Raw genomic sequence first — 62562 nt, 5'->3', positions numbered from 1 at the left:
TACAATTTCTATAACATAAAATTGGCCATTTTAAGTGTACAATTCAGTGGCATTAGTAATTACATTCACCATGTTGTGCAACCATCACCACTGTTTCCAAAACTTCGTCAGCACAAAGAGAAACTCTGTATCCCACTCGTGGGTATTGGACATGATCAAAGCTGAGCTCAGCTCTGCGTTCAGGAACCAGAAGCTGGTCCCACTGTGCCAAAGGCGACTGTGACCGGGGTGGATGCTGGATGCTGAGTACTGGGATCAGGGGCCAGGGTCTGAGAGGCAGCGTGGGCTGAGGCCATCCCCCTCGTGGGCTCTGTCCATACAGCAGCTGTTGGGGTGAGGGGGCAGTCTGGGCCCTGGGACAAACTGTCCTCTGTAAATAAAGCTCCCAGGGACCCTCAGAGCACAAACATCCAGCTCTGCTCCCAGGATCACTGTCTCTATTGCAGCAGGACCGGAAGAAAGCTTTCAACCAGCTTCCCAGCCCTGGACCCAGCTCCAGATCCCGGGGGAATAGACCACAACCCCTTTGAAAATTTAAATAATTTTAGTTTCAGAATTTAAAAAACCATAATTAAACACCAGCCACAATGATGGCCATCTTTATTGAGGGACTGCTGTGTGTCAGGTCCCTTACACACATTATCCAACTGAATCTTAACTACAACCCTGATGTAGTGACTATTTTTATGCCCATTTTACAGATGAGGCAACTGAGGGCCTGCGAGAGAATTTTAGTAAACATGTCCAAGGTTACCTAACTGAGATGATGCATAGTAAATGAGACACACATTTGATTCGAATCCAAGTTTGCCTTGGGCTTTTTCATTAAGATATTAGTTTGACCCATATAATATTGACTTACGAAAATAGTAACATCATGCAGTTCAATCTAATGTTATGCTCTTACTAGTCCCATCATCAATCTTCATGAACATTTTCATGAATTTCCTCCTGGTCTTTTATACATCTTTTTATATGATTGGGACCATTTTTTTTCATATAATTTTGTATCTTTTTTTACTTTCTTTACATAATGTCTCATTATTATAGAGGCTTCATTTTAATGGCCATGTAATATTGCATGGGATATGTATATTTCCTTGTTGTTGGACATATAGCTTGTGACAGATTTTTTGCTGTTATACATATTGCTGTAGTGAGTATCTTCGTGCCCAAAGCAAACCTCTTTAACACTGTATTTTCAAGCATCGTGTACTCTGCTGGGATTGCTCACTGGCTTGCTGGTCTCCCCTACTCATCTAAGCTGCATGAGGACAGGGGCAGGTCAGTTGTGTCCTCCTTTGTATCCCCTGCCTGCCTTAGCAGGGATCTGAAAATATTTGCTAAATGAAGAAATGAGTATGGGTAAAAAAAATAAAAATAACCAATAAAGTGAGAAGACTTGGGATCACAAAGTGTTTTCCTTTTTCAAGGCAGGCATGTGAAACGGCGGAAAATCAAACAGTCATGCGGAAGAATCTGATCCACTTTACCTACTTGTTTGAATATCCAATATTTGTCTTTAACAGGAACCAGCTCAGAACCCAGAGGGACTTCCCGCTGCAGGACTGCCAAAGTGTCTTCTCACTTACTCATTAAGTACTTATAAGGCACATACGATGTGCCAGGCACTGTTATGGGTACTCGGGATATAGCTATAAACAAAGCAAACAGTTCTGCCTTTGTGCAGCGTACCTACAAATGGAGGAGACAGAAAATGAACAGAGAAACAAATATATTTATATACGATATGAGACCAGAGTGATAAATGCTATAAAGGAAAACAGAACACAGGGATAGAGAGGGATGGAAGGTGCTATTTTCATAGGGAGATCAAGGAAGCCCTCTCCCAGGAGGTGACATTTGAAGGGGGGATGGAGTTTGCTACCCCCAACATAGGCTTCTTTGGGGTATCGATTATTTTAAGATGGTTATTTTTATTTATTTTTTTTTTGGGGGGAATATTGGGGAACAGTGTGTTTTTCCAGGACCCATCAGCTCCATGTCAAGTCATTGTTTTCAATCTAGCTGTGGAGGGCGCAGCTCACTGGCCCATGTGGGAATCAAACCGGCGACCTTGGTGTTATGAGCACTGAGCTCTAACCAATTGAGCCAGCCGGCCGCCCTGGTTATTTTTAAGAAACGAAAGACTGAGGAAGAATGTTTGAATTTCCCCCTAACTACCTGAAAGAATTGAGGTAGAGGGCCTGTTCCAGGCAGAGGTATCACCATAGATAACTATAGTTTAATCTGAACTCAGTGTGACAGAGAGGAAGCTAGCAAGGCCCATTGATCAAAGTCCTCTCTGTGTCCCATTGTTAGAGAGGCCAGTAAGCATTTGCTTTTCTATCTCCATGTGAATTGCCTCCCTCCCTTTTGAAGTCTCAAACCACAAACCCCCTTTCTCCAACTCAAGATGGCACATAGCTTTAACTGCCCAATTTGTCCTTGGGCCCCATATTCTTATGGAACCCCTGCACATACGTATGTTATCACATTTGGTTATTTTCTCCTATTAATTTGTCTTATGTCATTTTAATTATTTGACCAGCCAGAAGAACTAAGAGGGAAAGGGGAAGTTTCCCCTTCCCCCACAAATTGAAGCAAAGATGTGAAGGAAGAGTTCCAGCCAACCAGGCACCTATCTGAAAGAAAAGTGTCCCAGTTAAAGGGAAGAGCAAGTGCAAAGGCCCTGGGGTGGTAATATGCTTGGGGTGTGCTTTGTCCACCTCCTTTGAGCAGAGAGCTGTCCATCTCCATGGCCTTGTGCTGTGATCATGTTGCTCCCTTTCCTACTCCAGCTCCCTCGCCTCTACATCACCCTCTTGCTCAGCTCCCATTGGTCTAGCAAACTCCTGCCTCCACGCCCAGATTCAAATCCCACTTCTTTCAGCTTGCCCTATTGCCCTCATCTATGCTCTCATTTCTATTACAATAATCATCACATCGTGCTATGATTGTTCTTCATCTGTTTTGTTCCAGTTGGCAGTGATCTCGTTAAGAGCAGACTGTCATTCATCTTTGTACCCTTGGTGCCTAGCAAGTGCTGGGCCTGAAAACTGTTGGTTGATCCATTTATGTGACATATCCAGGATGGGAGCATCCATAGAGACAGGAAACAGATTAGTGATTGCCAGGGGCAGGGGGGAGGGAGGGTACGAAATGCCACTGAATTGGACACTTTAAAATGGCTAAAATGGTGAATTTTACGTTATGTGAATTTTGCCACAATAAAAAAAATTGTTGGTTGAATTGAGTGGAGTTGAGAGCCTCTTAATACAGGCAATCTGGCTTACGGGAGTTAGTATTCTGAATAAAATACAACAACCCAATAGAGAGCTAGGTAATTGAAAAGTCTAGTTGTAATATCTGGAGAACCATAAAAATAAGTCCTGAATAAACACAAGAAAACTGAGTGTTTACATTTTCTATCATTATCTAGAGCACTGAGTGAGAAGTTAGTCCTAGAGGTTTAGTCACGACTACAACTGAAAGGATTAAAGTGACATCTGTTGGAAATTTGATTTTGAACACTGGGTGCTACCCTACTGAACTAGAGTTTCAAAATTGGGTTCAAAAATCTAGAACTTCTGGGCCAGCCGGGTAGCTCAGGCAGTTGGAACTTCATGTTCCTAACTCCGAAGGCTGCTGGTTCGATTCCCACATGGGCCAGTGGGCTCTCAACCACAAGGTTGCCAGTTCAACTCCTCAACTCTGGCAAGGGATGGTGGGCTCTGCTCCCTGCAACTAACAATGGCGACTGAACCTGGAGCTGAGCTGCGCCCTCCACAACTAAGACTGAAAGGACACCAACTTGAAGCTGAACGGCACCCTCCCCAACTAAGATTGAAAGAACAACAACTTGACTTGGAAACAAGTTCTGGAAGTACACACTGTTCCCCAATAAAGACCTGTTCCCCTTTCCCAATAAAATCTTAAAAAAAAAAAAATCTAGAACTTCTATTTCCTTTACATATACCTAAATCACATAAAGGATTATTTTTAAGCATCCAGGTATTTTCCTCTTGAAGTTGTTTCTTAGATAATCACACCTCATCTCAATCTACATAATCAATTGTCCAATTAATCTCTCATTGTGTAACATTTTTTATTCTACCTATGATTTATATAATTTCATTTTCACAAAGAGTGATACTTTGAGCTTTATTTTGCAAAAGAGAAGATTATTCTTAGAGAAATAAGCTGTGATACACATATATGATATGTAGTCGTGTTGGAGCATGAGCCCAAGTATTCTGATTCTGGGTCTCAAATTGTGAACGGTGTTTTTAATTTTGATCATATGACTAATAATTTTAATTGTGTGCAATACTGAAAAAAAATAGTAAAATGTAACATAAAAGCAGGGGAAAAAATTCTCAACTTCTCCCAGACTAAGATTAATAGGACCAATTATCTTTCCTGCACAAAATACCCTGATCATGGGGAGGAATCAAAGAATTATGTGCTCCCTGCCCGGAGTGCTCCAGCCAAGAATTGGCAGCTCTTTCATGGGAGTCTTGGCTACTTTTGAGGAGAATGACTTTGAGGACTAAATAAAGTAGATTACATCGCTAAAAAAACATTCAAACCTTATATGATATATATGTAATTAGAGTGACTTGGAGAATTAAACTTTTAAGCAAACTTTTATGGAAGTATGACAAACATACAGAAAAGTACACAAATAATAAGTGCACAGTTTGATGAATTTTTATAAAATTGCACACACATGTTCAACAAGTATTTCGAGCAACAAGAGCATAAACCATCATGCCAAAGATACCCATTTGCCCTTCAATCACTTGTCCCCAAAGGTAACCTGATTTCTAGCACCATAACTTATTTTGTCTGTTTTTGTACTTTATATAAGTGTCTGGCTTCTTTCACTCAACATTATGTGTGTGAGGCTCACCCAGGTTGCTGGGTGTAGCTGAAATTTATTCAATATATTGCATAATCTTTTGACATTTGAGATAGTCCAGATTTGGGCTAATACAAATAGTGATGCTATGAACATTCTAGTGTCAGGTTTAACTATGTGAAATCGCAATTTTTGTAAATCAGAAACTGTCAAATATTGGCAATTTAATACATACAGTTCAAGCCATTACATGTATTAGTTCCATTCTTTGACCATTCTTTGACCATTCTTTGAACATTCTTATATGTTCCATTCTTTGAACATATACCCAGGGGTGGGATTTCGGGTTCTCAGCTATACATATGTTCAGCTACACATATGTTCACCTTCAGTAGATACTTCCAAAGTGATTCTACCAATCCACACTTCCATCAGCATGTGTGCGAGTTCCACAACCTTGGCAACCCTAGATCTATTGGTCTATCAGTATAATATTTTTCACTTTAGCTATTCTCATGGGTGTGTAGTGGTGTCACAGAATGGGTTTTGATTTACATTTCCCTGATGATTAATACATGGGAACACTTTTTCATCTGCAAATCCTCTTTAGGTGCAGTACCTGTTCAAGTCTTCTGCCCATTTTTTTTCAGTTGGCTTGTCTGCCCTTTTCTTATTAATTTGTAGGAATTTTTTATATATTCTGGATACAAGTTCTTTGTTCGTTATGTGTTGCAAATATCTTCTTTCATTCTGGAGCCTGCCTTTTCATTGGTGTCTTTTAATTGTTAACCTAAAAACAAAAGGCCAAAATGAGGGGCAACAAGCATTTCTTTGAGATCCAAAAAGAACAGCTACTCAGGAAGCACTGATTCAGGCAGAAACCCAAACTGTGTTCTGATGAGAAGAAAAACCAAAGGGTATTTAGGAGAAAGGGAAGGGGAAAATTACACCAATAGAAGGAAGGCATTTCTGTAGGTGAAGATAAGCTAAAATAGTGATGCTAATTCTAAACGTTTCTAATTTTCAGTCCAGTAGTTGTCAGTCTGGTTGTCATGTCTGTTTTCTCGTTATCTTTGCAAACAGTTCTTTGGGGCACTGTTGCTTGAAGCCGAGTCCAAAGGTTATTTTGCCTTGTCTTAATATTCCAAAGGTTTGAGGAGCAAGACATACAAGGCAGTTCCTCCGGGATGGCAGCTCCAGCTCCATTTTAAGGTGGCTCCATTTACATTATTATTTTACATAATGAACAGATGTTCTTAACGTTAATGAGGTCCAGTTTATCTATTATTTTCCTTTATAATTAATGCTCTTTATGTCATGTTTTAGAAATGATTGCCTATGTCAAGGTCATGAAGTTATGGGACACTGATTTTTAATGTTTTTCCCAAACAAAACTAACCTTTTGGATGTTACATATGTGACCATTAATTTACTTTTTTCAACAAACACTTAATGAATGTCCATATGTGCCAGGCAATGTGTTGGGTGTTACAGAGGATATAATTATGGCCTGTATCCCTCATGCGCTTATGCATTCTACAGGGATCTGGAGAGGCTCAGAGAGCTGACATCACTTGCCCCAGTTCACACTGTTAGTCTGCTGAGATTGGAACACAGGGTTAAAACACAGATTTGATTGATTCCAGAGTTTGAGTACAATCACTGAACTCCTCTGTCTCCAGGAGGGATGTTGAGACACCAGGAATGGATTTTTGGTACATTCTACTTGGTAGCTTCCAGATCACCTTGGGAAAATGTAGAGAGTCGAATAAGGGGACAAAAACATGTAGTCAAAAGCAAAACAAAAAAAAAACTCTATACTTCAAGACAGTAGGTAGTATGAGAAGGGAGAGGATGCTTCTGGCTCTGGAGACCAGCAGGCCTCTCAGGGCAAGGGGTACCTTTGTTGGCCCTTAAAAAGTGAGAAGAATTCAGACCACATTGGGGAGAGAGCATCCAAGGGAAAGGGACTAGCAGGAGCAAAGCTGTAGAGATGACAGTGGGGAATCGAATCCTCTACTCACCCCCAATATTGCTGCTCCCAGAATTCTCTCCTTCACTCACTGTGCTTTTCTCACACTACCCCTCTCCCTGGCTCGTCCCAAACATTGTCACAGGATAACATGCTGTCTCTATATGCTGATAGCTTCCAAATTTATACCCCAGCACAATCTTTTCCCTTAGCTTCCGACTTACATCTCTATCTACTAGACATTTCCACCTGATGTCTTGGTTTAAAAACGGATCCGTGTTTTTAAAAAATAAAATAGAAAATATCAAGGTGCATAAGAGGTAAAAACAATTTTTTTGTTGTCGTTTGTTTTTTTTCAAAGAGGGTGCAGCTCACACTGGCCCATGTGGGTGATTAGATCCACGCTCTAACCAACTGAACTAACCGGCCACCCCCAAAACAAGTATTTTTTAACGAAGCATTTGTTTCCCACATACATCTATGTGTCCTGGGTCATGGTCAATAAAGTTTTAAAAACAGAAACTGGATAACATGCTAGACATAATGATGGAAGGAGTGGGAGGAGCCTGGGACATCTGCATCTGAGTAACAAAAAACAGGAAGTGAGGAGCTGGTTTCTGGGGAAGATGACAACTTTCATTTTGAATGCACTGACCTGGTTTACTGTAAATCATCTTCTTTCCCTACCACATCCAGCCTCCGTCAAAGTAATTCTGAATGAATGGTCTAAGGAATGAGGGAGTTTCCCCTCAAGCTCATTAATAATTAACTCCAAAGAAGAGGTAATGCTTTAATGGGGAACTAACATTGATTGAACTCTTATTCTGTCAGTTCTCTGCATCGTTTCCAACAAGAAATCCTCTTAGCAGACTGTGAGGCAGGTACCATTATCTCCATTTCACAAACGAGGAATCTGAAGCTCAGAGAGGATGAAAAACTGTCTACAGTTGTGCATGTGGCAAGTGATTTGTTGCATCTTGCCCGTGAATTATACCATCTCTGAAAGCATCCAACAGCAGGGCTCCTAATAGCTTCATGTATTTGTTTTCTAGGGCTGCTATAACGATTTACCACAAACGGGGTAGCTTAAAACAACAGAAGTGTATTCTCTCATAGTTCTGGAGCCTGGAAGCCTGAAATCAAGCTGTTGGCAGGGTTGGTTCCTTCTGACAGTGAGTCTGTTCCATGCCTCTCTCCTAGCTTGTGATGACCCGCTGGCCACTCTTTGGCTTGTGGGTGCATCACTTCAAGCTCCGGCTCCATCTTCACATGGCATTCGTATGGTCATCTTCTTGTAAGGACATCAGTCGTTTTAGATTAGCCATCTCCACACACACACACACTCCAGTGTGACGTCATTTTTAATTTTAACTAATTATGTCTGCAATGATCCTATTTCCAAATAAGGGCACATTCTGAGGTACTGAGGGCTAGGACTTCATCATATCTTTCTTGAGGGGTACAATTCAACCCAGTAAGTAGAATAAGCCCTGGAGTTAAGAGGAAATTATTTCCTATAGACTTGGAGGATTTTGCACAAAAAGTTGATTTTATTTTTTGTGAGATTCCTAAGTTCCCCAGAAATTGGCTGGATTTCTGGGATTCCCATGAGTAATCCCATGAATACTTACAATTCCCCACATCTCAACTGCCTCCTGGGCAGTATGTACACAGACATTGCTGCCTCATAAAAACACAAACCCACCACCTTCTCCAAAAGCTACCTTCCTCCTGACTCCCGTTTTTCACAAAACTAGTCAAAGTCTCCCCATCTTCCAGAAAGAATCCTTTCTTTCCACTCTCCTTACACCTCCCAAGTTCACTTCTTTATGGTTAGTTGCCTGTCACTTGGAAATATACACCAGCTTCCTAACTCGTCTCTTTGCTCCCAGACTCTTCACCTCCAATCCAGCCTCACACATCTATATTACGTATGGCCAATTTTCTAGAAACACACCTCCAATCTGACTCCACAAAAGCCTCAATGTGGAGGCTACCTTCCGGCTACCAGGTGGTGCTCCATCCTGCATTCAAGGCCCAAACAAATTTGGCGCCAGCCTCACTTCCCTTCCAAATGGAATACTGCTCTGTCAAGGCTCAGTGCCAAAGCCACCTCCTCCTACTTCCCCCTTCCCTGACCTCCGGCCTGCATACCAGTTTCTCTGCTGACTTCGCATCTCTCCCAGTTATTTAATTTTACGTGGTATTAGAGTTACTTGTGCAAATATCTAAGCTCCCCCACCAAATTCCATTCTTTGCGACCCAGGCAAGGCCCCAATAAGAGCTCATCAATCTACAGAGGGTCAAAAAAAAATGTAAACACATTTTAAGGAAGAAAACTGTATTAAAATTGCAATACAATGAATGACGCGAGCATTCATTTGATTAACGCCATCTTTTGAGCGAAGGTCATACTACACATTGCTACCGTAATTCAATTGGAAAAGTAACACATAGATAACGTCTCTTAAAATGTGTACATTTTATTGGCACCCTCGGTATGCATCTAGAATAAATCTGAAGGAGGTGATGTAGGTGATGTTGGATCTGCCGGCAGTTTCTGAGTGTGGGCTGGGATCGTGTCTTGTGAAGCCGAAGAATGGAAATACGGACCAGGGAGAGGCAAAAAGTTTTTAAAAAAGGACAGTTTATTAGAGGCAGGAGAAGAGTTTGCAGCTCCTGAGCGGGAGGGGGTCCCGAATGGGGGGTGCCCCATGACTGAGGCATAAAGCTCTTACTTTTATACCTTCCCTTGCCTGCTTGGGGAAGGGATGCTGTTTGAAGAAGGGAACTTGTTTGAAGAAGGGAACTGGCTCCTTCTAATGAAATTCATCTGCCAGGTTTGTTCTGCTTGCCCATCCTAAAGGAATTAGCAGAGTAACCCACTCTTCATCTATCAGATTTGCTCCATTTGTCTGGCCAAAATGAATTTTATGATTAACTTCAAGGCCTTGTGTGGGAACAGAGCCCCAGAAAGCAGTTTCCAGGCTCTCGGCCTCACATAGAAAGGTGCTGGCTCAGGTCATCAGCTGTGACTAGTTGGCCATAGGCTGTTACCGGTTAGCCATTAGTCACTGACACAACTGCCATAGCTAAGCTAGCAAGGTGTGGTGTGTACTGGTGCAGTGGCTCGGCGTGGTGGAGTGTGGCTTAGGGATTGCAGAGAGGCGGATTGCAGCTGGCAAGGGAGGTTGGTTGGCAGAGCCAAGTGGACAGTGGGTTGCGGATCTGTGGCTCCTGGTTCCTGTGTCTCCAACCCAGCCGCCAGCGAGACTACAGTGGTATGACTCCCCTACCTATGGCTCCGTGGGGGTTCCTTTTTGGCCTCACCATGTCCTGCGTTCTTAAGTGGGGAGCGGGACCAGAGACCCCGTATGCCACCCCGCGTGACACCTTGTTACATTACGTCCTGGGGCGAAGGAGTGATTTCAAAACCTTTAGTTTTAGGACCTGACTGTGTTTATTCCACCAGGGACCTCCCTGTCTACCTAGGGACATGCTAACTCTCCTGTATCAGAGGGACCTTGCCAACTACAAGCTAAAACTGGTCTAGCTGTTTTCTTCCCAGAGATTCGGCTCAGCTGCTGTCCGGGGCCGATGGGGGAGAGAACGTTTCCCGGACGCAGTGGAATGAGCCTGCAGACCCTCCACCCCTCACCCCGGCCTCCCAGGGACTCAGGATCCCAGCACCGAGCCTCTGTTGGCGCCTCCCGGAGGCACTCACCCCAGCCGCGCAGGGCCCACTGCTTAGGGGTACGCACTTCAGACGGGGCTCCGGAACGCTGCTTCAGCGGGAATGTTTCCTCCAAAAGGCAGGGCACTTTTGGGCGAAGCACGCAGGAACCGGAAGTCAGTGGAGGAAGCGTGGACTGTGGGAACGTACTAATTTGACATGGAAGATGAACGCCCTCAGTGTCCTCTTGGCGAGAGGTAGGGTGCTTGAAATGCTGGGGTAATTTCCCGTCTGCCCCTAGTCTCTGGTACTGGAGCATTTTCTCCCCCAGGTCCCACGTCCAAGCCTCCCTTTTGGAGTCCCAGTTGAATTAACGGGGCGGTTCCGTTCCCCCAACGTCGTGCGATTGGGGGAAAAATCCCTGCGCTAGGGTTACTGAGCGGCTCTTTGGATTGTGAGGATGGTCCAGGGTTCTGATTCTATCGGCCACTTACTTACCTGGCTGCAATGTCAATCACTTTCCATTCGTTTTACATTTGGTGTTTGCAAAAACAGTCATGGTAGAAATCTTGAAGTGTGCAGAATAAAAGCCATTCTCAAACCTACCACTCAGCTAAACCATTTATTGTAAACGTATAAAACTTAATTTTATTTGGTTCCACCGGATGAGAAACTAGTGAAAATAAATTTTCTTAATAAGAGATATGTTATTTACAAAGAGATCTCTCTAAAGTTAAAAATGTCAAAACCGTTAAGCAGTTGAAATCGTTTTAAATCCATGCTTCTTGATACGCATAAAATAAGATTAGGGAGTAAAACTTAGAATTTATCTACAAAAATCAGAAGACATCTCTTGTGAGTAAAAACAACAAAAGCCCTATTATTTGTTTATACATACATATGGTTTTAAAACTAAACTTATTTTAATGATGATTCTCCAGAACTTAATATGGTCCACCAGTTCTTAAATTATGGGAAAGTCTATGTTACTTTGCAAAGGTTCTAGTCAAGCACCAACTAACTCTAAGGAAGTAGGACATCCCAACTGACATTTTGCTAATTTTTTCTTTTAGGGAGGTGGAAATGGTTTCCAGTTCCACTAGGGTCATCCTTGTTCCAGGCCCTACATAATTCCTGCTGTCGGAAAAAATCCACTACACCTAAGAAAACTCTTCCCAATGTTGCTTTTTGTGATGAAAGTACAAAGGAGTCTGGAAATGCAGTTGACAAGCTCTTCTCTTCAGAACAGCAGGCTTCTATCTTGCATGTGTTGAATACAGCATCTAATAAAGAACTTGAAGCTTTCAAATTGCTTCGTGGACGAAAGTCCATCAACATTGTAGAGCACAGAGAGAAGTTTGGGCCATTTCAGAATTTGGAGAGCTTAATGAACGTTCCCTTGTTCCAATATAAAACTACCATTCAAGTTTGTAACTCCATTCTTTGTCCAGAGACTGCAGGGAAAAAAAGAAAGTCACAGGAAAACCGGCTCTTGAAGAAGCTCATCAAACCAGAAGTAAGAAGAGAGAGACTGAAGGTATATATACCCCTTTTCTTAATGTCTGTTATCCTGCCTAAATATTTGAGAACTTACTATGCAAAGCACTATTCTGGGCACCAAGACAGGGTTCTTAAAGCAGCTTATAGTTTGGTTGGTGGGTCCAGACATACATCTATTAATAGATAACCTATTATACAAAGTAGTATGTGATGAGTACCAAAGAATGACATGATACAGATACGTTGGCAGTTTAGAGGAGAGAGAACTGGGCTGATTATGGGGGAAGTTTACTGAAAGAACTCAACCTTGGAGATCTTGGATCTTGGAGAGAATTAGGCTAGCTGAAAGAGGAGAGCATTCTTGAAAGAAAGAACAGTGATACAGAGAAGTAGGCCTGCAAGGTTTAAGAAGAATGTTGAAATACCTGGCTGTATCTGCCGGTTATGTTGGGAGTAATGAGAAATTAAGATGCAAAGATGGGTTACGGCCAAGGAGTGACTTTAGACCATGATACTTGTTTTTCCATCAGGATTTAAAGTTACTTTCTGCCCCTCCTTTCCCCTTTTAAAAAACATTTGAAAAGCAGTTTTTTCAGTGTTGTCTTAAAAAGCAAATATTAGAATTACTTGTCACATTAAACCTTTGAGAAGCTTAGGTCCTGTGTTGCATTACTTGATAAAATAGTTTGTTATCCCATAGCAATAAGCATAATTTTTTAGACATTTTTTCATGGAGTTCTTAGTTTTGGGGGGACTACGGATACTTTTTGGAAAGTATCTGATGAAAGCTATGGACCCTTTTTTCAGGGGGAAAAAAAAGATAGGCAGACACATACACAGAATAATGCAGAAACTTTCAGAGGACTTGGAGATTTCATTAAGTCCACCCATGGACTCCTGCTAGAACTCCTGTTGCAGTTGATCTAGAACATATTTGAACCAAATTTTTCAGAGTTTGGATTTTCATTCAAATTTATGGCTAAAATTACTATTTATGAGTATACTCAGATTATAGTAGAGTTGTATCTTATTTAGAGGGCTAGGTTCTAAAATCAGTTTGTATGGAGAAAATCATGCAATCAAGTCCTTGAAAAAAATCTTTTGCCTGCGAAGTACTATGGGCAGCCTGGTTCAATAATTCTTACATACACTAAAGCTTGAGAATCATTGAGCTAAAGAAAAAAATCAAAAGAAGGCCTGTATTTTGTAGATGTCTGGGCATCCAGACTATTCTGCCTTTAATGGGTTAGTTATCCATTCCTTAGTAGTGAAAGGGATATGGAGCATATTATTTGTCCATATGACTAAATGAGCCATGTGGGAGTGATACCATTGTGTTAGATATATCTCCAGCCCATTTTGGCACAGAGAAAAATCCATATATCCAGTTATCTATTATGCATCTCCCCTTAGAAGGCTACCTGAACTCAATACATTAAAAAACAACTTGTCTCCCCCAACCTTCCCCAGTTGATCTGCCCATCATCATCTTGATTAATGATGCCAGTTACTGAAATAAAACCGGAGTTATCCTAGGCTCCCCCGTCGTTCCACATGTCAATTCTGCTCCCATTATCTCTGATCTGTTTCTTGTCCTTCTCACTGTCACTGTCTTTGATTCTTTATACTTTCCCATATGACAGGTACCTCCCCCTAGTCTAGCCTCCTCTGGTCTGTCTTCTACACAGCTGTCCATGCTCTTCCTGAAATGTAAATCTCAATGTGACACCTTAATGTTTATATGCTTTGGTGACCCTCTGTAGCTCTCAGGATAACGCAAGTTACTTTTTGCAGAAATCTGTCTACCTCTCTGGCCTTTTCCCACTTATACTCTTTATTCCACTGTCTGAATGCAAGGTGTCAGACAGCCTATCAGTGCAGACATCTGGGTAAAAGAACTTCCTGTTTCCCATTTTACAACTCATTCTCCTCCTCCTCCTCCAGTAAGTCTTTGCTGACCATTTCTCCTTTCTCCAGTGTAACTGTTGTGTAGTGGCATTTCTTATAATGTATGGCTATGTTCCTGGTTTCCTAGTATCTAGCAGCCCCCAGCAACATTTGAATATTTGAATGCCTACTTGGAGCTAGGTGCTGAGAACCGTTATAGGTTTTGTCTATAAACTGACTGCTCCTAGTTACCTTTTGATAATCACTTCTGTATTTCTTTAGCAATGCTCAGTTCATAAACTGTAAGTATATTCCTATTACATAAATTAATTTGGCTTTCTGAGTTTGTAGCTTCAATTTTGTATCTGTAAAAATGTTTACACTTGTAATTAAACCAGCTTTTTTGTTTTAGGCAGTCAACAGTATCCTATCCATTGTTTTCGGTACTCGAAGGATTGCCTGGGCGCACCTTGATCGTAACTTGGCAGTGCTGGACTGGCAGCAGAATGAATGTTGCCAGTTGATGAAAGGAACGTACCTCTCATCTGTCTATTTGGAAGAGGTAAGGCACTTAAACCTCCACATTCCAACCTGCGCGAGATCCTCGTATAGTTAAGTCTTCTAGTCCTAAAAGAAATGCAATAAAATAGTCAAGGATGGATTTTCTTGTGGTACTTACTACTCTCCCATTCCAATTATGTTTTCCATCACCAGTGATTTTGTAAAAACTGAATCTTTCTTCATTTATTTCAAGAAATGCCTATGTATCAAAGGCAGATACTGAAAAAAAAGGTATATTATTCTAAATATTACAGAACTTCATCACTATATTCACAAAGCTTGTTTTTAAAAAAATGCTATCACTTATTGTCTCATTTGAGTCTTTGAGAGCTTTTGAGATGGGCAGTAATTATTATCCTGAATATACCTGTGAAAACTGGTTCAATCATCTGATGTGATCAGTCAGTTACAGAGGTGATTGATTTTAATCCTTTTTCAATTACTTCAACATTGTCAATAGCAATATAAGTTATATGATCATATTTTTAAAATAGAAGTGGGACAGAGCGGGGACCCAAACAATAAAACTTAATTAATAAAACTTCTGCTCACTTATTTTGTCTTTTTTTTTTTTAAAGATTTCTTCAGTCATTTCAAAGATGCCTAAAGCCGACTTCTACATTCTGGAAAAAACAGGACTTTCAATTCAGAACTCATCTCTGTTTCCTATCCTGTTACATCTGCATATCATGGAAGCCATGCTGTATGCTTTGTTAAATAAAACTTTTGCCCAGGATGGCCAGCATCAGGTGCTGAGCATGAACCGAAATGCCGTGGGCAAGCACTTCGAATTGATGGTTGGGGACAGCCGGACTAGTGGGAAAGAACTAGTGAAGCAGTTCCTGTCCGAGTCTGTGCTGAAGGAAGCGCCTCGGGTATTCTTCCCATCAGATAAGATAGTCCACTACAGACAGATATTTGCATCTACTGAAAAACACAGAATAGAAGAGTTATATGATTCTCTATTACAAGCTATTGCTTTCTATGAATTAGCAGTGTTTGACACTGAACCTTAAAATTCTGATAATATGTAATCTGCTGTTATATTAAATTATTTTTATTAGCTTTAAAGTTGTAAAAACCAACTGTTTTGAACATCCATGTTAATGGAGAAGAAAACATATTTGAGCATATTTACCGTGTTTCCCCGAAAATAAGACCTAGCCGGACCATCAGCTCTTCATGCGTCGTTTGGCGCAAAAATTAATATAAGACCCGGTCTTATGTAAGGCTAACACGGTAGATGTTTAAAGTCAGATTTTTGGCTGTTGAATGGTTTATACAATAATAAGCCAAAGCCAAATCAATAAATATGAGATTCTTACCTTTTAGGTTTAAGTGTTAAACAGTTTAAGATACCCCCTAAACAGCCAAAATGAGAAACAAAGTTATCTTCCCTTAAAAGCAAATACCATTTATAGTAAAGAATTTACTGAAATAGGGAATAAATAATGAGTTTTTCTGGATGGTGCTCATCATGGGAATAAAATTAAATATAACTGGTAATACAACTTGTGGAACCCTCTTCTTATTCTGTGACTAGAATGTGGTTTGATGCACTGCCTCCAAAAGGTGATTTTCATCAGGTCAATCTATCAAGTCCAGAACAAATAAGCTTTGTCTAATAGGCTCATTATATTACTTTGAAATCTTTTACTTGACAAACCATCTTTTGATAAAAGTAGCACTTAAATTTGTTTCTACATCTCTCCATTTTCCATTATATCTGCTTTAGTTCAGGCCCTCATTATATAGGTCACCTATACTGAGCCCAAGTCTCTTTGATTTCAAAGCATTAGGTCTTTTCTTTAAAAGTGAAATATACTTGTTGGGAAAAAATTCAAATAATCAGAAATATATAAAATAAGTGGAAGTCCTCCCTTCCAGCACCTTGTAACTCCCTAGGGAGTCTGTTGCCATATACATGTAAACCTCTACAGATACATGTATGAACATAAACATCCCCACTTTGGAAATGTAGATAAACTACACATGTCTGAAATCATTCTCTTTCCTCCAAACCCTCCTTTGCCACTGTTTTATACTTTGGTAAACAGTCTCATCAACCATCCAATTGTCCATGCCATTCACGTGGTATTTTACTTTCCACATATATCTGGAAATAGTTATTAAGTGAAAATGTCTCTGTTTTAGACATTTATCGGATAGGATGCTATTGAAAACATCAAAATTTGCTTGCTTTTATCATAAAAGTGAATCTAAATCTTACAGGAATTTATCACCTTTAGGATTTGAGAAAAAAAAATTCCCCAAATTTTGCTAAATGTTAAAAAAAAAAGGATAGTAAATGTATCCCTATTAGGAAGGAAAATATCCCTATTTCTTGATTTTTCATCATTTACATAATTCTATGGAGTTATTTTACTTTGGTTCCTCAATTATTGAGAAGTACCAGAATTTTCTAATAAAAGACCAAATTAACAGATAAGTGCTCTACAGGTAGTGAACTCTTGTATTCTAGAAAAAAATCCATACACTTAAAAAAAATGCTTCAGATCTTATCCTCTCTTTTGTACAGGACAAAACCTGTAAGATATGCAAACCTACACAATATCCATATTTACCTAGATGTGAAAATGGCTAGTATATACAAATCCTTCAGTTGAATCCTTTGTTACAGTTTTAATGAATAGGATGGTCCAAAATAGATATATTAACATCATTAATATCGTTACGAAATAAAACATCAATGATAGAAAAATACAAGAAAAATGTACAAGGCAAATGATTTGAGTTGGCAAAATATACAAGATATCACATATGGCTGGTAAAAAACATTTATGAAAACTATAATTCATACTCTTGATTTCACTTTGTCAACATTTAATGATTCGATGGTAAAATATGCTGGAGGAGTGTACTAAAAATCTATCAGGAAAATCTAATTTTTTGGAAAATGAAACAATTTTCTCAGGAGTTTTCTTACGCATTATATATGTAATTTTGTATTCTGGATTGTAAAAACATTAAAAAGATTATCATGTAGGAGATTCATATTTACAACTTTTGACAGTACTGACACTTGGTTGGAGAGAGGTGGATTAAAAGTACCAGAAAAGGGAAACGATATGGATTAGTTTAGCATTGAAACATCTTTAGAGATATCTTAGTGAATTCTACCTCCTAGAATTCACATACAAAGCTCACTAACATACAAAAATACTCTAACAAAGCTAAATCAGTTCATATAAAAAATTCAGAAAAAACAAATACCACATCATAAATACAACTTGTAACTCAAATTTTTTTCATTTTAAATATTTGCACACTGATAAAAAATATACAAATAGTCTATCTTAAATGTACATTAAGAGAAATAAACTCTTCCATGAAAATCAATATAAAAATGTATCTTCAGGATCACACAATAATCTGTACAAGGCATTGCGAATGTGGAATATTAAGGGAAGCCAGCTGCCAAAGTGTTCACAGTCTCTTTTGAAATGTTAAGGTGAATTCCTTCAAGATAGTGCAGGAACCTGTCAAAATGACAAGGAAAAATACAATTTACTATTTATATTTCCACCAGATGAGAATATTAATCTTGAAATAGCTATCTAAAATGTTATTTGTATAGAGCTTTTACCTTCTTTTACTTTTTCCTTGTTCTTTTAGCTTCTCAATCCTACAAATGTTTCGAAGAGTTGGTAAGTATTCAATAATACTAGCTTGTCTATTACCCAGATTCAGAAGAGATCGGCTAGAAAATACACTTTCAATGACTGCTATCTTCTTCCAAGAACAGCTGTAAATTAAAAGTAATGCATTACTTTTTAATGCCCAATAAAAATGCAACAATCCCAAACATAACCAGCTTTTCTAGTCTCTGCTTCTCCCTGCTGCTTGTCTAGATTGGATAAATTGGATTCCAGATTAATTTCCTGTATCATGTTCAACCCATCAAGCACTCCCACACTGAGCGATCTCTAATGGCTACCTGTTATCTACCATGGCAAATCCAAACCCCCTTTCCTGTCATTCAAGAGTCTCCCAATTCTAGCCCACCCTAATCCCTCCTTTTTCTTCCCAGTGTTCAGGCTGGTCTCCTTAACTGTCTCATTAGAAACTACATTATCAAGGGCTTACAATGATCAGTAAAGCCCAACACTTCAAAATTAATAACGACCCAACCATTTCCCCATTACCATTTATTATTGAAAAATAAAAAGTGAAAGGAAAACTTACTCTAAATTAGCCACTGACTGACTAAAGTACACATTTTTGCGCTTTTGTGAAACATAAAATGTAAGGTCTTTTGTTGGATCTCGGCCTAATTTCTTGCAAGAATTCAAGGTTCCCAATGCTTTTGAAATAGAAGAAGAACACTTAGTAAAGCTGAGAGCTTCTACAGCTGCCTTCAATTCTCCAGAGCTTTGAGAAGTCCATCCATCACGGCTCTCAAGACTAAACTCATCACAAAGTCCACTTTTAACCTTTCCATTTGTCCAACTAAAGTCATTTTTACCAAGTTCCTTTTGTTCCCTTACATCAGTTAAAAGGGCATCTAAGAAGGACATGTTATCCATAAACTCAGTGAGAGAATTTAAACAGTGAGAAACAAGGGTAGAACATTTTTTTTCTGCTGGTGTTTTAGGAGGACAAGGAATATGTTCAATATTAGTTTCTTTGTTTAGTTTCTTTGTCTCTGGATTGCTTTCTTTGGCTTTGCTTTCTTCAGAATTTGAGGAAGAAGATGCAGGGTATAGGCAAAGAAATTCATTGGTAAAATCCAATCCAGTGTCAAATAAGTCACTGTCATCTAGAATTACCATCTTTTTCTTATGTTTCTTTTTTTGTGACTTTTTCAATGGCTTCTCTCTTTCAGAATGTTTCCTAGGAAGACATTTCATATTTTTTGTTGCTGCACCGGTGTCCACACTTACTGATGAACCACAAAGGTTTTCTGTTTCTGGAATGATATCAACAGGTAATGGTAGAATGAACTCAAGATTACTGTATAAGAAATCTACATTTCGCATTTGGAATTCTGTAAGAAGCTGGATGAGCTTATGCCATTCTTCCTTTGTTCTGATTTTGTGCTGAAAAAAATCGAGTAAAGAAATGTTATAACAAAAGGAAATGTTATAACAATACATAGTTTAAACATGAATATAGTGTCATCTGTATTCTTTCTTCAGTCACTACCCCTCATAATTTTACTAACCTATAGTTCCTTAATACATCAAAATAGTATTATTAATCTAAAAAATAAATGTAGGCTGTTAATTTGAAGAATTAAATTATCTAATATTCAGTAAATACCCCAATTCAATAATCAGAAGCTCATTTGTCTAAGAAATACTTTTCTGAAATTGTCTTTTTTTTTTTTTAATTTATTGGGGTGACAATGAAATTGTCTTTTTTATTTGAAATATTTCTAAGTTTTATTCCACATACTGTAATATGCATTTAAAGCAATGCCTATGCACCATTTATCAAAGAGGTACAATGTGTTACCATCAGGTATCTGAAGTCGATAAAAATTATAAATAAATTTAAGTCAACCTTAAGATTCAAAAGATAGAAGTGATGAGAAGATGAAAAGGAACACAAATTTAACATTCTAAACTAGACATTGAAAATACCTTTAAAAATGAAAATAAGTCTTCTGATGGGGAAAGAATGTTCTTAATACCAAACAAGGTCTCAGCACAGCCAGTGTCACACTTGGGAAGGTGTGCAGGATTCCTTTTAGTATTTTTAGGGTTGTTTTTGGAATCAGAGCCATCTTCAGACCAAACAAGTTGTACATTTCTGCCATTTCCTCCTTCAAAATTAATCAAAAAACATCTTAGCTATCCATATTTTTAACAAATTGTAGCAAACAATTATTTAAAATCTAAGCTCTTTCGGCATATTTTGATCCTATACCTTCCTTTTGTTCTTCTCCACATATGTATTTAATTAATAAATAGTACAATACAAACTTTTCTAGCAAACGTAAGCTACATGAGGTGGTGGTGATGGGCTTACAAAACAATCCAACAGAAAAAAGTGCAAGGATTATAAAAAGACAAGTCACAGAAGAAATATAAGTATCTAATAAACTCATAAAAAATGTGCAATTTCACTAGTGATCATGGAAATGCAAAGTAAGATACTGCTTGTTTTTCACCTTTTAAATTGGCAAATTAAAATAACTATAACCTAGTTTTGTCAAAGGTACACATAAAAAAGCCATTATATATTCTTGGTGGGAATATATACTCATACAATTATCTTTGGAAGGCAACCTAGCGATACCTATCAAAATGTAGAATGTGTATACAAAGGATGCCAAAAAAATGTATACATATTTTAAGAAAGGAAAAAACTGTATTAAAATTACACTAATGGTAACCACTTTGAGCACCTTTTGTAATTGCAGAAGTCAAACGTGACCTGTATTCATCTTTTGTTATCAGTATATTGAGTATTACAATTTTAATACAGTTTTTTCCTTTCTTAAAATATGTATACATTTTTTTGGCACCTTCTCTATCTGTATAGCCTTTGGCCCAGCAACCACACTTGTAGAATTCTCTCCAACAGAAGAACTCATAGATATGCTCAAGGATGTATGTATAAAGATATTCATTGCATACTTTTAATGGCAAACTGAAGATAACTTAAATGTCCCCAAATAGGTAATGGTTAATTAGATTATGTTATGTCTACTTTATATTATGGAATAGCATGCAGCTGTGAAAATAGAGGGGAGTAGAACTATAAGTACTGACAATAAATTGTTGAGTGAAAAAAGCAAACTGTTTAACAATATATACAGTATTGGTTAATTTTGCTAAATAAGTAGGTAGCAATATTTGTATATGCATAGAAAAAGGTCTAACAGTGGCTACATTTAAGAAGTGAGGAAGATCTTTTATTTTTTACTTTACATAATTCTGCACATTTTAATTTCCAATGAGTTATCTGTGTTGTTTTTTTTAAGACAGGAATGAAATGCACATAAGATCTTTAAGAAAAGAAACAATGATATATTTAGTTTTTGTCTTTGTGATAGTTATTAACTAATTTGTTTTTTATAACAGGTTACTTTCCATGTCTTTTTTATTATATTTACTTCTAAGAAATAGTAAAAATTACCAGCTTCTGTTGAATTAAATATATGTTTGTCTACTTTGAAAAAGATTAAAATTTTGAACTAATCAAAATAAAAAACGGATAGGGTATTAATATTACAGAACTTCACCTTGATTTTATTTAAATACTTGTGTATTTCTCAGAGCCAGATCTGTAACTACAGAACTGTGACTATGGAGCATGGAAACCACAAACTATGAACTTCTTCAGGGAAGGAACCATGTCTTATTCACAGGGCCTGGCATGGAAGTACTCAGTAAATGTCTGTGACTTGAAATAGGTAATGAATGAAGATCGATAATAAAATAAAGCATTTCTGAAAAGATGAAGTTCTTAGGAAAAATAGAATTATATATTATTGAAGAAGCTAAAAAGGAATTTACAACACAGTCATACAAAAATAATTTTTATATATGGAAGAATCACCAATATTTTTAGTAAGTGATAAAAGGAATTGGCTAAATAATAGGATTCTATTTGTTTATAAGAAACTATATGTTTATAAATGTATCAGTAACAATTTGTTCTAGATTCAGTTTAATTCTATCTACCCACATTTAATGTTTACAAAACTTTGCATCAACACAGTTGACATATGTATGTTTATTTCTAAGATGAAAGTGATACCTGGATGCTCAAAATTTTTATAATCTTTCAAATATTTTGGTGTAGGATATATTTTAACATAGGGTCCCATTATGGAAATTTCTTTTATAAGAGATCAACTTACGAAAAAAGGATAATGGCTTTTCTTCTAAAAATCCACCTCCACTTCTAATCCAGAATTGTAAGTAAAGGATACTTTTCCTGATATCACAAGTATTTGCCGTTAACAATGTTACAAAGTCTTTTACATCAGTTCTAAAATTCTCAGTTAAGCAGATCGTCTGTAGGTAGCTGGCAACATTTAGCTGAGAGAGGGTGGGGAAGGGGGAGGGGGAATGGGAGGGGGAGGGAGAGGGAGAGGGAGAGATGGAGAGGGAGAGATGGAGAGAGAAATGAAACATGGTCAATTGCAGAGTTAACCAATAATACATGTCTAAAAGTAGACAAATTTTGCTAAAATTTACAGTACTTTAAGCACCTATTGAGAATAAAACTGATCTGGAAAAATATAAAGGAATATACTACCAAATTAAAAACATTTACATATACTTTCATTAATTGTATTTCTCTAAGAAGCAAGGAAACTGTTATAGAGACTCCAACCTGAACCCTGAAGACAATTTTATTAAACCTTGAGAAAATAAATCTCTTAGGATTAAATAATGGCACAATTTAATGGAATATTTTATAGCCATTAGATTATAAATACTATAATAATACTGAAAAACATAATTTTTAAAAATCAGAGTCAGAGAATTATATCAATGCACGCATAAAAGCATAAATGTATGTAAACACAAAATAGAAAAAAAATTTAAAACCGTGATTTGTTGGGGGTAAATGGACCAAGTAAATTTTTTTTATTTTAGGGTTCCATTAATATTGCTATAATATTTTTTTGTAAAACAACAAAACATGAAAAATTCGTTTCCTATTGTTTATGCAAAGCTTTTTACCTAAAAACAAATAAAACTGTATTTACATTTCATAGATTTTACAAGACTACTACTAGCATTTTTACTTTATAGTAATAAATAAGACGATTTAAAAAATGTCCCCTATGAAAACTTTGGTATACACACACACACACACACACACACACACACACACACACTACTCCTACACACTCTGGGACTTCAGCTTCCCACAAACTTCGAATTCTGCTTTCAATATCAAAGGAATACCTATTATCAGACAAACCCTGCCATCGATAATAACTATAAACTACGTAATCAATTTAAAAAAACCAACTACCTGAAGGCAAGAGAGCAACCAAAGGGAAATCAACACTAGGATCCTCAATCCCTCGTACCCCTTTTAAAATTGATTTTTGACTAAGGGCACACAGCAGCAGTGTGACTAAACCTCAGAGAGAAACTCAGTGTTGCTGGCTTAAACCAGAGGACAGAGTTTTGGATGATCACAGAAGAAGGAAAGTGAGAGGGGAGGTCCATGAGAGTAGAGAAATTGAAATTCTAGAGGAGAATACAAATCACTGGCTGATGTTTGAACATCACGTGTGTGGGCCTGTCTCAAAACACAGAAATTTTAGCTGCTACATACTACAAAAGAATACTTGTTCAGAGGAACATAACAGAAACCAGAGTATCTACAATGTGTCACAAAATGCAGGATAAAAAAATCTAAAATGACTGGCATATAAAGAAACAGGAAAAGTAACCAATACCGCAGAGACAAGACAGTCAGTGGAGAGTGATCACAAGATGACGAAGATGTTAGAATTAGCAAGTTTTAAAACAGCTAGTAAAACGATGCTTAAGGAAAGCATGTTTATAATAAAAAAAAAAAAGGAAATCTCAGGAGAAAAACAGGAACTATAAAAAAGAAGCAAAAAGAAATTATAAAACCAAAAACCATAATATTAGAATAAAAGTTTCCCTGAATGGGACTCATGGAATAATGGAGTTGTCAGGAAAATCAGGATCAATAAACTTGAAGATAAATCAATGTAAATGATCAAATCAAGTACAAATAGAAAAAAATGGGGAGGGAGAACAGCATGCCTCAATGACAGATGGGACAATGTAAAATGTCTAACATACCTGTAATTAAATTCCCAGGAGGGAAAAGAGATGAAATGGGCATAAAATAAATTTGAAAAAATAAGTTTAAAAATTTCCCTAGTTGGAAGAATGACATATATTTAAGGATTATAGATGCCCAAGAACCACAAGCAGGAAAATATGAAGAACAATAACACATAAGCACATCACAGGCAAATTGCTGAAAACTAAAGTTAAACAGAATCTTACAGGCATTAAAAAAGAATGACATGTTACATGAGGCCAAAAAAAAGAAAAGATTGCTGACTTATAGTAAGAAGACAATAGAATGATATCTTTAAAGTACTGATGGAAAAACAGAAACCAGATTTCTACACCTATGGAAAATATCCTTTGAGAATGAGTTAATAAAGACTTTTTCAGGTAAATAAAACCTAATATAATCCATTACCAGCAGACCCACTCTATAAGAATTGCTAATGAAGTGCTTCAGGATGCAAAGAAAGAAAACCAAAGAAAAACTTGGATCAAAACATCAAAAATCATAAGTATACGGGTAAACATAAAAGTCAACTTTTTATCCTCATAATTTCTTTAAAACATATATGACTGGCTAAAGCAAAAAAGAAAAGAGAGCACTGTATTGGGGGAATTTATAATATATGTATGTAAGTGTAAAACATTTGAAAATTAAAGCACAAAAAAATACAGGGATGGTAAGTGGACTCATACTTTTGCAAGGTTCTTATATTCTCTGTGAAAAGATAAAAATGCATATTTAAGAAATACATATAGAAACTACTAAAAAATATGTCCTAAGCCATTTCATGTGGCTTGGAAACTACACACCAATGTTCTTCATGAATGTAGAAACAAAAAGCCTTAACAAAATATGACCAAATCAAATCCAGAAATAGATAAAGGACATTACATATTATGACCATATTATCCTAGGAATACAAGACTGTTCTGACATTCAAAAATCAGTCAACATCATTCACCATATTAACAAAATTAAAAAATAAACTGTACGATTGTCTCAAAAGAGAGAAAAAGTATTTGATAAAATTCAGACCCACTCATGATAAAAACTCTCAACTAACTGATAAAGGACGCCTATACAGCCAATATCATACATCATGGTAAAAGAATGAATGCTTTTCCCCAACATCAGGAACAAGGCAGAGATGTCTACTCTAACTTCTATTCAACAGTGCACTGAAGGTACATTAGCACTAACCACAGCAATACGGCAAAAAGGAATTAAGAGACAGATTGGAAAGGAAGAAATAAAAGTGATTTTAACTGACATGACCATCAATATTGAAAGTTCTACGGAATCTACTACTACAACTAATAAATGAGTTTATAGCAAGGTCATAGAATACAAAAATCGATTGTATTACTATATACCAGCAATAAACAATTGGGAATTGAAATCTTAAAATACCATTTACAAGAACAACATAAAACATGAAATACTTAGGACTAAATTTAACAAAATATGTGCAAGGTTTGTACAATGAAAACTGCAAAACATTGCTGAAAGAAAGTAAACCTCTCTTCTAAAAAATAAACTATTCATGAATCACTTTTAAAATGTCAGTTCTCCTGAAATTGAGCTATAGATTCAATGCAATTTCCATCAAAACACCAAAATAAACTGTAAAAATTGGCACGCTGTTTCTAATTAATAGAGAAATAAATGACATATGATAGCCGAAACAATTTTGCAAAAGAACAAAGTTAGAAGACTTACACTCCTTAGTTTCAGGACTTACTAAAGAGCTATAGCAATCAAGACAATGTCATATTTTCACATGGATAAAGAGAATAGTTAGACTCATACATGGTCTATTGATTTATGACAAAACTGGAAAGTAATTTATTAAAAAACAAATTGTTTTCAACAGTGCTGGGACAATTGGATACCTATTGAGAAAACAAATCTCATGTCTTACCTCATATTGCATACAAAACTTTAAATAAATCAAAGTCCTATATGACAAAACTACAAAACTTCTAAGACAAAATCTTTGTGGGGGCCAGCCTGATGGCTCAGACGGTTGGAGCTCCGTGCTCCTAACTCCGAAGGCTGCCGGTTCGAATCCCACTTGGGCCAGTGGGCTCTCAACCACAAGGTTGCCAGTTTGATTCCTTGACTCCTGCAAGGGATGGTGGGCTGCGCCCCTTGCAACTAGCAACAGCAACTGGACCTGGAGCTGAGCTGTGCCCTCCACAACTAAGACTGAAAGGACAACTTGACTTAGAAAAAAGTCCTGGAAGTACACACCTGTTCCCCAACAAAAAAATCTTTAAAGAAAAAAAAAAATCTTTGTAAGCTTGGGTTTGGTAAAAATTTCTTAAATAGGATACAAAAACCACGAACCATAAAAGAAAAATTTGGTAAACTGAAACTTCTTTAAAATTAAAACCTTTTACTCTTTACAATTAAAAAAAATGAAAAGATAAGCCACAAATTGGAAGAAAATATTTACAAAGCACATATCCAATACAAACTTGTATGCAGAATATATAAAGAACTGTTAAAACTCTGTAAGACACACTGATTTAAAAAATGGGCAAAGATTTGAACGGATATTTCACCAAAGAAGAAATATGAATGGCAAATGGACACATGAAAAGATGCTGAACATCATATCATTAAGGAAATGCAAATTAAAACCATGATATACCAATATATAATTATTAATATGGATAAAATCAAATAAATGGACAATTCCAATTCCTGGTAAGTATGTGAAAAGCAACTGGACCCTCACACATTGCTGGTAGGAATGCAAATCATTGGAAAACTTCAGAAAACAGTTGGTCAAGTTCTTTAAAAAAAAAAATAGAACTATATGTCCAAAAATGTTAATGTGAATATTCATAGCAGTTTCATTTGTAATAGTTTACCTGTAAACAATCCAAATGTCTATCAACAGGTGAATATGACAACGTATTTATATATGTGAAATATTAATATCTCCATACAATGGAATACTGCTCATTAATAAGAAGGAAAAAAACAATGCCAGAGGTAATATAAATAAATCAGAAAAAGCATTATGTTATGTAAAAGAAACTGAAAAAAACAACCACATATAAGATTCCATTTACATGAAACTCTATAAAAGGCAAAATTACAGCGATAGAAAAACACAGTGGGGCATAAGGGAACTTACTGAGATAATGAAAATGTTCTATTATTGATGGACATGTTCTATAACTACATTTGTCAAAATTCATTGAGCCATATACTTTAAGTGGGTAAATTTTACTGTATATAAATTATACTTCAAAAAAGCTCATTAAGGGGCAGCCCGGTGGCTTAGGCAGATGGAGCTCCATACTCCTAACTCCGAAGGCTGCCGGTTCGATTCCCACATGGGCCAGTGAGCTCTCAACCACAAAGTTGCCAGTTCAATTCCTCGAGTCCCGCAAGGGATGGTGGGCAGTGCCCCCTGCAACTAAAGACTGAACATGGCACCTTGAACTGAGCTGCCACTGAGCTCCCGAATGGCTCAGTTGGTTGGAGCACGTCCTTTCAACCACAAGGTTGCCGGTTCGACGCCTGCAAGAGATGGTGGGCTGCGCCCTCCACAACTAAGACTGAAAGGACAACAACTTGACTTGGAAAAAAGTCCTGGAATTACACACTATTCCCCAATAAAATCTAAAAAATAAAAAAATAAAAAGCTAATTAAGAAAAGCAAACACCTGAACCTAACATAATATTGTATGTCAACTGTAACTGAAAAATAAAAAATTATTAAAAACAAAAGCAATACACACACACACACACCACTACCATGGCTCAAGTTAAAAAGAGTGACAACAGCTGACAGAATTCTCATGCACTGAAGACCTATTTGGCAGATTCTTTAAAAGTTAAGCAACTAACATAACGCAGATGACTAGTGGAACAGCATGGATAAATATAAATAACATAATGTTAACTGTTAGAAACCAGATACAGTAGGACACATAATGTTTCCTATTATGTAAAATTTCAGAATCAACAAAACTAATAGTAAGGTTAATATACATTAGAATAGTGGTTACTTCTGGTGGGGAGGGGAGTGCTGACTAAAAAGGGCTCATGGAAAGTTTTAGATATGGAAATGTTCTATATTTTGATCTGGATGATGGTTACATGAAGTTTTACATATGATAATATTCATCAGATTGTATACTTAAGGGCATTTTAACTAGATGTAAATTTCACATAAATAAAGCACCGTTACTATGAAAAAAACCTAATAGATATTGGAGCTAATAAAAATTTGAATTTTGAAAAATAAATTTTAATTAAAAAAATAAATATAATAACCAGAAGTTTCCTAAAACTCAAAAATTTTAACATATTCCTTAGTAACCACATTTTAAAATGAAAACTATCACAATAAACCACCTTTCACACAAATGTGACATATAATTTATGACCACCAAAATTCAAAACTTACCAGTGAAGGAGTATTGAAATTAATTTCTTCAAAGCAGCCATCAAACATTAAACTAAATGTTGGATCTGTAGGAAAAAAAATTTTTTTTAAACACGAAGACCAATAAATTACTTTTTCTAGTTATACTTTTTCTATGGAAATATTCTGTTATTTTATCAGTAATAAAAATGATTAATATAACTATAAAATGATAGAAATTGAATTTCTATTTTGACCTAAAGTAGCTATGATCTTTTAATTAAACTACCATCTAATGTGATTACTATAATTTTTCAAGTACAAAAACTGTCAAATGGGCCTTTAATTTGTAAGTGGAGTCTAACATAAACACATTTTCCTATAGAAATCCACAGCAGAGGTAGTATACTGAATATTTGCAATGAAAAATGTTAGAAAAAAATATTATAATGCACTATTTATAATGAAATAAAGAAATTATATGAGTTTTAAAATTAAACACTGCATGCTAATTATTAGGAAGGTGGACCGATTCTGTTAGGCTGATGATGATTTACTTTAGCTATAATAGGTAATAATCCATATGAAAAGTGGTATGAGGGATTAAGGAATGGCTAAGTTCAATATTAAGGAACTGCAGAAAGGTTGGGTTCCATAAAAAATTGTGACCAATAAATGAGGTTTGGTGATCTAATTGTAGGTATGAGGAAGAGGCAAAGAGAAGGATATGTTATTTCCTCTACCAAAGCCCCTTCACTGGCTAGTCCACAATTCTCTCTATCTGTATTCTAGGCTGCTGTTGGTTTCCTAAATACCTAACACCCAACATCGTGATTCAAAGTAGTACTCATTTTTAAAGTCACTGCCATTTGCAAGGTACTATATTAATTTTATAATTACTCAAGGCTGTCAATCAATGGCAAATTTTTAATAATTCTTAGTTTAAAAAGTGATCTAGCAGTCTCATTTTAGAAAAAAGGGCTTTAAATTCTAGCAGACCTTTAAAGAAACATTTCAACCTAAAATTAGAAGCTTTTCCAAAATATTTTCACCAAAAGTGATTAATTGTAAAATCATTGTTACTTACCACTTGTAGTAAGGATTACAGGTCTTTTAGTTGTTGCCATGAATGTTTTGATTGCGTTCAAAAACCCAGCATCTTCTTCAAAAATGACATCAACCTAAGAATCATTTATTAGAATATTAATGTATTAAGTAACAATACACATACTGGATATCAGTTATGTATATAGTAGATACACTATATGTCTGTTAGAGTCAAAATTAATGAATTTATGAACAGTGTGAATTCAGCCTATGCTAAAATCTTGCAATTCCTTACAATATAAGCAAAATAAAAAAAAAAGATCAAACATTAAACCAAAGAAAGGCAGTCACCTGTAACAGGTAATTGTGAGTCAGAATCACTTCTAAAATCATTGAACAATAATTAATAACCCAGGATTGCATTAATCATCTTCCAGAAAAATTCTTCTATGGTTTACAATTTTCTTTGCTTTCATTTTAAGTAGATACAAGTATTCCTGACTTTCTTGGCTATTTTATAATACTTTACAGCAAGACATACAATCATCTTTGGAATTAAAATTTTTATCACGAGATAGCATAAATGTATACCTCTGTAACCCTACCTCCTCAAAAAGAATGAGAGAAGTTGCATTTTTCTTGTTGGGTTCCTCAGCTCCAAATTCTTTGACATTTGAATTAGTTGTGTTTGTAGATTTAGTCTGAATAATTTGTTTCTGTTCAAAAAACGTTTTGATTCCTGTGTAAATAAAATATTAATATTTTATGTAAAATCCACTTGTAATAGGACAGTGGATATTTCCACAGATAAGCTCAAACTGAAATCCTCTATCAAAACTGAACCAAAGTGAGTGGCCAGATGGCTCAGTTGGTTAGAGCAGGAGCTCTCAACAACAAGGTTGCTGGTTCTATTCCCCCATGGGATGGTAGGCTGCGCCCCCTGCAACTAAAGACTGAAAATGGTAACTGGACTTGGAGCTGAGCTGTGCCCTCCACAACTAGATTGAAGGACAATGACTTGGAGCTGGTGGGCCCTGGAGAAACACACTGTTCGCCAATATTCCCCAATAAAATTTATAAAAACAAAACAAAACAAGAAACTGAAACAAAATACCAAACTCCTGTATGGAGGACCTTCAGCATCACTAGGTTTAATAGGAACTCATGAATGTATCAGGGTCATTAGTATTAAAAATGTCAAATTTATTTTCTCAATTTAATGTCTTACCTTTATTATTTTCCAGAAGTTCTCCTATTTCTTCCTTATTTTTTGGCTTGGAAGACACTTTAAAATAATTTACCAAAGTTTTAGGTGGAAGTGCTCGCTTTGGTCCACTACTTTGTGGTGATGGTGGAGTAAGTTTCCTTGGTGACGTAACAACTTTCTTAGGAGAACTTAATTTTTCTGCCAAAAACAAATTGCACGTAAAGATAAATATTTTAAAAATTAAACAAATAGCAAAACTGAGTTATCCAGAGTCTGTATTTCTACTCTCATCAGTTAAAAATCAAAGATACAGAAATTTTCTCATTCTTACATTCAAATACTCTGTACACTCAAATATTACTGTATTGTTAGTTATTCTATCAGTAGAGAAAGTAAAACCAAACATACATTCTTGAAGCAAATAATAATAATCCCTCCACTGATTTCTCTACACCTATATGATGTCAGAAAAAGCTAGAGGGAAAGTGATAACGGTACATACTGAGCACATTACAGAACTTTGTTGTCCAACTTCAGCTTAGCCTTACAGTAAATTGATACTGCAAGTAAACAACATATTTTCCTAAAGATGCTGTGGAGGATGGATACAAAGTTAAAAAATAAGTGGCTGATCTCTCCCAACCCAGAAGCGGATGGCGCCCAGCATTTATTCCAGAGCATGTCCTTTTCTCCCCTCTAAGTACCCTGATTCAGTCCTTACATGTCCTAATTATTATCATACGACTGTGGAGCAGAATCGTCTACACATACCATCTTATGAGCACAATTCCATGGCTGTGTCCTATTCTTTTTTTTTTTTTTTTGCATACCCTATCTACACAGATCTTATTATATACCTTGCATCTTATAGGTGTTTGAAATACTTATTGAAAATTTTGAGTTTGAAAAAATTATCATAGACATCATAAAAACAGTGCATTTTAACACAAGGTAAGAGATGGATAATCTTCAAATAAAAAATATTTCTTTATATCGAAAAGATTTCAATTTGTTAAAAAACTCACAAGTCTGTCCTTATTTTTCTACTTTTATCATGAACCAAGGATTGCTTGATCATGGACTGCCATCAGTCCAAAGATTGGTTTTAGAAAACACACACCAATTTTCACTTTAAGATATTCATAAGAGGGGCAGCCGGTTAGCTCAGTTGGTTAGAGTGCGATGCTCATAACAACAAGATTGCTGGTTCGATTCCCACATGGGCCACAGTGAGCTGCGCCCTCCACAACTAGATTGAAACAACTACTTGATTTGGAGCTGATGAGTCCTGGAAAAACACACTTAAAAAATAAATTTAAAAGAAAAGAAAAAAGAAGAAACGAAACTTCATCTTCATCTTCTGAATTACTATAAAACTTTTTTAAAAAAGATATTCATAAGTACTTGGCTAAATTTTATCAATATATTCTTTCAAAAACATCTTCCACCAAAAGGTCAGTTCCTTGGAGAAATAGCTAATTCTAGGTTGGGGGCATCTTTTTTTTTTTTAATTTTATGGGGAATATTGGGGAACAGTGTGTTTCTCCAGGGCCCATCAACTCCAAGCCATTGTTCTTCAATCTAGTTGTGGAGGGTGCAACTCAGCCCCAAGTCCAGTTACTGTTTTCAATCTTAGTTGCAGGGGGTGCAGCCCACCATCCCATGGAGGGAATTGAACCGGCAACCTTGTTGTTGAGAGCTCAAGCTCTAACCAACTGAGCCATCAGGTGCCCCTCCGGAAGCTCAGTGGCAGCCCACTGCCTTCAATGTAGTTGTGGAGGGCACAGCTCACTGGCCCACGTGGAAATTGAACTGGCAACCTTGTTGTTGAGAGCTCGTGCTCTAACCAACCGAGCCATCCGGCTGCCCCCTAGGTCTGGGACATCTTAACAAGCCAGAAAGCAAGGAAAATATCTAACCTTACTGGGGCTATGCCAAAAGGACACAAGCCAATGAAAAATGTTTCCTGCTAGCAGTAGATGAGATAACATGAGCAAAAAAAAAGAAAAAACAGACAGGTTTCTGCTCCTGGCCAAGATACAGATTGGATTTACCCACCCATCTGAAATAACAAGACACTGAAAATAATATGTGAAACAATGCTTTTCAAGACGTTGCATACCATGCAACAAAGGACAGTGATGTCTGAGGGATAAGAAGCAAATAAGGTGAACGCTAGAGATTGCCTAGCTTACTGCCTTGAGAGAATTTCCAGGCCACAGTGAGGAGGCGGAACTCAGTGCAGAGGTTTCCCTGAGTTGTGGAGACTGAACTTGGGAGTCCTAGGAGGGCAAGGGAGATAAGACTTCATGTGGCAGAATACCAAAGAGAAGAGAGCGACACAGAGAGCTCCGGAAATCCGCAGAAGTTCCCATTCAAGTCTTCAGTTGAGTAATGATCAGTGCAAGTTTGGAGGAAATAACCTGTAAGGCTCACAGAGAGTTGGGAACAGTTACTCTTCCCACTAGACAGAATGGCAAACTTCGTAATTAATGGGGCATTGAACAGAGTACTCAGAAGGACTTTGCCTAAGTAATGGGGTCAAATTAGCTCCAGACTGAATGCTGCTATGTTCTCACTTAATACAGCATAAAAGACCTGAAAAGATCAAACTTTCTATGTGGCTTAATTGCATCACAGAATAAAATTCAAGAATAATTACAGGAATGCAGAAATATCCAGCATCCAACAAGATAAACTACACAAAGTCTGACATACAATCAAAATGATCAGGCATCCAAAAAAGCAAGAAAATAGAATCAATCATGGCGGTGCAACGGGGGTCAGGGTGGGGGAAATCAATCAATTGAAACCACGTCAGAAATGACAGATGATAGAATTAGATCAAAACAATAAAAGTTATTATAACTGTATTTCATGTTCAAAAACTGGTAGGAAAGATTGGGCATGGTAATACAGAAGATATAAAAAGGACCTAAATGAAAACTATAATGTGTGAAATGAAAAATATACTGGATGGTACTGGCAGCATACTATATACTGCAAAAGTAAGATTTGTGAACTTGAATAAATAGTAATAGAAACTATCCAAAACAAAACACAGAGGGGCAAATGACTGAAAAACTGAACAAATAACAAGTGAGCTATAAGAAAAGTTCAAGTGATCTAAAATATACATAACTGGAGTTGCCAAAGGAGGAGTGCAGGACATAAAAAAATATTTGAAGAGATAATTGTTAGCAAGGATGTGGAGAAAAGGGAACCTTTGCACACAGTTGATTCAGCCACTATGGAAAACAATATGAAGGTTTCTCAAAAAATTAAAAATAGATCTACGAGGGGTGGCCAGTCAGCTCAGTTGGTTAGAGCACGGTGCTCTTAACAACAAGGTTGCCAGTTCGATCCCCACATGGGCCACTGTGAGCTATGCCCTCCACAACTAGATTGAAACAACTACTTGACTTGTAGCTGATGGGTCCTGGAGAAACACACTTAAAATAAAAGAAAGTTAAAAAAAAAAAAAAAGATCTATGATAAGATCCAGCAATTCCACTTTTGGGTATATGTCCAAAGGAAACAAAAACAGGATATCGAAAAGATATATGTATTCTCATATTTACTGCAGAATTATTCCCAATAGCCAAGGTCTGGAAACAACCTAATTGCCCATAAGTAGATAAATGGATAAAGAAGGAGATACAGAGGGTGCCAAAAAAATGTATACACATTTTAAGAAAGAAAAAAACTATTAAAATTGTAATACTCAATATATACTGATAACAAAAGATGAATACAAGTCATGTTTGCCTTCTACAATTATAAGTACTCAAAGTGGTTACCATTAGCGTCCAGACACTTCTGATTATGGTGAACTACTGCTTGAGCAACGCTGACAAAAGTGTCCACTTACATACATTTTTTGGGCACCCCTGGTATATCTCCAATGGAATATTATTCAGACATGAGAAAGAAGGACATCCTGCCATTTATGACAACATGGATGGACCTTGAGCACATTATGCTAAGTGAGCTAAATTACATAGAGAAAGACAAGTACTGTATGTTATCACTTATATGTGTAATCTAAAAAAGTCAAATTCATAAAGGCGGAGAGTAAAATGGTGGTTACCAGAGGATAGTAGTGGGGGGGATAGGACAGATGTTTAAGGGTACAAACTTGCAATGAGTAATAAATCCTAGAGAGCTAATGCACAGTACATATAGTGAATACAGACAATGATATTATATTACAATCATCAAACTTCCTGAGTGCCTATATTATTCCAATCACTAAAAAGAAATGATAATTATGTAACGTGATAGAGGTGCTAATTATTGATACAATGGCAAACATTACATTATATAAAAGTATTGAATTAACATGTTATACACCTTACATTTACACAGTTATATGCCAAATGTATTTTAATAAAAAAGAAAAAAAAAACAATGGTTAGAATTTCCCCAAATGTCATGATAACTATAAGCCCATACATACAAAATACCCAACAAACCCCCAAGCACATGAAATATTTTAATATACACCAACGTATATTATGATCATAAACGCTTAAAACTAGTGATAAAGAGAAAATCTTAAAAGCAGCACAGAATAAGGAACACAAAGGATTGATACACGTTAAATAAATACAAATCCATGAGTTCATAGTAATACTAAAAAAAAAAAGTAAAACTATACAAAAACTCACTGGTTCACTTCAGAGACTAGGGTACCATTATTCTAAGAACTGGTAAGTAAAAGGAAAGAATGAAGCATTTCTCATGCCTTTCCTGTACAGACTGTATTTCAAAGTATCCAAGAAGTTGATGAGAAATAGTGCTTCTCAGAATTCTAATAAATTAAGAAAGGTTGAGTGAATTACAAAATCACCATTTTTTAACCCCTATGAAATGAGTCTACTAGACAAAGATCATTCATGGCTCCAAAATACCATTAAATAAGAGTGATAAAGAACTTGATAATGGATGAATTCGAGTGAAAACAATTAAACTCATCAATCAATTTTAATATCACTAAAAGTGGGATGACCAGTCGTTATGTATCTCCTGTTATGATGCTATAGGAAATACATACAGCCCCGCTTATGTATTAGGTTGGTGTAAAAGTAACTGAGGTTTAAAGGGTTAAAAAAAATTTGCAGAAATGGCAATTACTTTTGCACCAACCTAATATATATGCTAACCCCAAAACGGAACCTGAATATAATCAGGCCACAGATCCGAACCGCCAGTTTATAAGATATATAGGGAAGACGAATATGCTAATACCATGAAGATACAATCAGCCAAATCCAGAATGTGAGAAATTGTATGACAAATGACCCATGTTCTTCAACTAAATGATATGAAAAGAAAGGGTGAGGGAATTCCTAGAGAGATTAAAAGAAACAAGAGACATTAATCAAATGTAAGATGTGGGCCTTGCTGAGATTCTGATTTGAACAAACCATTTGAAACAACAGAATACTGAAATTAGATTATGTATTTGATCAAACTAAGGTATATGGTTAATTTTATTAGATATAAATTTTAATTTATATCTGATTATGATATTGTGGTTGTTTTTTAAAAAGTCTTTATCAGTTAGAGATACCTATTAAAGTATATATGGGTAAAATTATATGATGGTCTTGACATTTGTTTTTACAGAGTTCAGGAAAAATTTTAAAGGCATGTGTATATGTAGGAAAGATTAAAAATGGGTATCAAAATGCCAATTTAAAATTTTCTTTCCTAGACTTGATTTTTTCCAAAAGATATGGCAAAGAAAACACTGTACTTACTTGGGGACTTGCCTAAGTTGTAGCTATTGAAAAAACAAGGTTTTTGTGAGTTTACACCTTGCTTGTCTACTTGATGGGACTGAGTGGCTTCCTTCAGTTGGGACAGAATTTGCCTTCCACTGCGCTGAGAAGAGGCATTCACTTCAAATATCTAAAAGAATGTATGAAAAAAGACACAATGGTTTATGTTTTCTTTTCATTCAATTACTACACTCACACTGCTCCACTGTAGCTATTACTAACCTTAAATCCAAGCTCCTGAGCACAAGCATATACGGCAGCAGTTTTCCCCACTCCCGTTGGCCCTGTTATAAGAACGGTATTGCAAAGGCGATTCTCTTCTTCATCTGAACTGCCTTTAAAGTCTATTCTATCCGACAGATCTGAAAAATAATTCAAATGCACATCAGATGATAATTGCTTAGGCAGCAAATCTACCTCACCAAACCCAATGATCAAATCCCACAAACTTCTTTCCAATAAAGGCTGGAAATTTAATGGACAAAAACTAGAAAACCAAATATAAAATACCAATTAAGAAATTTTATAAAAGTTTTTAACTAATCTAACTTGAAATAAATGTGAGTGAAATGTAAAAAACATGACTCAAAATACCTTCCTGTTTCTCATCTCTTTTTCCCTTCAAATTTTGTTTTTCTTCCAACTCAGCTCTCCTTTTCCAGTCTTTCAACCAACTGCCATAAGAAAATGTATGTTAATGAAAGTAATTCACAGAATATAGGTATCTTTTAGACTATGTCTTGAGATGATTTAGCGCGGGGGGGGGAGGGTGTGGCATATTGTTAGTTTTTAAGTACTCCACAGCACTTCTGAATCAACAAAAACAGTAAAACATTTTTATATGAGCATGAATATTTTAAAATGAAGTAATTTTTGCCTAAATATACAAGACTATATGTGCAAGCATATTCACTGCAACATTGTTTACATTAGCCTCCAAAAGAAAAAACCTAAAAGTACATCAGTAGGGGAAAAGATACATTAAGGTACACTCATACAAGACACCAGTACACGGCAACTAAAAAAAACTTAGGTGGATTGTGCAATAACATGAAAGATGTCTAATATACAATGCTAAGTATAAGAAAGATTAACTTCTAGTCTGGCGCTAGACTATCTGAATTTAAATTCCAGCTCCACCACTTTCTAGCTGTGTGACCTTAGACAAATAACTCAACCTCTCAACCTCTCTAGGCCTCATTCCCCATCTGAGATAAGGACAGCACATTTACCCTCATAGTGTTTGAAGGATTAAATGAGCTAAGAACAATGCAAATACTTAGAACCGTGTCAAGCTCAAGGTGTTAACTCTAATTATGGATTACAATTCCTTATAAGAAATCCTTTGGGCCAGGTGAGTTTTAGAATTCAGAATTTTTTCAGATATTAGAAAGGTAATTTGGTATACATACCACATATTACAGAATACCTCTAAAGGGGTCTGTGGCAATATATCCATAATCATTTAATATTTACATTTTTTAAAAAATGTATGAAGTACAAAGTGGGATCAATAAAAAATCATAGTAAACTTTATGTAACAAAGCTAATAAACTTTCAGTTTGCAGAACTTTTTGGATGTGGGAAATGTAGACAAAGGATTATGGACCTGAATTAGTAGTAATATGATCTCATTTGTTAGGAAGAAACTAATATATGCATAAATTTTTACAAGAAACCTTTAATAGTGGATTTACCACTCAGGAAAAGAGAGGGATACTTCATTTCCCCGCACACATTCATCAAGATCTCTCCAAGGATACTGAGTCCAAAAAACCCAGGATCGTGAAGACAGGTATGCCTCCACCTTTACCAAGTGAGGCTGAGGAGAGCCTCCTTCTCCTGGTAAGGCCTGTACTGACTAGACATTAATAGAGGGGGCTTGCTTTTCGTCATGAGTATGTCAAATGGGGTTCAGGGAGGTTCCAAGACCCTTTCAGGGGATCCTCGGGGTTAAAACTGTTTCCCAACAACGCCAAGCCAGTTGTTTGCCTTTTCCACTCTCATTCTCTAACTGGTATACTGTTCAGAGGCTACAGGATGTATGATAACATCACCCAACGGCTAATGAACATGTGCTTGACATCTTAGGCTTTAAATGTCTCTTTCAACTCCTAATACATAAATGTCCACGGGTATAACAGAAGTACTTGGGGGTCTAAATTATAATTTTTAAGAGTACATAGGGGTCCTGAGTAGGAGTGCCAGAATTAGGAAATAAAAACACAGGATACCCAGCCAAATCCAAATTTCAGATAAACACGGATAATGCTTGGGATATACTCACATTAAAAAAATTATTCATTGCTTATCTGAAATTCAAATTCAACTGGGAGCCTTATATTTTACCTGCCAATCCTAAGCCAATGATCAAAAAGTTTGCGAACCACTACCCTAGCAGACAGCATGATGAATCAAGAAGGATACTTACTTTTCACTTAAAAACTTTTTAAAACCTTTTAAAGATTTTACCAGGTACTATATTACTTTATAATTATATTTCTAGATTTTATAATAAAATAAAATAATAAAACGATTCAGAAATTATTTTTCATTTCCTTTACAAATTTTACCAACCTATGTAATTTTTTTATAGCTAGCTCATTGCCTACAAGTTCACTGGCGTTCTGAGGTTGATACTTTTCTGTCCAAAGCATGTCTTCAGTTCCAGAATCTAAAGCAAAAAATATACATTAAAGTATTTGTTCCTTGACATAAGCATATTTTCTTAGACATTGACATTATTGTTTCATGTAATAACTGTATGTACAAATATTTATATTTACAAAATGCCAAAAAGTCAATTTTAAAACGTAGTATTACATTCAAAATTCTTCACATCAAATTCCCCCATAAAAACTAACAACCACAGTCTCATGTACGTAAAGTTTAAAAGTACACATTTAAATTTTTAATAACCGCTCAAGAAACATGAAAAGTAATTTGTACCATAAAAAATATCTAAAGAACAAAGAGCATAATTTTAGTGGAGCCTCTTTGACCAGTGGAAAAAAACATGAAAACGTCCAACTAAGTCATTCTGGGTAAAAGGAGAAATGTATTATATCTTAATTGAAAATAATTAATGTTATAAAGATGCCAATTTGCTCCAAATTAATCTATAAACTAATGCAAAATCAACACTCCAATGGATTTACGGGAGTAGTTGTTTTAGTAGAGCAGGTGCATGACAACTGTGTTTAAAAACAATGGGACACTTGCTGTATGAGTATCAAAACCTACTCTAACGCTATATAAATAGATGAATTAATCAATTCAATAGGCTACTTTGGAAAAGCTAAATAGCCTGAGCGGGAACATGTCAAAGACATGAGAAACGGGTATAAAATAGTATGTATAGTGTTATCCCAGGTGTTTTAAAAAGCTTATGTATTTATGGAAGCACAGAAAAATCAAAGACCAAACACCAATCTGTTAAATGTGATCTGTAAGACTAATCAGTAAGGCTTCCATTCTTATTTTATACACATATGTTTGAATGTTGCAATAAGCATATATTAAAAAAGAGGGAAGTGAGAGGTTAAAAAAAACCAAAAATTCTAGAACCAGAGGGAGAAAATTTAATTTACCAGGAAGAGAAGATATTTCTGATGTAGATTCTTTGTCATCATCTATTTGCAGAATACCAGAATCTTCTGCTTCTGTTTCCACTTTACATGTTATATTCAAAGTAGTTTGTTTCTTCCTGGATGTTTTAGAATATAGACCTTTGGAAGAATCTAGTTTTATCCCAGTGGAGTTGTTTCTTTTATCAAGTTCTTTTGGTTTGCAATTTATCTTTTTTGGACTTTCTGAACACTCATTTAGTTTCTTTCTTTTTGACTTATGATTTTCCGTTTCCACTCGTTTCCTTTTCGTTTCTTTTAGCTTGACATCAGGCTTTAGCTGTGGACTTTCTATTTGGGGAATAATAGAAATGCATGTGCTTACTAATCAAAAAAAAATTTTTATTATCCAATAACCTTCATATCACTTCAAAATATCCAAGTCTTGCTACTATAAAATGAAAACACAAGAATCAAGTGTGGCATACTGAAAGCAAGCCGAATATTTTGTTATTAAGACTGCCTTTATACTAGCTACATAATTTCAAATGGCCTCATCTAAGGCTTCCCTTAAGTGAATTATTAATATTTTAACATAATTAAAGCTGTCTTTGGGTTGGCGTCTCTGGAAGCTGGCAGGTGCTAACACTACATTGGACAAGATGCTTTACTTCAGTGAACAATTCTCCCTGCCAACCATTAGCAATCTTCTCTTCATGGTGACCACTTCCAAGGGTCAATGACTAAGTCTTAGTGTCTTCAAAAGTGAAACGTTAACATAAATGACAATAATTACCACTAACCTGGTTTATGATGACAGTCAGAGGGTACCTGGTGCTCAGTTTGTTTTTTTAGAAGCAAAGGAAAATATTTCTTCAAAGAAAATTCAGGATTTGAGCACCTAATTTCCTCCAGCAAAAGATTTCTTACTTCTTCAGTAAAATCTTTCCTTCTCCCCCTTAACTGAAGTAAAGAACAAAATGCTCAATAACAGACCCACATTGTCTAGGAACATTAAGCACAACACTACCAACTACTTTCTGTAATAAGTCCATATCAATGTAGGATTAGCTTTAGTCACTAAATGTAACCTTGATTTCAATGTCACTAAATACAACTCTGATGGCAAAGCTGCATTTGCATAGCTTTTGAAAGGACTTAGTTCATATTTCTATTATTCTCTGTTTCAACTAACTGTACATATTTATTAGGTTATAATGCTGACTTATAAAGTATATAAATGTGCTATACATAATGTAATCTTCTTTTTTTTGGGGGGGGAAGGGGAACAGGACTTTATTGGGGAACAGTGTGTACTTCCAGGACTTTTTTCCAACTCAAGTTGTTGTCCTTTCAATCTTAGTTGTGGAGGGTGCTGTTCAGCTTCAAGTTGTTGTCCCTTCAGTCTTAGTTGTGGAGGGCACAGCTCAGCTCCAGGTCTAGTTGCCGTTGCTAGTTGCAGGGGGCGGAGCCCACCATCCCTTGCGGGACTCGAGGAATTGAACTGGCAACCTTGTGGATGAGAGCCCACTGGCCCATGCGGGAATCGAACTGGCAGCCTTCGGAGTTAGGAGCACGGAGCTCTAACCGCCTGAGCCGCTGGACAGTCCCCCATAATGTAATCTTTTGAAACTGGCTATCATTAACTCTTAAAACATTTTTATAGCTCTAGGAGTATGTGAAAGAGATGTGTACTTCAACTGGGATTTATTTTTCTAAATAGGACTCTACGAAAAAAATGAATTTTAGGCTACAATAGTAAATACCCAATTTTTTCTTCCTCTGAAAGATGTGAAGGAAACACCCTATAATGAGCTAACACTTACCACAACAGCAGAATTATTACTTTTCAAATTTGAATCCAATGTTGAAAATTCACCAAGAGCAATAACACATTTTGAGAGATCTATTACTTTAGTATTCAATTCTTTAAATTTAGTTAAGAACGGATAAGTGGGTGATTTCAAATGCCACAAATGGCATCCTAAAGAAAAACAGAAAAAATATTTTAATTACCTTCATTCACATACTATCCAATTATCAAGTGTCAAGTATATACACATGAAAAGACCTGACAACAACTACATAGTTAACAGAAAAGTACCAAAACTCAGATGAGTACACAGGGAACAAAATCCTCACCTCCAATGTATATAATTAATAAAAATTACCTAGTCTTCCCTACCAATTGTTAAAAATAAGCAAATATTAGCAAGTTTTCTTTTCTTTTTAAATCAACTTTGCTAGTCAGGGCAAAAATTTCAGGATCAGTTAACATCCTGGTTTAAAGTTTAAACTTTGAAGTCAGACCTGGATTCAAATCCTGGCTCTGCCACTGATTAGCGAGGTGAGCGTAAGTACATTTACTTAGTTTCTTCATCTGTAAAGTGGGGGTGACAATTATAATATTCAACCTCCTAGAGTTGTTATGGCGCTCAAACTAGATTTGCATATGAAGTGCTCAGCAGAATGCCAGAAATACTAAGTGTTCATTCGCTATCGCTTAAGGTTATAAGAGAGGGGTTCTTTCTGTGCTTGCCTCATCTGATCATCTACAAAGAGATATGCTAAGTTTTACAGTAGCACTCCTGTGAAAATGGCTTTATCAAAATCAGGGAAGAAAAGCATAACTAATTTCTATAGTTGAACATACTATTAGAAAACGCTTTATAAAGCTGAACTAGTAAACAATAACAAGACAGTCTTCGTCAACCGAATGGCCAGTGGCAGAGCTGCAAAAAGGGGAAAAGTAGCATATTATTACAAAGACGGCTGTCAAGTTCCTCATACGAATGAGAGGCTGAACAAAACTCAGAAAGTGTGAAGGTCATAAACACAGAAGGAAAAGAAAAAGAACACAGTGTACATTTTATGACAGAAGGAGTGTACTAAACCAAACCACAAAGCCAGTTAAGGAAAATAAGTGTCTTTGTGCTGATAAAAATAATTCTAGGTAGAAACAACAACGAAGTAAAGATAGAAGGCTTTGTACATTACCAGCAATTAAAAACCATGTAAGTAAAGTAAAACTGTGGTTGCTACAGCATTAGAATCCAAATAGAATTAGGTTGTGATCAAACTGATACCACCGTGTAAGGGGCTTGTGCAAACAGCTCACTCTTGTGCATGGTGCATGTAAAAAAGGGTGAACTAAAGCAATGAAATACCGCTACTTGAAATGCCGCTACTTGTTACCTATACTGCTACTTGTTACTTATCCCAGAAAATGTTCCAAAAGATAGGTGTGGTACTAAACAGCCAAAGCTGTTCTGGAAAAGGAGACAAACAGATTGCCCCCGCATGTTCAACAGGAGCCTGGACAAGGATACAAACAGGCTATAATTTCAGAAGGGAATTGCTTCCTTTTAGAACATGGTACCTCTCTGGAGAACAACCTTCACTTAAGGTCCCGCACACATGCCTGCTGTCCCCTGGCATGAGGGGTAAAGCCTGCGGAGGCCTTTGGCTTTCTTGTCCTCAACCCCCATCCTGAGTCCAAGGTACAGGAAGAGATTTTAAATTCCCGCTAAAATCACCATAGGAATTATACTTAACCCTTAGCCTCATCTTAAACCATCTTGCATAGTTTCATATCACTTCTAACATTTTATTTATTTATTTTGTAATTAAATTTATTGGGGGTGGCATTGGTTAGTAAGTGTTATAATACATTATCTGCATATTGCATGGTGTGCTCATCACCCCAAGTTTAGTCTCCTTCCATCAGCATATATTTGACTGCTTCTAACATTTTAAAAGTAAATATTTAATAATAATTAATAAGCTTACCATCATCTTTTTGTTGCACATGAACTACTCTCTGGAAACTGGCACTCACTGCATTGTACACGTCTAATGCAGTAGCTTTCTTTGCAATTTGTCGTTTCAACAAATCTGGCAGACCACTCATTAGGAAGTCACGCTTTGCTTTAAATTCATCACAGTCCTGAGATCTTTCAGATGCATCTTGACTTTTAAGTAAATGATGTGAAAAAGGAAACCTAAGTTTATAAACGCTTAAAACAATAAACTATAAGATACGTTTAATTTAATTTGAAGAGATTTGATCAGCTAAGATGTTAGCTGGTCAAATTCTTTCTTGCTTATCATAAAAACAAGTCTATCACTGTTAAGAAATTAAATAAAAATAAGTATATCTAGAAAAAAATGACTTGAAGTACCAAAAACAGTAGCTGTACATAGTAGGTATTTAAGTATTTACTGAATAAGTTCATGATCAGCTTTTTGGTATTTGTGGTTTGCCTGTTACTTTTTCCATTATTTGTCTAGAGATAGCCACAAAATGTTTGCAAAAGACGGAGAATCTTCAAATTCAGTTGCAGCATTATTAATATTGTCATCTTTTAAAATAAACATTAAATAAAGAAAATAAATGAAATGAACTTATTAGGTTTCAAATGCTAATTTACATGCTTTCTCATCAAAGGAAATGAATACAAAATATATTCCATAAAACATTTTGGCATTTAAAACTTCGTATTGGACTGACCTGCTTTCATCAAAACCAAGGGTAGGTTCAGCTGTTTTATGAGCCTTTCTGGTAAGAAATAAAGGAGCGACTTTCATTTTTCCTTAGAAAAAATAAATAGTTAGGTTTAGTATTAATGTTTATTATCTCCACTTACCTCCAGCTAGTTTCAAAATTATATCTCTATCTTTTTAAACTTTTAAAAAATTAATTCTTTAGATATTTTTTTAAATTAAAAAAAAATCTATATAATGATCTGATGTCTCAACCTGACAAATCATAATTAGAATCTCCTGGAGAACAGAAGTTTTGTAAACTACTGATTCTCACAACCCACCTCTGGAAATTTTTAGTTAAAATATCTAGGGAAGGAACTGAAGATTTAATTTTATTTTTTTAAATTTACCAGATGATTTTGATGATTACTTAGGTGTGGGAACCACTAACTTAACTGAGGATAGATATACCCAGAAATTCAATAACTTAAAATATGCTCAGTTACCCATTGCAAAACTTCAATACGTTATAACTTTACTTGTTAAAATAGAAATAGTATTTAACACAATCAAAAGTTTACATTTTATAAAACAAGAGATTAAATTAAAATTCAGAACAATATAATACCCCTCAAAAACATTCTAATGTTCATCATAAATGTTATCAAATCTGATTACCAGGTACATTTTTAGGAGTCTTGTTAGGTTTTTTTCCTAGCACATCATTTAGACACTGAAGCTTCTTCTGATTTGTCTCAGGATGCTTTAAAGAAGTAGGACTTGAATCTATCATTATTACAGAGTCCTAAAATAGAATAAAAAAAATGTTTAAAATATCTCATACAATCAATGTGGTTAAAATTTCAAAAGGATTACAGTGTGAGAAGCCATAGACAAGATAATTACATTAGCAATTTCATACATCTCCCCATGATGAGACTACAAACTGAAAAAAGTGAAAAATGCACCATCTGAGGAGAAATGAATAATTTAGTGTGAGTGCGATTAGAGCCAAAACTCTGTAGACTGAGGCATTGTTTTGAAGGGAAGAGCTAGTTCAGCCTATGAAGGATCTTGAATGACTTGATAAGGATTCAGACTATATTCTGTAGGAAAAACAGAGCCAAAGGCTTTCAAAGCAGAACTGAAAATGATATCCTTTCCACCACCTCAAGGCTATGTTACAATACTTTGTAACTTTATAATGGTTTCCTTCACCCACCCCAAACAGCAGAATAGGACAGAATTTATGCTCCAATAAATATCTGTAATACTTACTTCTGTGTCTGACATTTTTTTCCTTTCAGGAAGAGACTGATGTCTTGATGAACGCCTTAAGGGTGTCACTATTTCTTCAGCAGCTTTTGACCTACTAATATGTAAAGCTTTTGCGTTTTCAATCAATCGTTTTGCTTTTGATACACGTTTTGAAGTACTGATTGCCTAAACAAACATTTAAAATATTAATTTAGATCACTGTCAAACACGTTATTTTTACTAATAGAAAAAATAGAAAAGGCAAAACTATGGAGACAATAAAAAGATCAGTGGCTGCCAAGGGTTGTAGGGGGAGGAAGGGATAAATAGGCAGAACATAGAAGATTTCTAAGGCAGTGAAACTAGTCTGTATAATAATACAATGTTGGATACATGTCTTTCTACATTTGTCCTAAACCACAGAATGTACCAGAACACACCACGAGTGAACCCTAATATAAACTTCGGGTAATAACGATGTGTCAATTTAGGTTCATCTGTTGTTAACAAATGTACTACTCTGGTATTAATAAGGGGTAGGCAGTGCATGGGTGGGTGTAGGGGGTATATGGGAAATCTCTGTACCTTTAGCTCAATTTTTCTGTGACCCCATTACTGCTCTAAAAAAAGTCTATTAAAACATATATAATAGAAAAAAAATTAATCACAAATCACATTAAATAAAAGAAATGGACATTCAAACCTTACCAAGGCAATTAAATTAAAATGTATCTAATTATACTTGTTTGCCATTATTTCTTACTTGAAATTTATCCAGATAATTTGTGAAAAACATTCAGAAAGATGTCTGTAGTATAGAATAGAATTGTTGGTTACTGCCCCACCATTTTCATGGCCTGTTATTTTTATAGTCTCCTTTAGGCTGAATTCTTTGGAGAGAGGTTGAAAAGGTATTAGGTATGGAAAGGAGCGCTAGGTAAGAATAGTCTGATTTTCAGAGCTGGCTCTGCCTCTGTTGTGCTCAGTGATCTTGTGCATTTAAATATTATCTTCCAGATACACTGCTTTCTATATTCTGAGTTCTACAGGTTTTCATGTTTGGATCAAAAACATACACACACAAGTTGCAGAACAGCTTTCCATTACATGGTCCCTTTTTAAAATGACAGATGTCTATTTAGGCATAGGATAAAGTCTGGAAGGATAAACATGAAACTATAAAAAGTGGGTTACTCTATAGAGTAGGAGTGAAATAACGAAAAAAAATTTTCATTTTTAATTTTATATACTTCTGCTCTATTTGTTTTTTAAATAAGTGTTTGCTGCTTTTTAAAACCTTTAAAATGTTTTTTAAAAACATTAAGAAGAATAGGCATGGATATTTAAAACATATGCAAGAAGGTTAGGAACATTAAAGATTTGCTTCTGTAGTAGCAGAGTGATAGATTTTTATTGTTCACCTAGTAAAATTTTTGGCAGGCTGATGAACCTCATAGTCAGTTAATATCCAAAATAATCCACCTAAATTTAAATGAACAACTCAATCATTGAAACAAATTGTTATACAGAGAGATATGTTTCCGTGAAGTTGTGGGAAAAAAAAAAAAAAAAAAAAAAAAATATATATATATATATATATATATAGGCAAGAAGTTCTGCTATTCCTTGAAACCAGTGTTTTTTGTCACAGTTATTTTTCCGATAAAAGTTTTTAAAAAGTTCATATTTATAGAAAAACAGAAAAATAAGGAGAATTAAAATCAACCATAATTTTATCACCTCAAAAATAATTTCTGACACCCTACTTCCTGACCTGCCGCCTATCTTCCCGGCTCTTACTTGGTTACTCCCGACCACGTCGGGAACCTGTCCTGACAGCTTTCTTCCTCCCTATGGATCAGCCTCTGGTGCCCCACCCAGCTTGGATTCCACTGCACATCACTTCAATCATTCTGAAAAATGTCCTCACCTCCTTTGGCCCTGCTGTCGTTCTGCCATGGCTTCCGGGGAAAAAAACCCAACTCTGGATCAATCTGTCCTCCTTCTTGCCTAAATGTAGGCCAACAACCTCACCTGAGCATTCACTACTCAACTAAACTACACTTACTAAGACGGCTAAAAACCGAGGGACATTTCACTTCACATCTCACTAAATTTGTCTGCAGCATTTGACAATACTGACCACTTTCTTGACTCCACGAAACGCTTGCATGACATCAAAGTCTCCAAGTTGTTCTACGAGTTCAGGCACTTTTCCCACGTTCTCTTTTGCTTAAAAGACAGCTGTATTCTAGTTGTTTTCCAACAGGCTAAGAACCAGCTTTCCAACTACTTATAGTTGTGTGGCTCTGGGAAAGTCACTTCCCAGAGCCAAATAAAAACTGCATGTTTCCTTATCCAATGAACTGCAAGTTTCTTCATCTATAAAACGGTTAAATTGTTACTTCTCTTCTTCCTTAAAAGACTGTGGCGTATCCCTGGTTTATCTTTGGATAGCTTCTCTTGTCACCAAATACACTTTTCCTGCATCATCTCATCCATTTTCAGAGTTTCAGTCACCACTACTTGCCTCCTTCAGCTTTCTCTCTGACTCAACTCTCTCTGCAAAGATTTAGGACCATGGATCCAACTGCTAATTATAGACAGTTCTACTTGAATGTCCCATAGGTACCTTGAATCCATTTTTTCCAAAACGAAATTCCTCATCTTTGTCCCACACCTAGCTTTCCGATTTCAGTGAAATGCAACACCACTCACTCAAAAACCCAAGCCAGAACCCTGGGTATCATGCTTGATTTCTCCCTTTCTTTCACATTCAGTCCATCATCAAATCTCAATTCTACACCCTAAATAACCACCATCCACTTTTCACTAGTTTTTCATTTTTCACTAGTGTTTCATTTAAAACACAGTCACATCTCATGTGGATTATTCCAAAAGCCTCTTAACTGGTTTCCCAGCCTCAAGTCTTGCCCACTTTAATCTATTCTCCACATTGCAGTCAGAGTAATTTTTCTAAAACCCAAATCTGATCAGGTTAGTCCCCCTACTTAAAATAACTCCCAACTTCAATCAGAATGAAGCCCAAATTCCTTAATAATCCAGACTCTACTTCTCACTCCCTAAAATAAAAATACTCTCTCTTGTCTCCAGGGCCTTTATATAGACTATTCCCTATGTTTAGAGGACAATTCCTACCCTTTTAGGTCCCAGTTTATTGCCTCTGGGAAGTCAGGCCCCCTATCTATGTGCTTTCAGAGCACTCAGTACTTACTTTATTATAGATCATATCACTTATATTCAACTGCCTGTTTGTCTGAATTCACTGTAAGACTGTGAGCTCCATGAGAATTGAATCCATGTACATCTTGCTTAGAGCTGTCTCCCTAGTGCCTAGCACATAGCATCCCATTAAATAAATATTTATTGCCTGAAAAAAATGAAGCCAGAACCATTCTGAAAGCCATTCTGTAACTATTTGTTGAAAGAGCTGTTATGAATATGGGCTCTTAGAAAAAAGTTTACCCCTATTTTCATAAAAACATGAAAAAATCTCCCCAAAAAATGACTAAAATTTTCTCCTAGAGCTAGTAAACAAGCCTTATCAAGGCCCTGTGGTAAGAGGTTCATTGACAGATTAACTGTATGAGATAAAATAACTGATCTAAGTAAATTTAGATAAAGGCTCCAATTCGGATACAATAAATTTTGAGATTTGTCTTGCTAAAAAAATTTATTAATGAATCACAATTCTAAGTAGTACGTGGTACAAACCAAGGCCTGGTATTTCTAAAATAAACGCTGCCGTTATCCTCTAGAATTAATTTAGATAGAATAAATTCTATGGGATAAAGTTCACCTCAGAAACTTTCAACCTTTAGGTGTGGTATAATCGACTGCTTTCCAACAGGCTAAGAACCATCTTTCTAACTACTTACAGTTGCTTGGCTCTGGGAAAGTCACTTCCCAGAGTCACATCTAAACTACATGTTTCCTGATCCGATGAACTGCAAGTTTCTTCATCTATAAAAGAGGGTTAATTATTATTTTATGCGGTTAATTATATCACTACTAAGCACAATGCCTGGAATGTGATAAGGGTCAAAAAATAGCAACTGTTAAGTAAGAGATACCAACACAATTTTCACCCAAGGATTATATCAGAATCACTTTGGTGTCCTTTTCAAAACATACATTCTGTACCTACTCACCCTGGAAAGAATCCAGTTCTCTATAGTGACAAGAAGCTTATTTTCCAAAAGCAGCTAAACTATTCCTATATATCCTACTTCTCCCGTTAGAGCAATGGTTTTTCAATAGAGGGTGATTTTTTTTTTCCCCTCCAGGGAATAAAATGTCTAGAGACATTTTTGATTGCCATAAAGAAAGGAGGTGGGGTGCTACTGGCATCTTACAGGTAAAGGCAAGGGTTACTGCTAAACATCCTATAATGCATAGGGTAGTTCCCCACAACAAAGAATTATCCAGCCCCAAATGTCCACAGTACCAGCATTGAGAGCCCCCCAATCTACAGAAATAAACCAAACGTTCAATCATGACCTATAAACAGGCTTACGGAAAACTGGAATACAACTCAATAACAAATCTTTTTCTAAGTAAATTATACTCTGTACTCACCAATTGCTTTCATCTCACAATAAGCTATTTGGTATCTTAATAAATTAACTAGAGGAATAGAATAAAAGAGAAAAACAATATAGGGCTGTAGTTACCATAACCAATCTATAAACTATATGAATCTTCTTGTAGCATAGTGCTTTCCATAGTAGTAGTTATTGTTTCTTAGGAAATAGTGTACCACTTATAGGACTCTCTAATTTCAATTACCTTTCTAGGTTGAGAGGTGAAATCTCCGTCAGTTGCTTCAGATTTCTTGGATCTTTTCTTAGATTTCTTCTTAGATTTTTTGGGAGTACTAATTCTGGTAAATTTCATTCTAAAAAAAGATATTCAGAAACACTTTCATGATTATAATGTGTAAGAATTTCAAGTAAATACAGAAAAGAATCAACTAAGGCTCCAATTTCTGGACAGTTCTAAAACAGAAAAAAACAAAAACACTCCATTAGTTTCAAACTACTGATTCAAAAGTAAGCCAAACTCAATGTTAAACTCCTAGAAAATATAAATTGTTTATTTTAGAAATCGTAAGCTTTACAGAAAATTAGCCCCTAAGCTCACTCTTATATTAGCCAGAACCAGCATGCAAGTATATACTCAATAGTGTATGGCCCAATTTACCCAGGAAATAAAAGTTCTATGATTTATTTTTAATCTCTTCTTAAATGCACAGAATTCATATTTAAAGGATATTTCTGCAGGGATTAACAACTGTGATGAGGAAGAGTTTAGAACTCATCTAAAATACATCTAGCATTCTTCTGAAATCATGCATGACTTTAAATTAAAAATTAGCAGCATTTTTAAAACCATTTTTTCTTATAAATCAGCTGGGTTCCAGAAAAAATAAAATACTATCTAATGCTTGAAGTATTTTCCTTCCCAGCCAACAGTATATGCAGAATACTTAGAACTTTAGAACAGAAATAAAACTTTACCTTACCTAATGGGGCTCTCTGAATCAGAGGGCATTGTTAGTAATTCCGCTGTATATAAGCTATGCTTTTCTGCTACATTGGCTGCTTTTGGGGTGGAAGGCTTTACTGGACTGCCATCTGGTGCATTTCCGGAATCTGTACCTCTAGTGATTACTGTAGCAGGCGTACTACTACTTCTTGCAGATCTCCTGGTTGATTTGGGTGTGAACACATTTACCAAGCTGTCTTCAGTATCAGCTTTAGAATGTATAACTTTATCCTTAATTGGTGTGCTAGTTTTCCTTGAAGACTTATTGTTACACAGAGAGGAAATCTTTAGAGGGTCATCATTTGCTCTATCTTCACAAAGAAGACTTTCACTGTTAAATAATGGGCTGTTTCTGAAAACGTCTGGGTTTTTTGGTCTTAAATTCATTCCACGCCTATTTTGGTTTCGTTTATCTTTAAAGGAAAAAGTTTTTTTCTTTTGAGTATTTCCCTCTCTATTTTCACATGGAGTAGTACCAGTATCTAACATTTTCTTGTCCTTTTTCTTTAGTCTTTTACTTTTCTCCTTAGGAAAACTTCCTTTATCGGTGTGTGACTGTGAATTGCCATTATTTGAAACCATTTGGGTATCAGAATTTTCCATGATTTTTTTAGAATTATTGTCTCTTCCTTCCTCATTTAAAGATTTTTCATTGAGCTCTTTCTGCTTATCAGGCTTTTTGACTCCATTTTTAAGTGCATCTGATATTGGCTGCCTAAATGCTTTCATAAACTGCTGCCTTTCTTCTAGAGTGCATTTTGGTTTCACAGCATCAGAACTGCCAGCTTCCAACACTGCCAGTTCTAATTCTTCCTCACGTATAACAACATTAGATTTTCTTTTCTGAACTGTCTGCTCATTCTCAGGATCAGACAGACTATTTTCCATTTCCAACTGCTTTTGTTTCAAGAAAATTGAGGGTATTCTCCCTGTCTTTTTTGGGGGAATAGGATGAACCTGTGCAAGAACAGTAACTGTCTTAAAGAGCACTTGTTGGGAAATTTCACAGGTTTCTGTATCACTTACACAACCATTTCTGGCAGTTTCAGAAGGAATGCACATTGACATTGTCGAGTCTGGTATCTGTTCCACTTTATTTTCCTTGTGACTTTTTAAAAATTCCTCATACGACACAGTTATTGTACCATCTTTTAACTGGGCTGTTTCAGTTCTATTATCTTTAGAGTTTGCATCATTTGCGGCACTCTCAATTTCATTAATTGGGGAAGGCATTATCTGTTTACCATCTTTAACATCTTTTTTAAGGAGATTCAGTTCCTCTGCCAAGGGTAAACTTTCAGATAGATCTATTACATCTCGGCGCTTCCTTTTTCTCAGTTTTTTACAATCATTTTTTATGGTCCCTTGTTTAGTATTTACTTTCTTAGAACGTTTTTTAGAAGTCATAGTGCTTGACTGGTTTTTGATATCTTGAATACTTTCTGCAAGTACTTCTACATGTTTCTTGTAGAATGAAACAGAAGTACTGTTTTCCACAAAATCGTTATTTAAACTACAGTCTTCTTTGCTATCATCACTGCTAATTAGAATTGGAGATTCATTTTCAGTTTTAAAATTATTTAATTGATGAGATAAATTAACTCTCTTTCCTCTCTTCTTAAGCTCTATATTTGAGACAATTTCCAAAGGTATTTTACATTCTTTGCTACTGTCAGCAGACAATGGTGGAGATGACTTTATCTTGCACTTTTTTGCTGATTGGGTCTTCTTATTTGTGGGTGAAGTCTTTCTAAAATAATGCAGAATATTACTGGATTTAGGTGGAGACAAAACCCTGTCTCTAGTCTTCCCTATTGGTGATAAATATTTTGTGATTGTTTCACAGGAAGATCTGTCATCATCTTTCCTTCGCTTTTTGCATGCCTATCGATTTAAAAGAAGAAAAAAAGACACTTATTTCAAGCAAAATAATACACAACACACATTTTAAACATGGATCTACTATTTTACGTAATTGGATAAAAAAGGAAGGTGCCCTTAGGCTACAAACATGATATATCAGAAAGAAAAAGAGCTTTAAAGTTAAACCTGCATTCAAATCTCAATGTCACATCAAGTTATACACTTATAATTTGTACACTATTATATATATGTATACATATATATATATATATAATACTTCAATAAAGTTTCAAGGCCACTATACTTATGTACAAATGTGTTCATTTCTGTTGGCTTCTGTTTATCCTATAACCTTGGAATAGTACTACCCACCTCACAGAATTTGCAATGCACACATTACATAAAAGTATGTGAAGTCTGATGCATGGTAAGGACTCTACAAATATTAATTCCATTCCCCTTTTACTTTTTTAGTTAAAAATAAACAAATTTTTTGTCTCTGAGAATCAGGTATATAGTGAACAAGCATAGGTTCCCCAAATTTACTAACCATGCAAAAATTATGGTGAAGAACACTAAACCGCAAATAAAACAAAACTTTTCAGTGTTTTGCTATTAAAAGTTACTGCCTGCCTCCTACATTACTTATTACCGTCACAGTATCAAGGTGACTATAGTGCTAACAAGTTGTATTTTTCTTGGTCCTAAATTAATAACTTACATAACAGAAAAAGCTTACTGGTTACAAAAAGCTCCATCAGTCTTTCATTTTGACTTTCCTCAATTCATTTGTTAGAATTTGCCAGAATAACAAGGATATTTTTTTGAAGATAAGTAATGAATGGGGGCATTATACCTCTAGCATTTGAATAAGTATGAGGCAAAATAAATTATAGACACATTAAAATTAAATAGTAAATGTATTAGAAGAAAATGCTACTGAGTTGTTATTATTATTATTATTTTACCCTGAGATGGTAGCAGAGGCACAATACCACAGCATCTGGAGTCAGGCAGATCTAAGTTCAAGTGCTGGCTCTGACATCTACTACAATGGGACCTTAAGCAAATTACTTTTAACTTTTTAAATATACTTTTTCTAACTTAATTTAAATTACTTTTAATTACTTTTTCACCTTCTCTCATCTGTAGAATACAGATAACACCTCATCTGAGGGTTAATGTTAAGTAAAATAATGCATATAATACCCTTACCTTTAAAATACTGAAGAGTAAGTATCATTATTATTATGAAATAGGCTCTCTAAGCAGGGCACCAAAATCAGAAATTGGAACGAAAAGGTTGATAAAACTGACCACACAAAGATCAAGAACTGTGTATGTAACTCAAGTACCAAAAGGCCTTCTTCACACCTGAGACAAGGTGAACAACTGCCTAGATTTAACAAACAAGTATCGGCACAACAACCGTTAGCAAGTAGACAAAAGTTACTTGATTCTGAAAAATAAGAAAGAGCCCCAGTTAAAAAAGTGAACATACATCTTGGCTCATTTCAAGGACACCAGTATGCATACTTCAGTTAGAATGCTAGCTTGAGATGAAAAGGTATAAAAAATATAGCAAAAGATATAAAAAAAAAAGTAGCATCCTCTACGAGGCAACTCCAAGGCATTACAACCTCCGTATAATGACAGCTCAGTGCATTTCACTGATGAACATAGGATTTTTGAAAGGACCTTGTCGGATTCCTGTAGTGGCATTCTAAATGGCATTCCTAGAACAAGGAGATGGGTGGAATCGTTGAACTTAAAGATCCTTTTCAACGCTAAAGCTCTAAAATCCTATATCACGAACCGAGACTTAACCCTGGGATTCTCCATGACATGTCACCAGTCCAAAACATCAAGTTTCACCAGTATTTCAGGATCTGGAAACTGGTCGAGGTTATCTGAAGTCCTGACGTACCTGGTCCTCTAAACATCTCTCAATCCCAATGTTTGCCAGGACCTATCACGACTTGAAGAAACGACACACCCCAGCACAACAATGTCACAACTGTGGGGGTCTCACCATGTCCCTCTTTTCCCCTCATAAATGCAAAGGCGGGATCACCTTTCACCTCCCCCCCCACCGCCCCAACAAACGGAGGGAGACACTCAAGCTCACCTCAATCTCGTCGTAGTCCTTCACGGGAGGGGGAGCAGCTGCCGCCGCCATGGCGAGGACCCCCACCATGTTCCCAGCTTCCCGGAATCCCAGCTCCTAGGACCTTGTATGGCCCTGCACGGCATGGCTGGAAGCCATGGAGGGGCCCGGCTCCTGCAGGAGCCGGGAGCTGGGCGGCGGGATCCGTCTCGGACTCCCCCGCGCCCACCCGCGGGGAGCGGTCGCTGTGACTGGGCCCAGCTCAGCCGAGTCGAACGCGGGAAGAGGCGATGAAAAAGCGCGGGCAGCGGGAACCCCAGGGCGCGAGCGGTGAGCGCAGGGTGCCCCGGAGTCCGGCACGTCAGGCTGAGCGTTCGGGACTGGGACCCCGACAGGGGCAGCAGGCGGAACGCAGATCCGACCCGCGGGCTTCGGAGGGAGTTCTTGTCAATTGGGTTTTCGCGCCGTCCGGAGCGCAGGGGGCGGGGCTTAGATTTTTTTCTGGAGGCTGCGCGGACGGTGAGCTGAGCGGGCCAAAAGACGTCTCTGGCGAAACTGCAGGAAGCGGAATCGTCGCACCGTAAAACCAGCGGGGATTTGGGGGATTCAAACGTCTCACGCCCCGTTTCACCGAAGAGGGCGTGATTTAACTACTGTCCGTTGGTGACACCATTAAAACCCTAGACTTTGAAAAGTACAGAAAACGAAATAACAATTGACTACATTCCTTCCATACGGAATAAAATGTTATTTTGGCAAGTGTTCTACCTGCAGATACGCCCATTCGGGGTCCGATATTTCGACTTTTTACTGTTAATTGAACTAAGAAGGCATCTCTTCCCATGGATTTCCTCCTCGCGAGCAGCTACGTAGGAGCCCAAGGTCATCGCCTCAGCTGCAGGGTACCAGTAGTTTGTCGGTTTGTAGTGATGATAATCTCATGCATTATTTGCATTGTTTTCATGGATTTGTTTCTCTTTTACGTTTTTGTTCTTTTAACATTAAAGTTGCAATTACGTAAGTATAGAGTGTGTTTATTTTGTCTGAGTGCGTAGTTTTAACTGCACGGTATGTTAAGAGCTGAAACAAGACAGGTAACAACAGGAGACATCAAGTCATAAAGGGAAGCCACCTTGTTAAGCCGGGTTATGCAAACTGATATTAACTATTGAAGTAAACGTGTTCTTCTTGATGGTATTTGCTTTTATCTTGACAACATAGAGGGTACAAATTTCTCCAATTAAATCAATGGTAATTACTTTTACTTTGAAAATTATTAGCCCTGTATAAGGTTTTTCAGGAAAGGAGACTGCACTAAGTATACGAGTATACTGTTTTGTTGTTTTGGTTTGGTTTTTTAATAACTCACGTAGTGTAAGAACACTGCCCAGGGAGAAAGATGAGGAAGAAAAGGAGGAGCAGGAGGGACAGAGGAAAGAGGAGGAGGAGGAGAAATAAAAGAGAAAATTACAAGAGAAAACAGGAAAGTCTCTTTGACTTCCTCCCCCAAAGTCAGTCTCCTCCTCTTCACCCCAGTGGTAGCCAATATTACCTATTTGGTGGATAGCATTGCAGCCCTTTTTATACTTTTACATACATAAATGTACGCATAGAAAAATCTTTAGTTTTATTTACATCAAAGGCAACACTGTATATGTCACTCAGCAATTTGGTGGGGTTTTTTTGTTCATTGTTTTCATGATATGTGTAGATCTGATTCATTCCCTTTCATTTCTGAGCATTCTGTCCAATTATGCACATTTTATTTATCAATTCCCTTAATGATGAACATTTAGGTTGTCTCCAATTTTCTGTTATTCAATGACTCAATGAACATTCTTGTCCATGTCTCCTTGAACATGTGTACTGTTTCTCTAGTATACACATCTGCAAGTGGAATTGCTGGGTTATAGGGTGTATCTCGAGCTTTTTATTCCTCTAATTCACTAAGCATTTAAACTGCATTGGATCATGAAGCATTTGTACTGTTTATTTTCAGATATTTAGTTAATATTTTTCATAAGCTTTATTTAGGAGCTCATGGCATTTATCAATTTTAAATTAAACGAGCTCTCACATTTGTATAGCAATTTAGCATTTACAGTGTAGCATGTCATTTTTCACTATCTTCCCCATCTGGCTAACCCCCTACCTTTTAAAATTATTAACTTTTATTTTTTTATTTATCAAAGTAATGCCTGTATTTGGTCAAAAATGTCAGAACATTTCAAAACGTATTATCAAAACACAGCTGATTTCTATTACATACCCCAGTTCTATTTCCGTGAGTCAACCACTTTCAAAACTCTTCTAGCAGTATAAATACATCCTTATTTTAAAATATTACCATAATACAGCTATTTCTTGATTTAAACAATTTAAAACAGTATTAATTAATGTCCTGTTATGGTACGTATTTAACTCTCTTATAATACCATCCTCAACACTTCCTCTCCTCCCACCTTCCCAATATGGTTATATTATAAAGACTTGTATACTTGTACAAAATGTTCATAGCAGCTTTATTTGTAATAGCAAAAAACTGGGACCAACCCATCAACAGGTAAATGAATAAACACATTGTGATACATCCAGACCATGGAATACTACTCAGTAATAAAAAGACAGGAACAATTAACACATGAAGCAACATGGATGAATCTCAAAATCCTTATGCTGAGTAAAAGAAGCCAGGTGGAAAAAGCGTACATACTGCATGATTCCATTTATGTAAAATTCAAGAAAATGCAAATTAATCTCTAATGACAGAAAGCAGACCTGTTGCTGCCTGGGTTCAGGTGTTGAAGGAGGGATGAACTACAAAGGAATGGATTACATGGAAACTTTGGGAAGTGATGGAAATGTTCGTTATCTTGATTATGGTGATGGTTCCACAGGTATCTACTCATGAAAATGTTCATCAAATTGCACACATTAGATATGTGCATTTTATTGCAAATCTGTTATACTCAATAAAGCCGTTTTTAAAAATTGTTAAAGCTGATTGAAGACTCATGAGTTCAGCATGGTGGGACTCATTAGTGGGCTCTACTGTAGTATGATCAGGAGATGAGCTGGCATTTTCACTGGAGAACTTCTCAGAGTTATATCTCATGCATTGGGTAGAAACAATGCAGAGTGATCACCTAAATACATGGAATGGGAAATGGACATGAAACACCTAACTCTAATTTTAACTAATGTCCCTTTTTTTCAGTCTCATACCTCACTGTCATGTGCTGTGCAATCCATCCCTCCACCCGTCCATCTATCCATTCCATAAATACTATTGAGAGCCTGATATGTGTCAGCTATGAACAAAGCAACTGTAAACAAAACAGACAAAAACTCTTATCTTCTTAGAGTTTACAATAGTAGTCCCCCACCCCTTATCCACAGTTCTGGGGTTTCAGTTACCCTCAATCCCCCTCCATCTGAAATATTACATGGAAAATTCCAGGAATAAATAATTCATACATTTTAAATTGCATGCCATTCTGAGTAGTGTGAAGAAATCTTGAGCCTTCCTCCTCCGTTCCATCCCATCCTGCCTAGGATGTGAATCATCCCTTTGTCTGGTGTGTCCATGTTGTATATGCTACCCACCCATTAATCACTTAGTAGCCATCTCAATTATCAATTATCACATTGACTGTTGCAGTCCGTGTGGTCAAGTAACTCTTGTTTTATTTAGTAATAACCCCAAAGCTCAAAAGTAGTGATTCTGCCCTTTTGGATATGCCAAAGAGAAGTGCTTCCTTTAAATGAGAAGCTATGTATGAACAGGAAAAAACATAGTATATATGTGTAGGGTTCAGTCCTACCTGTGGTTTCAGGCATCCACTGGGAGTCTTGGGACGTATTTCCTGCAGAGGAGAGAAGACAACTGTACTCAACATATATCTATTGAATGAATCAAAGTATTATTAACAAAACAAAAAGCAGTGAGGAAAAGCACCCCAGATAGGACGAAACTAAGTGGGGAAGGGTATAAGGACTTGGAGACAGGAATATGTGTGCACTGTTTTAAGTAAGAAAGAAGGAACAGATTACTTTGACTCAAGAGGTAGGACTGAATAATATATTGGGAGATGAAGTTAAGAGTAAGGGCCATGATGATCAGGTTAAGAAGCTTTGACTTTTATGAACATACATTAAAGGTTTTTGCCAGGGCAGTGACATTTGCAAAACAGTGTTTTCGGAAGATAAATGATAAAGAAGTGGGACGCGGGTCTGTCTTAAGATAAAATAGGGGTTGGTATACAGTACATCCTCAAATATTTGTTTAGTGAAATAACTATACATAGGATAGATGGAGGAGGTAAATAAGGAAAAATCATATGGCATTAGTCCAAGTATAATATGATAGAAGCTTGAATTAGGGCATTGGCCTTTACAGAGGTTAGACAGTGAAAGCAGGAGAAAAGACAGGCAAATGGTCCAAGAGAATAGGAAGGTTTAAGCACAGACTGAGTCACTTAAAAAAAAAAAAAAAGGTTTATTAAATGTTCTTGAACATAGTATGTTCTGTGTGTTCTCTAAAGCTAACTGAACAGAATTGATTCTACCCTGGAGGGCTTTACAGAAAATTTTTTAAAAATTAAAGGGAAACCTTCATAAAGCCAAGACACTAATCTTAATCTCATTCAACTTTATTTTCTTGATCTACTTACTAATGTATCTAATATATCCACACTACACAAAAAAATAATATGAAGAAAACTGAAGGAACTCTTGTGAAACAACTCCCCCCAGGCTTGAAATGTTTGGTAAGATTGTTTTTAACTTTAGAGCACAAGTTCCTAAAGAGTAAATACTCTGGTTGATAACACAAAGGAAGACTGAATACAGAGGAAGATTGATCTGGAGGTGGCAGTGACAGAAGCCAGCAGACCACCAGACAGGGTTTTACAGAGTTGGGTGTTTGGTTTTGTTTTTTAATCTTTGCAGCATCACATTGGTCTAGAATTGACTTTTCAAGTATACCCAGAGGTGAGTAGATTCAGGGGCACAGATTCCTTATGCTAATAAGAAACAAAGCAACTTGCTAATTTATTTATTTACAATATGAATATAATTGCTGAGAAAATTGCGACAGCTGGAATATCAAGTTGTAACCAGAGAGTTGTTTGGTAAACATGGATTCAGTCCAGAATACTGTGGTCATCTGGTCATTGAAGTCTTTCTTTCTCCTCTCTCCAACTTCTCAAAAAGCTCCTAACTGTACTGGGCACGTATGGACAAATTTTTACTCTGATTCCCCTTTTTCCCCACTAAATATTATTAACATACTCTTTAGAATCAACTGGCTACAACTAAGTCTTAGGATCTAGTTTTTAAATAGAAATTCATACAAAGAAATACTGCCCTGCAATAAAAAATAAGAGATAATTCTAATCTTGACAAGTGTCTCAAAATTTTTTTATTTATGCTATATATTTTTTATTTTTGAAAACTCAAATTTATATAAATCTCAGATTTACAGGAAAGTTGCAAATACAATGTAAAAACTTTTTTTCCTGAATAAACCATTTGAGAGTAAATTGCCAACATCCTACAAGTACATTCTGGGAACCCACAATGTAACCATCAAAAACAGGATTTAACATTGATATTTTATTACTATCAAATCTTCAGAGCCCATTTAAGTTTAATCAGTTGTCACAATGATGCCCTTTATAGCAAATGGATACAGTCCAGGATCATATATTGTATTGAATTGTCATTTCTACTGACAGTCTTTAATTCATACGTCATAGAAACTCTTCTTAATCTCTTCTCCACTGCCATTTCCTTATTTCCCTTTAGTGCTCTGGAGTTTCTCCCTCAATCTCTTATTCAATGCAAACCTCTTCATACACAGTTTCCCCTTTCCCACCTACCTCTGTAATCATTTCTTTCAATTCTGTACTACAGAAGCTTGGGAGTCAGGTTGAAGACAACCTGCAGATGAGGCGGTGAAGGCAAAACCCACCTTCATTGGAGGTTAGGAATATAAGGGCCAAGGCTGAGAATACATAAATGCTAATATCTTTTGTTTTTGTCAGTCTTTCTTGATTCTACCTTAATGGTTTTTTTATTTATTCAGGGTGTTCCTAAATATCTTCAGTATATATTTACATCTTTTACATATGAGTAGGTCGATTACATCTTGAGTCTCCCTAGTTTTCCTGTCAGGTTTTAGGATACCTTCAGTTGCAAGTTACAGAAAACTCAACTAAGCTGCCTTAAACAATAAAGGGGATTTATTGGCTGATACAGTATTAACTAAGTGTCAGGCTATCTTATCTTCAGGATAAAGCTAATTTTCCATTTTCTTCAGAAGGGCTTCCCTTTTCAAAATTTCTCTGGTTCCAAATGTCATGTGCTTAACACAAAACAATGTGGTAGAAAGAGCTTTAACCTGGTCCAGGAAAACTGGAATCTAGCCTTTGATACAGATTCATTGTGTAACCCTGAGCAAATCACGTTCTGTCTGTTTCCTGGCCGAGACAACATTCGGTTCTAACATCCTTGGCCAGAGGTCAGCAAACTGTGGCCCAAGACCAAAATCTGACACACCTCCTGGGTTTTTTTTGTTTTTGTTTTTTTATTTTTTTTATTTTTATGACCCTGAACAAAGAATGGTTTTCACTTTATAAAAAGAGTTGAAAACATTTGCAAGGAATATTTTGTGACACGTGAAAATGATGTGAAATTCAAATTTCAGTTTTCAAAAAGTTTTATTTGCACACTGTTAACGCCCATTTACTTACCATGTTGCAACAGAGACGTTATAGCTCGCAGACAACAGAGACCTTATAGGCTGCACAGCTCCAAATTTTACTACTGGCCCTTACTACTGAAAAAAGTCTGCTAACACATGTCCTGGACTTCTGCCAGGATTTCTGTACCTACCGCTGATCAACGCTTAGGCCTGTCTTGGCTCCCTCACCAGACTACGAGTTTCTGGGTTGTGGGGTGCTTGTCTGATCCCTCTAGGCGTGGTGCCTGTTTTATATAGTAACCTTCTAAAATAACTGCCACTGCTGGGGATGCTCATTTACTAGAGAGGTAGG

General features: G+C 36.3%; 2 protein-coding genes across 2 annotated transcripts; one reads left to right on the top strand and one right to left on the bottom strand.

Annotated features, from left to right (window-relative positions):
* Positions 1-10241: 10241 nt before the first annotated feature.
* Positions 10242-15636, top strand: TEFM (transcription elongation factor, mitochondrial). Its single transcript, XM_033089129.1, has 4 exons — positions 10242-10766; positions 11583-12046; positions 14309-14458; positions 15036-15636. Exons 1-4 carry the CDS (start codon positions 10736-10738, stop codon positions 15471-15473), a joined length of 1083 nt encoding a protein of 360 aa, XP_032945020.1. The 5' UTR covers positions 10242-10735; the 3' UTR covers positions 15474-15636.
* A 1474-nt stretch (positions 15637-17110) lies between these two features.
* ATAD5 (ATPase family AAA domain containing 5) lies at positions 17111-55950 on the bottom strand. The gene is made up of 23 exons (XM_033091725.1): positions 55526-55950; positions 51512-53418; positions 50776-50884; positions 45988-46152; positions 45388-45514; positions 44735-44816; positions 44014-44195; positions 42051-42208; positions 41028-41187; positions 40249-40575; positions 39236-39332; positions 37253-37332; positions 36881-37020; positions 36638-36788; positions 30894-31070; positions 30271-30404; positions 29706-29799; positions 28661-28725; positions 22292-22472; positions 20064-20245; positions 18664-19517; positions 18065-18223; positions 17111-17957 (listed from the first exon to the last, which is right to left on the bottom strand). The coding sequence occupies exons 1-23, from the start codon at positions 55592-55594 to the stop codon at positions 17879-17881; spliced, it is 5679 nt and encodes a 1892-aa protein (XP_032947616.1). The 5' UTR covers positions 55595-55950; the 3' UTR covers positions 17111-17878.
* Between the last annotated feature and the right edge of the window lie 6612 nt (positions 55951-62562).

Source organism: Rhinolophus ferrumequinum, chromosome 21 (genome assembly GCF_004115265.2).
Source record: "Rhinolophus ferrumequinum isolate MPI-CBG mRhiFer1 chromosome 21, mRhiFer1_v1.p, whole genome shotgun sequence".
Lineage (NCBI taxonomy): Eukaryota > Metazoa > Chordata > Mammalia > Chiroptera > Rhinolophidae > Rhinolophus > Rhinolophus ferrumequinum.
This window is presented reverse-complemented; position numbering and strand designations above follow the sequence as displayed.

Bases quoted from the DNA above. Each gene is read 5' to 3' on its own strand.
- TEFM (XM_033089129.1), top strand. From the start codon at position 10,736: ATGAACGCCCTCAGTGTCCTCTTGGCGAGAG. The intron at 10,767-11,582 runs GTAGGGTGCTTG...TTTTTCTTTTAG, and splicing joins CAGTGTCCTCTTGGCGAGAG to GGAGGTGGAAATGGTTTCCA. The intron at 14,459-15,035 runs GTAAGGCACTTA...TTTTTTTTAAAG, and splicing joins CATCTGTCTATTTGGAAGAG to ATTTCTTCAGTCATTTCAAA.
- ATAD5 (XM_033091725.1), bottom strand. From the start codon at position 55,594: ATGGTGGGGGTCCTCGCCATGGCGGCGGCAGCTGCTCCCCCTCCCGTG. The intron at 37,333-39,235 runs GTTGGTAAAATT...TTCTTATGGCAG, and splicing joins GCTATAAAAAAATTACATAG to TTGGTTGAAAGACTGGAAAA. The intron at 19,518-20,063 runs GTATTTTCAATG...GATTTTTTTCAG, and splicing joins ACTTATTTTCATTTTTAAAG to CACAAAATCAGAACAAAGGA.